This window comes from Convolutriloba macropyga, chromosome 2 (genome assembly GCF_964194025.1).
Source record: "Convolutriloba macropyga chromosome 2, txConMacr16.3, whole genome shotgun sequence".
Lineage (NCBI taxonomy): Eukaryota > Metazoa > Xenacoelomorpha > Acoela > Convolutidae > Convolutriloba > Convolutriloba macropyga.
Window position 1 is genome coordinate 51,135,369 of NC_134469.1, and position 72,089 is coordinate 51,207,457.

Below are 72,089 nucleotides of genomic sequence, written 5' to 3' on the forward strand. Positions count from 1 at the left end.
AAACGAAAAAGGAATGAACGGAATCGGTAGAATTGTCTTTGAGAAATAACACAACAAGTTTCACCTCAGATTTGAATATACTGAGTTAATTTAATCATCAGCTTTTGTTTCTCAATTGGCCTCAATAACACCAATGTTGAACTAGAGTAGGCTTCGTTAAAGCCAGTAAGAGAAACTGACTTTATTTTTTGCACAAAGTTTCTCTTACTTAGGAACTTCGTTCCTCAGAAAGAAAGTTTTGAGAATATCAAAGTTAATTCTCTTTTCACAAGTCAAAGTAAAGTTAAAACTGTACAATCACTAATATGATCTACAGAAACAAGACACGATAACAAGTAATTTACCGCTCAAGAAAGTGTGCTTCAATACGCACTGTATGTCAGTTTAATACGACCAAAATTGCAAGTTTTAACTGATTTTTGGTAGTTTTTCAAGCTCTATTTATACTGCCGTACATGTCAAAATTGCATCTCTGATTGGTGGTAGATTACTGTGACGTAAGATTCTCTGAATGCACTGAAGTTGGGGTTCGGGATACCTTATACGGTGCCCCGCACTCTCTGAATTAGTATAAAAATCGCAAAATTCATCGAATCTGGCTTACCAAGTTGGGTATCTCTTGCTCCGTTTGAGCTAAATTTGTGCGATTGTGAACACTTGAATACGTGGCAATAATTGCGTAATTAAAGTTTGAGTTTCTGTTTCACTTCATATATGACGATTACGTACTAATAATAGTTGCTAAATATAAATGTTGAACAAAATGAACAAATCCGTTTGGCTTCGATAGAATGTAGCATTAAATTTCGCTTGTCACACTATTCTGGCTTTAAGGCTTGAAATGGCCTTGAAGCGCTATTCAATTTGATTTCTGAGTTGTTAAGCTTAGCCGCAATAAAGATATTATCTAACCCAGAATTAAGTTTGAATGTAAAAAATGTCATGCAAAATTTAAAAATAAAGTAGCCCTAACTACTCACTCTTATAGTCATAATCGCAAGTATCTAGAAAACACAGAATACTTTGATATAATAAATATAATCTTAACAAAACCAGCTTAACTCTAAATTTTATATTAAATCTTATGGCATATTCCTTGAATTATTCTTTGGTATATTTATATCTATATCTATGCAGATAAATACATAATCTGCATCTCCCATTTCTAAACCTAAAGAAAAAAATATGCATATAAATTTTACACATGTTACGCTCTAGATATTGATCTGGATTAACATAATGTTCTCCTAAATGTTTAATATAATCTTTTACTTTAACTATGTCATTTCATATATAATAACAATAATCTAATTCTTTACAATCACTACAACACTCCTTCCATGGCTTATTTTTAAACTTACCATACTTCATTTTTCACTTTCGAAATAATATTTTTTTCCAATATTTTCTCTAATAAAATACAATATGTCTCACTCAACAAACAGTAATGCAATCTTCTGTGATATCTGCAATTTATCTTTCAATTCGATGAAGGATTTAATCAAGCATAATTTATCGGGCAGCCACCAGAAAAGCATCAAGAATATGATTATGGATCTTGATGAAGCGGAGACGGCTTCACCTCGACAACCACAACTCAAGCCTAAAAGTATCACACCAAGTACAAGTTGGTGAAGCAAGGCCTGCCTTTCACAAACCTATAGGGGCTTCGCACTTGGTTCCCCAATCTATACCTATACCTGAAAACATGGAGAGAGTGTATGACCCTGAAGAAGATGACTACATTCTCGTTCCTCATGTTAAATTTTGTTGACAATGGAGTTTTCACTTTTTTATCTGCTGTTGTGTTTGTTTCGGAACATTCACATCAAAAAGCACTCCTGAATCTAGCCACAAATCATACAATCAGTTACACTTCAAAACATCACTACATCGAACTTAATTAGTTGGCATGCTCAGAGAACCAGCACATCCGCAGATTATAATGCTACAAATAACTAATCTCCATTGGCGGCGTAACTGCAGCTTTTTTGTTTGTGATAAATTTATTAAGTAGATACGGCATGACCGTGGTTTGCCTGTGTGTGGTGAGTTGCGAGTGTCTTGGTCCTGTTCCCAGAGGATTGTGATGTTTCTGTGTATGTGTGTCTGTCTGTCTCCCTGACCTTTTGCACTATTTTTCTCTGCAGATTTTTTCTCCGCAGACTTTTTCTTCTCTCACTTTATGCAGACTGTTTCTTCTCTAACTATTTCTAACGCTCAATTTCATTTATAATCTAAATCATGTGTGTGTGTGTGTGTGTGTGTGTGTGTGTGTGTGTGTGTGTGTGTGTGTGTGTGTGTGTGTATTTTCTCCACATGACCTAGAGAATAAAGTTTAATTCTTTTGCAGTTGACGAAAACATGCTTTACAGCACAACTGCTGCCCTGGTATGCTGAATCCTCATTATTTGTATCCATCGTTGAGGAAAAGTGTATAGATGAAAACGCTGTTCAGATCTTCATTCACTCTTACTGCAGAGCAAACTTGTTTAACTTCATCAACGCTCATTGCAGTCAGTGGCTTTATTGGCAAGGTTCAATGACCTCAAATATCCCTGTCCGTATTTTATCGAATGCTACCGTGTTCTCATTAAAATAGTAAATTAAGTCTGGCCTTGAAATTTCATAGCGTCCAAAGTCATTGCTACTTCAACTCAAAACAGACTCATAACGCAAAAAATCGATGCCATGAATTCTGCCCCTCATCATATACTTCAGATGTGTTGTCCTATTTTTGATTGATCAAATCTTCTTTTTATAGAGTTAGTATCATATTTCATTCTCCAGCAATCTGTTCACGTTATATCTAGCAGCGTCATATCTTTTTCTAAGGAAATGTATCAAATTGTGTACTCCTTTTTCTGTTAGTTCTCCTACAGAAACCAGCCTGCCGTTATTATTGTCATATGGTCAAAATTATTCCTCTAGGTGTTCTTATAATCACGGAGGTGTTCTCTTAGTTTGGTGCTACGGCTCCGGAGTGTACATGCAAGCCTACACAACAAAAAAGTCGTGATTTCTTGAGCTATAACTGCAATTCACAAATAATGAATGAAACAAGATAGGGAATAAACGATTTCTGAAAAAAGATTTTGAGTTTTCGTATAGAGAAACGTTGCGGATTCTATATAGTGAATTCTTTCACCGGCAGCTTCTCGTTTCTACTTTGCACTGACCACCAGGCAAAAGCAAAATTGAACTCAAAATTGCGGAACAACCTAAAAATAATCCGCGCTAAGACGCTGAAGATAATCCACAAAGCCAAAACCTAAAGACATGCGCAAAGATACTGCCTCATCAAACTGTCGCTAGATTGAAAAGCAGTTACGTTGGATCCTTTTCGGAAAAAGAGTGGACCTATGGATCAGTAGCAATTTCGATAGGATGCCAATTAAACGAAGCAAAAGAATTTCATGAGCATTTACGACAAAACAATAGAAAACAAGAAAATTCCTAATACAAGGCCTCTGATAAACAAATGGAAACTGGCGAGATATCAAATACTTTAAGAGTCTTGTGTGATTATGGAAGACTTGGCGTCTCATCCACATCAAATAAACTTGGTGGAGATCCGGTCTTAAGACAGCCCAATGGTTCAGATTGTTAACATCATTTAAGACGTCGTCAAGCAGCAACCTTCGTAAAACATTGTCGAAGCCGCCTATAAAAATGCGACTGAATAATCAGCTTTTTGGCCTCATATAATATTTGCCCTTTAATCGCAACTGATAATTGCCCGTAAGTCAGAACTATTGGTACACGCGAGGTGTTGACAAGAGTGTCAGGCAAAAAATTAAGAAAAGTGTAAAACAAGATCTTAAGAGAATTGGACGAAATGCACAGCTATATCTAGGACTAAAGAGTGACATTGAACAAACAATCCATATGTTTTGTCGACGAAACCACGATAAAAGTACAGAAGCGATTTCAGTCATTGATGCCCACGACCCTTTCATTACCCTGAACAAAGCTAAACTCGCAAAACTTTGTTCCTCATTTTTTGCAGCACTTAAAATCCCTTATAAGACACCATCAGACCACTCCAAGGGTAAAAAAATAACCATTCTCGAAAAGGTAAAAAGTCAAGGGACACGACAGTAATGGAAACTTATTTTGTCAATACTCATCCGTTCATAGGTTTACGCGATGCGGAAAAACCACACTTAAGCGGTACTATTACGCCAGAGACTGTAATTTCGCTTGTACCGTTTAGTCTTCAAATGTTGTACTTGAATGGATCAATGAAAATGCTAATGCTTTTGTATACAATGTAACTAAGTGTTGGCAAATTTTGAAACCGAAATGCGCAGAGACAGCTAACAATTTTTTTTTGATTTTAGATGTTGACATGATTGAAAGTCATTGTCATTTCGCATCCACAATACGCTCAAAAGAATTTTGCGGCTGATTCTCGAAACCGAAGTTGGGAATTTTTTTGTCTTTCTCCAAAGACCTTCTCGACACAGTCAAGGCTTCCCTCAGAATGTGTTTACGTCTTACACGAATAGAATCTAACGTAAAATCAGCTTCTTTAGAAGAAAGAGGTCAGATTCCGCCTAGCTATTTGAAGATGCAGGAAATATGTTAAAAAACTGATCGCGTCTATGATGAACAATCCCTCCTTCATTGATAAGTATAGAAAAATCTTGTTTTTCTTATAATGAGAAAAAGTGGCCTTAACTTAACATTATCTGAAGAAAGAGCAAACTAGTAGGAAAGGTCTCTTCAACTCTGTTAATCCTTGCTGGAAACCCAATTGTCATGCTGGAAACCCAAGACTTGAGGAAATCCGAAAACAGAATTAGCTTCAAGCTTTTGATAAACTTTTGCACGAGAGAGACGTCATTGAAGAGACGTCTAAGCCTTATTCTCTAGGTTTTGCAAATGAAAGAAAACTATCATGCCAGTTGAATGCAACCCTATCAAAGGATAGAGGTTTGATCTATTCAAGACAGATTTTTTAGGTGGCGTTGACTACCGCCAGATATGGCTGGTAACCTCAAAAAAAGACCATCAATTTGTGTATGTGGAGGACAGTGTAGCGTTTTTTTGCAAAGAGAAACCTTCGAAAAAAGAAGTGCTACAACCGATGACAACAAAGGCTGAATTAGATAACAAAGCAAATAGGCTGTTTGTTTCGCGCCTCAGAATAACGTTTTTATGTTAAAGTGTTCAATGCGTATGCTAAAATTTTCCCTTAAATGTTATGGGACTCACATAAATATCACAAGACGGCAAAAAATTGATTTCTGGATAGTGAGTATTAGATGTCAAAAAGGTCATCTTCTGCCCGTTGAGCATCTCCTGCAATGGGGTAGCTATCCCGAGATTGTCGAAAGCCATACAGAAGTTTACAATAAAAATCAGAAAAAGAAATTAGGATTACTATTCTGACATGATTATTTCCACAAGGAGAAAACTAGGCTTCCATCTCTTGCTTTGCTCCTTACTCATCCTCATATGCACGCAATCAGTTCGACGGCGTCCCGTTATCAATGCTTCAATTTGACCAATAGTAGGAGAAGTCCAGTTGTTATCCTAAATCACTCTATAAATTCATCAAACCCCTACTTAAAATCATGTTTTATGCAATCTTTTTTCAACAGAAGCCATCATTAGTTTTTTTTCGACGTTTTGAGATTTGAACACTGTCAGGATTCATGCATTTCCAAAAAAAAACAGGCATTACCCGTCAATGGCACTACATTTGATTACTAATGAGAAAACACATTTAGTATCATTAAAGCTTCAACTAAGAAATTGTACAAAAAATGCACCCTGTTGAATATTAAATTTAATTTTCAGATACACAACTCACAAATTCCCCTAAAAATTTATATCAGCATCTGAAACAAAAACTGCACAGGATTTCAAAACCTACAATTATAAAAATTCCCTCTGAATAAAAATTAGTTATCTCCAACAATCGCGTTGCAAGCAACTTCATCATACGCACATTTTAAGAGCATGGAAGCCCACAAAACTCAAATTCTCCGAATGTTACCTGAGGCAAACGTCACGTTTTTTGAATAAAAAAACAGAGCCCTGAACTGGCTTACTGCCTTGCCACTGGAACGGTAGAGTTTTACGCTGAGAAAGCCCGAATTCCGATTTCTGCAATGTTTTTGCAGTTGGTACTATTTTGAAGCAAAAATTACACCTATTGGTGGCCCTTGTGCTAAAAAATTGAAATCAACCAATGATATCCACTGTGCAAATGGGGTTATATTCACATACGGGATAGCGAAATTAGAGGCTAAATAGCAAAATTAAGGCATGAATTTTGCTATGAATTCGTAATTGAGCCAGCACTTCTGTTGCTAGAAGACAAATGCTTTTACAAAAAATTCACAGGAACTGTTGAAAAAGCTCGCCCTGACATCGAAACAAAATGCTTCTGAGTGTTCAGATTCAACAGAACGCTCTTCGACAAACTTTTTCTATCCAATTGTCATGTCAAACCCCAGAGAAGCTAAAGAAGCATACAAACATCACAAGGCAATTAAAAGTCAAAAATTTCGACAAGGAATTTTGAAAATGTTAAAAGGAGTTTTGTTCCACTCCCGATTCCATTCATGAGAACCGCACGGCTCTCTTCAACACGTACTTTAATGCAACTAGCAATAAAAACTTCTGATAGATAGTACACATTTCTTATACAATATAATAGATTTGGACAAACAGAGGTTGCGCAACCAATGCAGCGCAATTATCTACCTCAGAGGCTACCGTGGTATTAAGCGTGTAACTGAGTTTGATAATACTTATAACGTTGATGACCGAGAGAGGAGTCTAGACATCTAGGTACGTTATTGATAGTTGCACCTCTTGACGCAGCACCTAGCAGCTCCTAGAGCCTAGCATTTTTTGTAAATTTAAAATACAATACAGTAGATTTCAAAAACAGTGCTTTGACGTGTCATATTGGGAGTTCACTGTTCCGTCCATTGAGAAGATCATACCCCATTTTTCTTAACTAATATAATGCCTCAACCTATCAAAAAACCTGCAGATTTTAAATTATTTCAGATAGAGTTGATTCCTGGGACAACCCTGGTTGTGCCCAGTTTAATTAAATTTTTGCTACCAGCACTTTTGTTAATGTTTTTCAAGAGTCTGATGAGATAGGATAGAAATCCAAATACAAAATGAGTTCATATTTCACCTGATTTCGTTCGGCCCTTAAATACAAAGCCATACAATCTCTAATGGTGATCGAAAACAGGTGATTGGGCATCGATATTATTTTTTGGCATCAATTTGAAAAAAGAATAGCTCAACGCCGCATAAAAAGCGACCGGGTAAATTCTTTAACTACAGAAAGACTTATGTTGGTTGTGCAAAAATTAACGTCAATATATTTTTTGATTGTTTGCAGCAAACGTTACACCAACAGCTGTCTTACTGATGACATTGCTCCAAAGTAGCGGGAAACTTTTTTTTCTGTTATTGAAGTTATTAAACACCTGACCTTAAATCGACAGAGAAATTCCCCAGCACAATCTTTGAATCACAAAAGTACATCCAGATATCGTGTTGCAACTGAATCTGGTCATTGAAATTATCTATTGGTTATAGTTTCTTGCAGTGTATTGCCTGATTTGTCAGTCACCTGACCTCAAGAGTTTTTTCATTTAGGAGGAGGTTTTTCAGCTGGTTTTCGTTGCTTGATATTTGCTTAACCTCAGAAGTTCAATCTCTCAGAAAGTATTAACTGTTGTTTAATTCAGAGTTGCGCACATTTTTGAATTTGTTTGCCTAAAATGGCTGAGTTTGTCCTCGTCTAGCCTAAGACCTTTGGTATTAATCAACTGTCAATGAACTGAATGCTTCTGATATTTTTAACTTCTTTGATTAGTAAGGCCAACAAGGCGGCTCGGTAATGTGCAATGGCACATAAGGTTCCGACCCCGCCCATCCACAATTTTGTGGATGGGCGACCAAATGAGGAACAGATAGAAAAACCCAAAAATTATTTTTTGCGAATCCCAAAAAAGCCCAAGTCTTTTTCAAAAAATTCCGTATGAACGATAAGATAACCTCCAAAACAAATAACTCAGTGGAGTAAAAATTGATGCATTAGATTGCTGTAATATGTCAATATTAAGAGAGCGAGTCAAAACGAACAGCAAAATCAAACAACAACAACAACAAACATTAATTATATCAAAAAATTTATGTCCCTCTTAAAAACTAATGATAAACTAAAACTAACGTCAGATAAACCTGAAACTAAACAAAAATAACTTAAAAATCACCACAAAACATATGCGACCAGTCCATAGAAAGGTTGGGTAATAATTATACAAAAAAGAACAAAAACAGAAAAGTAAAAAAAATTAACTTTTTTTTGAAACAATTAACTTCAAAGTAATAAATACCATTAGGAATAAATTAATATTACCACAAATTTGCGATTACCACTGCTTCTATAGAAGGGCATTAGGACCTGACCTTATTCATTTTTTAGAGCGGCTAAAAAGAACAACAAAGAACAAACAAAATTTAAATTGAAACTTGCCAGAAAACGCTGTCAAAACCGTCAAGCCAAATTTTGGCACTCAAAATATATTTGATTGCGCCTTCTTCAAACAGTTATAATGTAGTACGTGGCCATTCATTAGTAAGACTAGGTAACAAGTAGACAAAAAAGCGGAGTGCTAAAGTATGTAATACTTTTAATTTTTTTTTCGAAACAAAATTACATTCAATGTCATGAAAGGCATTAATTACAAAAAGAACTATTTAAATATCGTCGTTTTTTCATGAAAAAGAAACCCTCGAGACCTGTAATTATCCAGAATATTTCTTGCATCTACAAAAAGAACGTCAAATATGACAAAAATCAAATTAATTTAATTTTTTTTTGTGAAAAAGCGGTGTCGAAGCCAGTAAGGTCATAACAAAATCTTTAAAAAAAAGATTTTTGGACACTAATCCCTTTTATTCCCTTGACACCCATAATGTCATATTTGACCTGTAATCAACTAACGAGATTAGGTAACAAAGAAACATAAAAAGAACAAAATTGCGAAGTTAAAAAATTATTTTTTAATTTTGGAAAACGATGGGTTTGAAAGTCATAAAAGCCATCAGCTATCTGCTAATATCAGAATATCGGTTTTTCTATTCTTCCATGAAAAGCCAATGAAAGCTATCACTAAACAGGAAATTTCATACGACCGAAACGACAAAGTATAAATGACAGTTAAGACAAAATTAAAAAATTCAATTGATTTCTTCAAGAAAGAGGCGTCGAGGCCATTAAAACGATGATTTATATCTTTCAAGATTTTAATATGTTCAATTGTGTTTTAATTTGAATGCTAATAAGGTGACATGAGAACTGTCAATAATGTGATAATGTGACAAAATTAGAAAACATGAAAAACTGGCAAATATCAAAACAAACAAAAATCTAAAATCTTGTAGTATCAAAGCCAGAAAACAATAATTTCAGGCTTAAAACTGCAACCGAGAATAAATGTTAACTCAGTAGAAAGAAGAAGCAGTCTTTTTTTGCTGACACTAAGCTGGAAGTTGAACAAATTAAGAAAAAAATAGAGGAAAAGTTAATTAAGCCATTATTTATTGAAAAGTCAATTATTTTTAAAAAAAACCACCATAAACTTTCAATTAAAAAACTAAATGAATTAGCCTGGAGCTGTTTCGCAAGCGAATTGGTTGGACCTATCACTCCTGAGCTTTGATTTGATATGTTCTGTTCTTTATTATTAAAAAAAAGTCTTTTTTTTAAAAAAAAAGACCGACTGATTACAACCCGATTTTTTTTTGGATTGTAACAGTCCAAGAATGGCCCAAAACTACCCCTGTTAATACTTATTGTCCGTTAAGAACAATTGATTTTTCAAATGTTGTAGATATAGATAATTTCTGAGTTGAAACTCAAAATAAATTTTGCATTTTTGATAATCAACGAGTAAAGTTAGCAAAAAACGGCAAAGTTTTAACTACAAGGCACTCTCTGCGGACTCTGAAGTAGAAATAGCCCCCCTCTGAGTCTACAAAGATTTTATGAGTTTTGTTTGGGGGTGTACTGTAGGCAAATTTAATCAAAGTGGACTAAAGTAGCTTATTTCGTGCTGTTGTTGATGAAAAAGGCTAAATTTTGAAATGTTTATCCAGTTTTTTTGACCAAAAAATTAAATCAAAACAATCAAAAATGCTTGTTCGTCTTCAAAAATGAAATCAACGACACTATTCTTAAAAATTATAACAAATTTTAGCAAAATTGACGAAAATTTAGGCAAAAATTCCGGAAAATGTGAATAAAAACAACGTGAATTCACTCTTCTTTTCTCAGAAGTTTAAGCCTCGATAACTCCCTGTAGAAAACGAAAATTAAAAAAATCTTTTTAATTCCATATTCTACGCTGAACGAGCTTTCTAATGATACCAGTCTCAACTCTCTACGATGAATATATCGAGCGGCGAAAATTCACTGAACAAAAAAAAAAAAAACCCAGTTGAGTATATAGTTCCTCCCCCCTCAAGAGGGTCGGAACAAAAAAACAACTTTAGAATGTCGTTTACGCAAAGCAATATTGAAATTTGACGCGAAACAAAAGTTCGTCGATCTTGCAGCACCTCTATCTTGCTATCCATGAGACACTAGACATATAAGTGAAAACCAGTCCCATCCAACTTCAGCAAGGAAACAAAGACAAATAGTTTGTACCTGCTTCGGCAAGTGAAGACATACAACCATCTGTTTTGAAATCTGTTGTAAGAACCTTGGATTAGTGTGATTATGGTCTCACTGCCCAACAAAAAAATCTATATAACATCAATCCGAAAATTACCGTTGAACGAATTGCAACTTCTTTTGAACAACATGTATTGTGATATTTTTGAAGTTACAAACCCATAATTGAAAAAATCAAACAAATTGAAAACAAAAGCACTCACATTTTTGAATTTGTTTGCCTAAAATGGCTGAGTTTGTCCTCGTCTAGCCTAAGACCTTTGGTATTAATCAACTGTCAATGAACTGAATGCTTCTGATATTTTTAACTTCTTTGATTAGTAAGGCCAACAAGGCGGCTCGGTAATGTGCAATGGCACATAAGGTTCCGACCCCGCCCATCCACAATTTTGTGGATGGGCGACCAAATGAGGAACAGATAGAAAAACCCAAAAATTATTTTTTGCGAATCCCAAAAAAGCCCAAGTCTTTTTCAAAAAATTCCGTATGAACGATAAGATAACCTCCAAAACAAATAACTCAGTGGAGTAAAAATTGATGCATTAGATTGCTGTAATATGTCAATATTAAGAGAGCGAGTCAAAACGAACAGCAAAATCAAACAACAACAACAACAAACATTAATTATATCAAAAAATTTATGTCCCTCTTAAAAACTAATGATAAACTAAAACTAACGTCAGATAAACCTGAAACTAAACAAAAATAACTTAAAAATCACCACAAAACATATGCGACCAGTCCATAGAAAGGTTGGGTAATAATTATACAAAAAAGAACAAAAACAGAAAAGTAAAAAAAATTAACTTTTTTTTTGAAACAATTAACTTCAAAGTAATAAATACCATTAGGAATAAATTAATATTACCACAAATTTGCGATTACCACTGCTTCTATAGAAGGGCATTAGGACCTGACCTTATTCATTTTTTAGAGCGGCTAAAAAGAACAACAAAGAACAAACAAAATTTAAATTGAAACTTGCCAGAAAACGCTGTCAAAACCGTCAAGCCAAATTTTGGCACTCAAAATATATTTGATTGCGCCTTCTTCAAACAGTTATAATGTAGTACGTGGCCATTCATTAGTAAGACTAGGTAACAAGTAGACAAAAAAGCGGAGTGCTAAAGTATGTAATACTTTTAATTTTTTTTTCGAAACAAAATTACATTCAATGTCATGAAAGGCATTAATTACAAAAAGAACTATTTAAATATCGTCGTTTTTTCATGAAAAAGAAACCCTCGAGACCTGTAATTATCCAGAATATTTCTTGCATCTACAAAAAGAACGTCAAATATGACAAAAATCAAATTAATTTAATTTTTTTTTGTGAAAAAGCGGTGTCGAAGCCAGTAAGGTCATAACAAAATCTTTTAAAAAAAGATTTTTGGACACTAATCCCTTTTATTCCCTTGACACCCATAATGTCATATTTGACCTGTAATCAACTAACGAGATTAGGTAACAAAAAGAAACATAAAAAGAACAAAATTGCGAAGTTAAAAAATTATTTTTTAATTTTGGAAAACGATGGGTTTGAAAGTCATAAAAGCCATCAGCTATCTGCTAATATCAGAATATCGGTTTTTCTATTCTTCCATGAAAAGCCAATGAAAGCTATCACTAAACAGGAAATTTCATACGACCGAAACGACAAAGTATAAATGACAGTTAAGACAAAATTAAAAAATTCAATTGATTTCTTCAAGAAAGAGGCGTCGAGGCCATTAATACGATGATTTATATCTTTCAAGATTTTAATATGTTCAATTGTGTTTTAATTTGAATGCTAATAAGGTGACATGAGAACTGTCAATAATGTGATAATGTGACAAAATTAGAAAACATGAAAAACTGGCAAATATCAAAACAAACAAAAATCTAAAATCTTGTAGTATCAAAGCCAGAAAACAATAATTTCAGGCTTAAAACTGCAACCGAGAATAAATGTTAACTCAGTAGAAAGAAGAAGCAGTCTTTTTTTGCTGACACTAAGCTGGAAGTTGAACAAATTAAGAAAAAAATAGAGGAAAAGTTAATTAAGCCATTATTTATTGAAAAGTCAATTATTTTTAAAAAAAACCACCATAAACTTTCAATTAAAAAACTAAATGAATTAGCCTGGAGCTGTTTCGCAAGCGAATTGGTTGGACCTATCACTCCTGAGCTTTGATTTGATATGTTCTGTTCTTTATTATTAAAAAAAAGTCTTTTTTTAAAAAAAAAAGACCGACTGATTACAACCCGATTTTTTTTTGGATTGTAACAGTCCAAGAATGGCCCAAAACTACCCCTGTTAATACTTATTGTCCGTTAAGAACAATTGATTTTTCAAATGTTGTAGATATAGATAATTTCTGAGTTGAAACTCAAAATAAATTTTGCATTTTTGATAATCAACGAGTAAAGTTAGCAAAAAACGGCAAAGTTTTAACTACAAGGCACTCTCTGCGGACTCTGAAGTAGAAATAGCCCCCCTCTGAGTCTACAAAGATTTTATGAGTTTTGTTTGGGGGTGTACTGTAGGCAAATTTAATCAAAGTGGACTAAAGTAGCTTATTTCGTGCTGTTGTTGATGAAAAAGGCTAAATTTTGAAATGTTTATCCAGATTTTTTGACCAAAAAATTAAATCAAAACAATCAAAAATGCTTGTTCGTCTTCAAAAATGAAATCAACGACACTATTCTTAAAAATTATAACAAATTTTAGCAAAATTGACGAAAATTTAGGCAAAAATTCCGGAAAATGTGAATAAAAACAACGTGAATTCACTCTTCTTTTCTCAGAAGTTTAAGCCTCGATAACTCCCTGTAGAAAACGAAAATTAAAAAAATCTTTTTAATTCCATATTCTACGCTGAACGAGCTTTCTAATGATACCAGTCTCAACTCTCTACGATGAATATATCGAGCGGCGAAAATTCACTGAACAAAAAAAAAAAAAACCCAGTTGAGTATATAGTTCCTCCCCCCTCAAGAGGGTCGGAACAAAAAAACAACTTTAGAATGTCGTTTACGCAAAGCAATATTGAAATTTGACGCGAAACAAAAGTTCGTCGATCTTGCAGCACCTCTATCTTGCTATCCATGAGACACTAGACATATAAGTGAAAACCAGTCCCATCCAACTTCAGCAAGGAAACAAAGACAAATAGTTTGTACCTGCTTCGGCAAGTGAAGACATACAACCATCTGTTTTGAAATCTGTTGTAAGAACCTTGGATTAGTGTGATTATGGTCTCACTGCCCAACAAAAAAATCTATATAACATCAATCCGAAAATTACCGTTGAACGAATTGCAACTTCTTTTGAACAACATGTATTGTGATATTTTTGAAGTTACAAACCCATAATTGAAAAAATCAAACAAATTGAAAACAAAAGCACTCACAATGTTATTCGGCCTCGACCAGTTAAGACAATGTTTATTTCTGTGCAAGCAACGTGCCATATCATAAGCAAGAACTTGGAAAAGAATTCGTTTTTTATAAGCCAAAGCACTTTTGAGAAAAAAATAAAAGAGAAAGTATTTTTCAAAATTGCTGCAAACTAATTGAAAAAGGACCATATTGCTCCCTGTTCCACATAGGTGACCTCAAAGTCTTCGATAATGATGAACTCTTTTACGAAAACGAATTCCAAGGCATTTACCAGCTGTCAGCAAAATCGCCAACACATTCATCTTCCTCAGCTCATGTTGTGAAATGACTATCCGTCGCAGAGTGTCTTTGAAAATTTTGTGGATTATTTTCAATCTCCAAGCTATTTAAGCTATCTTGTAAGTGTTTCTGACATCAATTTCTAACAGCTTTTTGTTGCAATAACGCCCCATAAAGGATCTGTTTTTTTCGTTGATTGGACAATATACATTGGAGTCACAAACCGAGCAATCTCACGAATTTCATGTAGGCCTAGCTATATCGAGAAGAATGATTTTTGCCCGAATGTTTATGTTTGATTTTGACGATTGTTCGACGAATCCTCAGCCCGTCCTTCTCTATTTTGCGCCTTGATCTAGCAAGCTTCATGTTGGTAAAGAAAATGATAAAGAAAATGTCTGAACAGCTGCTTTTGTCTCTTTACCTTTTTTTCAAACACCAGGCATGCCCAACGACTATGTTATAGGGGACTTCGACTTGTTTATCTCCCACTGTGCTACAATGAACAGTGCTAATTCTGATGAAGCAAGCATCCTTGACATTATCAACACGTTTTACGTTTTCCACTCATCTCACAGACTACGCATAGAGCAGGACAGGTCTGGGAGAACGTTTTGACAAAAATAAAGAATGAAATTGTTACAGACATCAATATCTGTCAAACAGTTTCATTTTGTTTTTCCACAATTTTGTTTTTAGGGGAACTATCTATAGTTCAACGTTGTGAAAAGTAACGCCTATAGTTTTCTTAATTGGTGTTTTTAAATGAATCACCATTGCCCAAATTTCTCTAAGCTGACAAAAAACGCATCTTACGGCACAAATAATGCTTTCCCAGTGAGACTATTACTACTATGCCTTGATCTTTTTAGCAAATCGCGCTATTCCGTATTCTGCTCAATGATTTTGATCAAAATATCTCCATTTTTTCGGAAAACAAACTCTTTTCAATGTACGTCCTCCTCTCAAAGGAAATCTTTAAATGATATCTTTAATTGCAGACCAATTAGTTTTGTGTGAATTACATTCAACTTTCATCTCAAACTTCATCCAAAACAGTTTGGGTTTCAGTCAACTTCAATAATTCAGTTGGATAATTTTATGAAATTTTTTTCGGAAATTAGGCAAAAGCAAAGACTCTCTACACCCTCTGCTTTGCTTACTCAAAAAAAAACTTTGATAAGTGTCCTCTAAGTACTTCTGACATCAAAATAGATTATATTCGGTGAGGACAAGGGAATTATTAGTTTTCTAAAATCTTTTCCAGAAAACCATCATTATTTATTACCTGAAATAGTTAGTTTTACCAGTTAAAAGCGGCTTAGCCCAGGGGTCTGTCTTGGTTTGCTTTCTGTTGATCTTTTTTTAGGGTCTTAGCCTTAAATTTGCTCGAAACAAATCCACTGTTTTTTGCACACGATCTGAAACTAGTATTCAACTCCGAAAACATTGAAAATGAACTGATTCGATTAGCTCTGAGGAACTTGAGAATTGGCATGAAATCGAACGATGCTAAAACGAAACGTCGCTTGTTTAATCTAAATTTTTGCGAAAAATGACAAAATAAAACCATCCAAACTGTCACTTAACACAAAGATCTTGGAGTTTTTGTTACCTCAAATCTAAAATACAGCATTAATTTGCAAGATATTTTTGCAGAGGCTCTTAGAAAAATCTGCCACCACAAAAACAGTTTTTCGTGGAACAAGGGTTACTCAACAAAACTGCAAACTTAACCTGTTTAAGAGTTATGTGTTAAGAGTTTTAACCTACGGTTTATCAGCTGCTTCTCCGTAACAATTTTTTTTTAAATTCGAGAATCTTCAAACTAAGTGTTGCCGCTGGATTTTTGGGCCACGGAAATCCTGTATTGAATAACCTGGTAATTCTTCCATAATGCTATCAATTTGAACTTTTAACCGTAACGCTCTTTGTTAACATGTAACTCGGAAAATATGATAATAATGCTATCGAAGTTCTTGTGATGTGACCTTTAGTTTCAATCAGTGGTCCAGACGCAGAATTGTCCAAAATCTTTTTGTTGCAAATTTTTACTCGAGCCCCTACCATTTTTTTGCGGGGCAATATTGCTGACCAACTTTCAATCGAATACGTACGTATAATCCAGAAGTATTTGCGAAAGAAAATTTATAGCTCTTGTTTTTTTTTGTATGCAGATGTCAGTTTTGTAAATTTTTAATTAGCACAATGTAATTATTTGCCATTTTATGTATATGTGATAATATTTTTTCTGGTTATCAAATATAATCGGAAATATGAGTCTCTCTCGCTCTCTCTACCGAGTGAATTAACATTTGATAGTGCTGCTGAACCATATACACAAACGCAATCCAACGCAGAACACATCATAAAACAAACAATCCCGAAACCCAACGGGATCATCGAGAGTTTAAATAGTCAGCAGGGTTGTAAAAAAAGGTTTATCAGATAACGTTACCAATATGGAAGTGGTCTTCATGGCCGTGCGTAAGTGATTCCTAAACAATAATGAAGCTCGGCTCAACAATTTTTTTGCTTTTTCACGTTGGTTCGTCCTGATTTTCGAGAGGAATTATGTTCTTTGACGAAGAAATTACTGACGATCTTGTCTCTATCGGGCGATTATTTAAGAAAAACGCGTATTGACGCTAGGCTGAAGAAAAGAATTTAGGTTTAGACCTCCCTAGAAGAAACATGCAGCGAAACAATGAAAGAATGATTAAAAAGAGTCTGTACAAATCACTTTTGCTTCCTGTCCTTCGGTATGGGTTTCCTGGCATAGCATTGTTTAACCGTGAAATTTGCACGTTCAAAAATACCAGAAGAAATTGGTGACATGGTTTTGAGTAAACAGAGACACAAGAGGTACACACGCACTTGAGGTACGCACGTGCCATTTTTTTTACAATGATTTACTTTGTAATGGCGCGTGCTCTGTACTTAGGCTTGCATAACATAGCGGGGTCAGGAACGGAGAAAATCTAAATAATCTGAACATCCTCATGTTTCTTCAACTAAACAGCATTTTGATGCTCATATATTTAGCCAAAAGCAAAGAATGCCTGCTAGTACTGCCTATGTACGGGAAGACCAAAGACGCAATGTCTTAAAACGCAATATCCAAAAAATCATGAGCTGGAAAACTAAATGGAACGCCTGTACTGGCTACGTTGTACATGTCGTAGGCTACGCATCCCAAGTGTGGTACGCCTATAAGGGAGATATGAAAGCGCTAGAAAAGCTAGAAAGAAAAGCTACCTTGGTGATTATGAACTACCCATCAGACATGTCACACAAAGAGTGACTTGAACGCCTCAAGCTACCACCGTAGTCGTTCCTCTTCGAGTAACATGACCTTCTCTTCCTCGATGTACTTGCGAACAAATACGACTACGACGTTTCCGAGCAAATACGAGGGACTGTAAAAAACGAGACAAGGAACAAAAAAGAGTTCGTTGTGAAAAAAAGAAGGCAGATCGCAACTTCCTTCACCGCACAGCAGAGACGTCCAGCAGTATTTAATAGTCGGTCGTTCAACCCATCTCGAAAATTGCAATCAAGTTTGGTAGCTGCACATTAGAAAACATGTCAATTTGATAGAAAATGTCGAAAAATTAGTTAAGGAATTTTGTCAATCAATTGAGAGAATTGGACTATTAGTCGAGACTAAGGGTACTGAATATTCCAACCCTTGTTTACATAGAAATGTAAAATCTAACAAACCAGATAGCTGTGCAAGTGACAGATTGCTTGAGTCTAACTTAGAATCTCCAGAGGAAACCAGAAGAAGGTGTTGTCGAAAAAAGCAAGAATCGAACTGCTTCACTGTGCGAGCTGCTAAAGACTGGAACAATCTGCCAGAAGAGGTTTCTTCCAGGCCAGGTCTAAACATCCTCAAAAGAAGACTAGAAAGGCACTCGGTTGACCTCCACACAATCATCTGATATGTGGATTGGCACGATGGAGCTGGTCCCAGAGGCAACGTCTGTTGACCAGAGAACCTGACCTCATCTTGTTGAACATCTTGCGGTGTACTCTTCTATCAAATGCAGACAATATCAACAAAAAAACCCGCACTGGTATATCATGACAAACGTGTCTTTAGTACAATGAAAATGGTTCCTCCTGCTCATGGTGCATTTAATGACTGTCTGGAAACTGCAGCCCAAAATCTAAACCCAGACTCTAATAATCAAAACTCGTGCTAAATTTAAACTTTGTAGGTTGAGTAACACGTGTACCCAGAAGCCAGAACTACTACATCAACTACTACCACCACTAGTACCTCCGTGTCTACCACAGGCCTTCAATATGCCAAAAAGACGAACAGAGAAAGCGAGAATCAATTTCGTAATTTGGAAATTTGTCACAGAAAAATTTTCTGGATTTTTTCGTTTGTGCCTCTACCAGCTTACTGGGAGCATCGCATAGTATTTGCACTACCAGACCCTCGAAAAGATCCGTTTTTCTGAATATAATAGCTGCACAGGGCAAACCTTTCCTTCATCGAATGCAACAGATGCAGAAACAACGACATTGTTTTAAACGTGACGGCAGGGAGAGTGTCCCCACAGCTAGGGCTGTTAACTCTCTTCAACAACGACGCTCACCAATAATGACCCAGGGAAGCCTACATGGAGATCATATTTTGTGCTCACCCCGAATGCTGGCAATTATTCTGATGAAGAATGATGAAGAAATTTATTCATACCGCGTAATTATAGTCTGTTCTTTAGAGTGTAAACCTTGCCGCGTATTTCGTAAGAATATTGGCCCCAAACTTATTGAGCCTAAATTGCTTTTGACACCCATGCGCAAGTGCTATTTTTCTACATTGTAACGTGCTATATAACAACATATAATTTGTAACTGGGGGTCATAAAGTCAATTGGGGGCCGAAACAGAATAGATCCGAAAATTTAATCTGTCATGTCTTTCCCATTAGATCCCTCTCCCAGCTTAGTGGTCAGATAAATTATTGCACCCCAATCAAGATAAGTGTACCATAACGGGGGTAATAATGGGGAACGCCTAATCAGTCAATCCAGAACTGCAATTTAAGAAACTAAAAATGAGCATCACTTAAAGAGAGGAAACTCAAAAAAATTTTGGTAGCACAAAATAATGAAATTATAGATGATGTATAATCTCTTGCATGAATTGATTGGTTCTCCAAATGTACAACAGCTGAATTTTTGCAAGGAGTAAACAGTGCTTATGTACAATATATGTTGAAATTATTAAAACTCACGCAGTTCCAAAATCAATTATAGACCAAGTACGTTTAAAATTATCGAAAAAGTAAAAATCTTTTTTAAAAAGTTACATTGTTTTAATCAGCAATTGACCACCTTGCAATTGTTTCAGTAGAAAGATTGAATGGAATTCTAAAATTAGGTCTTAAGTGCAGTAGAAGACTGGACAATTGAATTGCCTTTCAATAAAAACCCATAATCAACTAAAAGATCCAATTATTTGAACACAGAACGGTCAACATTTTCCCTCATTGAATGCAACTGACTGAGCCTATTTGTTATGATAAATTTACTAAAAAGCGTTTGCTATTCAATAAGTTAGTTCTTCAGATCTTGTTTTCGCCATTCAGTGAGGGGAACCGTGATAGAACACACCCTGAGACACTCGTCAGGCAACAACATCACCCGGTTATCTCTTTTCATATCAAATTTTTCAAATGTATCATAAATATATTCAAAAAATCGATTTGATCATTTGCTTTCCACGTACTGCCATAGTCTTTTTTAGGGGAATGTTGACTCCACCCTTCAAGGCGAAGAGAATTCCAGGCTTTTCAAGGAGATTGCTCATCGGAACATCGCGGATGAAGTACCTGGAACCTAAGCAGACAAAGGCGACAATACACTCCTTCAGAGTTGCTACCCTTGAGAATTTGACCAAAAATCTTCAACAGTATTGACTAAAGAAACTACACAATGAAACTGTAATTCCTGTTTGTAATGATCAAGACACAAGCGCGAATGATTTTTCAAATAACTGGAGAAAATTAATAATCACGGTTATTGACAATTTTCATCCACTTTTCATCTTTGTCCCAAAAATTATTGGCTGCGCAAATATCGTTTTATAAATAATCAAATTGATAATCTAAATTATGCTCTTTAAAAATAAAAAGTAGTTTTTTCATCCAACCATTCAAATTGTGTCCCCATACTTCAATATCCCTTTTAATCACTTCTGTAAAGGTGGTAGACATTTCTCTTTCTGTGATAACCATATTTTTTGTTAGTTTTTTAACTCGCATATTTGAATTCTTCAATCGTTAGTTAATCATATGACGTCAGACAACTAACAGCCTGCCTTTTTTATATCCCATCCCCATGTCCGAATAGTCACGCTGCTCAAAAAGTTCAAATTATCTCAAGGGTGGAGGGATTTGGTGTCATTCATGCGCCATTTACCATGCGCCATATGTAGTGGACTAAGCACTAGGCAAGAACACCATAAGAAGTTCCGCTGTGTAAGCTGCGAGACGAAAGAAACTCCAATTTTCTCAGAGGCAACAACTCTAAGCCATGCAGCGGCCAAAAGCAAGACATTGCAAGCTTCCATGGAAACCTGTCCTGAACCCTGCAGTTACTGGCTCAACCTCAAGGAGAGCAAAAAAAGTCTTATGAAGAACATCTACACATAATTTTTTCATTGGAGAGCAATATTTTTTACGCTGCCAAGAAACAAGCCCTTAAGTTACCGATATCTTGAATGAAATCATGTGTGCCACTTTAAATGACTCTAACGCGGAAACAGCAATGTAGTCGCCTCAAGAACTAGAACGGAGGTTGACGCCTCAAATAACAAAACCATTGCAAGACGGTTAGATCAATGGATGAAGTGAGACATATATTCCCTGTTTCTTGAGGCAAAATTTATCTAGGAACTTATGAGCAGAACTAAAGCAAAATGATCTTCTGATGAATACAAAGCATTTGATAAACACATGTCAGCAGAAAAAATTTCCAATGCACATCGAAGTCTTCTAGAAGAATTGAAAGGTTGTATCTTTTCTTTAACTGACAATGTTGACAAAAAAACAGTCCATGATGATTTACGCGAAAAATACCCGGAACCAAGCAAAGCAAATTGAATTTATCCAGTGCGCAATGAACATCCAAATTGTGTTCAGTACCATCAATCAATGTTTGAAAAACTCAATGCGTCAATAGTAAGAAAGTCTGCCATGAAGGCGCATGGGAGTCATGGCCCTTCGTCTCTTGATTTCAACGAATGGCGAAAGCTTCTAACTTTTTTTAAGTTGTCCGCAATTGATCTATGCGAAACAACTGCTTAACTAGCAATATGCATAGCTACGCCTCAATTGACCTTTCTCCTACCAAATAGATCAAGTCGGTTGATAGCTCTTGATAAATGCCCTGATGTACGCCCGATAGTAATTGGGGAAGTCTTCAGGCAAATTTTTGGAAGAACTATTTTCAAATGTGTTAAAACCAACCTTAAGATATTAGTTGGTGATCAGCAGCTATGTATGGGTCAAAAAGGAGGAATTGAACATGCAATCCATTTTTTGATAGCTGCTTTTAAGGACACAGAATCGAAGGCGATCTTGCTAGTTCACGCAAAAAGCGCTTTCAATAGTCTCAACCGTGATCATGCCTAACTTACAAAACATCGAGAAACCATGTCCTTCTCTCCATCATTCTATATGTAATTCATATCATGAACCATCAAATTTGTTCATCAACAGACAAACAAAATTCTCTCGGGAGGTACAACTCAAGACATCACCCTTGCATTGTCGATGTCTGGAATTGTTGATACCCACCTAATTGATTTTCTTGACGATTGCTTTACAATTCAAAAGTGCTATGCGGACGATGTAGGCTCTATTAATAAATTAAAAAAACTTTTTGACCCATTGAAAAAACATGGTACTGTTTTCGGTTATCATTTTACCAAACGCCACACCATTACTAAAAAAATCTTTTTAGTAAGGCGCAGAAGATTTTTTGTTTATGACGAAGTGGAAATAGTTGACGTCCGTAGAACAATTGGTAGATCACTCAAACAGCAGAATTTGCTGTTAAATAAGAGGCCACTCATGTCAATGTTTCACCTCAAAATGTTTATAAATCGTTGATTTCATCGGTTGAGCAAAAATCGATTTTCTTAGCACGTACAACACCCATTATTGAAAACCTTTTAATAAAAATTGAGATATCAATCAACAATGAGCTATCACCTAATCTAAAAAAGAATCCCGCCCACAATAAAAAATTCAAAACTATCTTATTCCCAATAATGGAGGGCTGCCTATACATCTTTAAGTCCAAACACCGCTTTAGGGAATGTGAACGATCAGTTCAACTGTCAAGTCTCTTAGTGCAATCTTTGCCAAAAGTCGAATTAAAGCGAGAACAGATCGTACAAGAAATATAAAAGGAGAAAGAGCTTGCTATCAAATCAAAACAAACAAAAATTAGGAGTGAACTGAACAAAAACGAGATTCGCTCACCTGACTTAGCTAGTGAAAAGGGAGCATCAAGCTGGTTAAACGCTATGCCATTGAAACAATATCACTATGACATACCAAAAAGCGAGTTTTGTGATGGCATTGCCCCTCACTATGGCTGGGACCCAAAGAAGATGCCATAACAATGCGCATGCAAAAAAAACTTCACTTTTGCACGAAAAACTCGTGCACGCACATGAGACATTATGAACTCCACAATTTGGTTGCAATTTTGTTACATGATTTTGAGATCAAACTTTATCTTCAGCCGTTGCAAGGGGAAACCTTTGCTCTTAAATCATCAACAATTGATGATGATGCAAGATTATATATGAGGGCTAACGGACTTTGAGAGTCGAAATTCAACAAAACAACAAAACTTAGTTTGATGTTAACATTTTCGACCCGCTGGCAAAAAGTTGTCTTGAAAGCAGTAGCGAAGCCTACAAGTATCAAGAACCTATCAAAAAGAACAAGTATATGCATAGAATAACTGAGGTTGAGAAATAAACATTTTGTTCGCTTGTCTCCGAATTCACTGGTTAAGCCGGCCCATCAGCTTCAAAAGCGCTGAAACAACTGAAATCAAGGTTCTCTGCGCAAAAAGAAGACAGCTACGCTGATATCATATCATTCCTAAGAATTAAATTTAGCTTTGCACTCCTGAGGAGTTCAATCCTCTGCATTCGCGGATCAGGGACGCTTAGGTTAGTCGAAACTGTTGATGCTTTAATGTGAGCTGTGGTTGAAGAAGGGATGCTGTTAGTTTGAATCATCTAATTTCGTCATTAGTTGTTTCTTTTCTAATTCTGTCTGTCTTCTGTTTTACTTCCTCAGCTGATGTTTATATATATATATATATATATATATATATATATATAAATATATATATATATATATATATATATAAATATATATTTATATTTATATATATATATATATATATATATATATATATTAGTTTCCTTGATAGATTTAAACAATACGAAATGCTTTATGAAGACTTAGTGCTGGGAGGGCCCCCAGACCAGCAAATATACCCATTGTTGGACAGAGGCATTTCTTAATTTGAATTCTTTTATTGAATCCCACTTTTGCAGTAAACCGCATTCTGTGCTAAGCAAAAGATGAAATGTACCAGGTGATACGCAATTTGTCTTATCGAAAAGTTATAAATTTTTATTGAAGGAAGACACGGTTCGAGCCTAGAAATAATCTCCTGGGACGGCATAGGAAGAAGAGGAGAAAAATCTTTTTGAGAATTAATCCAATAAACCTAACAAGGAGGCCCGGTAATGTAAGACCGCACATAAGGCTCCAACACCGCTCATCCAAAGTTTTGAACTAATTATCTACCAAATGAGGAACAGATAGTAAACCCCAAAAATTCGTGTATTTCTTTACAAAAAAACTGGTGCATGAACGAAAAGATAGACTCTAAAGCAAATAACCCGATAAAGTAAAAAATGATTCATTTGATCGATGAGATATGCCAATATGAACAAAGCGAGTCAAGACCAACAGCAAAATCAAGCAACAACAACAAACATTAATTACATCAAAAAAAAATTCCGTTCTCAAGAACGAGACTTGATAACAAAGTCAAAAAAGCGTCAGATAAAACTGAAACTCAACAAATAACTTTTAATTCACCAGAAAAGATATGGGACAAGTCCATAACAAGACTAGATAACAATTAGGCAATAAAGAACAAACAAGGTAATTTTGAAAAACTTCGCTTAATTGTTTTAAATTTTTCAATTATTTCCAAATTAATGAAAACCATTAGAAATCAACTAAAATATCCCATAGGTTTACGGTTACCATGAATTCTAAAGATGAGAATTATGAACTCTCGGTATTCATTTTTAATTCGGTTACAAAAAGAAACAACAAACAGACAACAAACAAGAAATCTGTTAAATTTTGCCAGCAAACAATATCGAATCCGTACAACCATACTTTGGCCCTGCAAATATGTTCGATTGCATCTTTTTGAACAACGATAATGTAGATAACGTATAATCTGACCCCTGTTTTATGAAACCAGGTAATAACCAGACAGAGGCAAAACTAAGTAATACTTGTCGTTTCAAACGTTCCATTGACAACAATATTGTATTATGTGACCTGTAGTGGCCAGCTATCTACTAATATCTGAAAATCAACCCATCTTTTTTTTCATGAAAAATTAAAGAAACCTGGTCATTGTACAGGAAACTTCATACGACTAAAGAGACAAACTAAGAACAATAGTTAAAGACCAAATTTAAAAACTCAAAGAAATTCTTCGATAAAATATTGTCGAGGGCGTTTAAATCATAGTCTATATCCTTAAGGGTTTTAATATTATTAATTGTGTTTAATTTTTAACGCCCAAAATGTGATATTTTCACTGTCAATAACGTGGTAATGTGACAAAACTAGAAAATGTGGGCAAATACCTGAAAAAAAAGAAAATGTGAAATCTAGTAGTATCAAAGCCAAGAAACAATAACCTAAGGTTTAAAATCGCAATAAAAGTTGAATTTGAACTCAGTAGATAGAAAAAGTATTCTTTCATTGCCGACACTAACTGAAAATTGAACACTTAAGAGAAAAATGGAGACAAAGTTCAATAAGCCATTATTCATTTAAAAATCAAATATTTTTAGAAGTCCAAACGAAGATAAGCTTTCAAGTAATAAACTACATACAATAATTTGGAGCTAATTAGAAAACGAACTGAACCTATTACTACTGAGCTTTGATTTGAAATGTTCTGTTGTTTAATTGATATAGAAAATAGATCGAATTTTTTTTGTAAAGAAGACCGACTGATTACAATCTGAGTTGTTTTTGGTTTTCTAACAGTTCAAGAGTGGTCCAAAACTATCTCTATCGCCCATTAAGAACACTTAATTTTTCAAAAATTATATAAAGATATTTTGTTAGTTTAAAAATCAAAACTAAAAATACTGCGTTTTTGATAACGAAGAAAGTTAGCAAAAATCGGCAATGTTTTAATTACGGAGCACTCGCAACGAAAGTTGAAGTAGAAATAACTTCCTTTTGAGTGTAAAAGATTGTGCTAGTGGTGTTTGGATGATGTGTACTTCCTGCAAATTCAATCAAAGTGCACTAAAACGTCTTTTGTTCTGTTTTTGATTTAAAAAAATGTTGAAATTTTTAGCCAGAAGTTTTGACAAAACAAATCAATAATTTTTTTTCCAAACATGTGAATTAATAAAATAACCGAAAGGTTAAAGTTTACATGCCTTCAGAATAATCACGAATATTTATTTAAATAATCAAAATTTTACATCAAATTTCTGGTAATTAATTGATGTTACCCATTAAGCTGTTCGTTCTACTATTAAAAAAAAGAAGACACGAATGATCCTAACTGTCTATCTATTGGAAAATTTGCTGACGTTGCAAAAACTCTGTTAAATTTCTTTTGAAAAGAATTTTGTTCTCCGTCGCTCTTACGTTAGAGGGTAACTTACTCCATTTTTGTATACTCTTCAAAATCAAAGATCTTTTACTCTGCTTATTATACTTTTGCGTTCTTATTATCAGCTGTTTTGTCCGTTTGTTCTGTTTTAGTTGTAGGCGGTTTGCACATTGTTTAAATGTTTCTGATACTATCCTTTGATTCAAGTCTGTGTGGAGTTTCAATATACTAAACTTTGAAGTTATTAATTCAGCTGGTAGGACTTGCGATTTGAGAATTATATCACGACAATGATCGAAATTACGACGCATATAACACACTTTTATGCCCCAATTAATCTGTCGATTTTACGCTGTATATTTTTTGCTGACAATGTTTGTAAATAAACTCCACTGAATGACAAATGAGAGAGTACTAAGGATTTGAAAACTTGCAACCTGATTTCCAAAAGTATATGGTTTCTTACTAGATATAGTGAGCGAATGGTGGCCGCCATTTTTTAAGACTACATCTAGATGTGCTTCAAAGGTCAATTTTGAGTCAAGGTGTATTCCTAGATAACGACAACTCTCAGTAGATTTTCTAAAATTTCCGTTAAAATAATTTTTGGTTCTAATTCGTCCCTGGTAGAAAATTAAAGTAGTTCTGTTTTATCAGCATTCAAAGTGAGTTGTTTTTCCTACCTTTTTAAAATATACACTGTCCGTCTTCAGTAAAATTTTTTCAATTTTTGTTGCAATTGTTTCTCCTGGTTCTTATCGACATAAAATACTAGTATCGTCTGCAAATTGAACAAGCTCAAAATCACCTTTGATTTTTTTCCGAAAAATCGTTAACGTATAAAAGAAAAATTAGGGGTCCTAATCCTGTGCCTTGCGGTACTCCAAGGTTAACGAAATTGTGTTCTGAGACCTCGGTGCCTATTTTGAAGCATTGTGATCTTTCTTCGAGAAATTATCTCAATAAATTTACTGCAGGCTCAGATCAGAGAAGTTGAAGCACTCTGCTTTTTTAATAAATTTTTTGTGCGAAATTGAATTGAAAGTTTTTGCAAGGTCTAAGAAAATTGCTGCTGTGTTTTGCCCATTTTCACGGTTTTCTATTACTGTCTCAGTGAATAATAATACTGCATCTGTTGAAGATTTTTTTATGAATCCAAATTGCTTTTTATTCAAAAAATTGTTTTTATCAATGTGGTCCATCATTTGGAAAAGGAGAAGCTTCTCAAAAAGTTTAGAAAAAGTTGGTGTGGCCGAAATTGTTCGATAGTTGCACACTTGTGTTGTTGATCCTTTTTTGTGAATTGGTGTGATATATGCATGTTTTATAACAGTTGGAAAGACACTGTTTTGAATATATTCATTAAAAATAAATTGCAGATGATTACCAATTGCCGCCTTTAAACCGCCTTTAAAGCCCATGCATGGAATAATCCTGGATCCCGTGATTTACTGTTTTCTAAACTATCATTAATTTCAAAGATTTCTTTTAAAGTCAATACTCTAAAATTGAATTTTTCAGAACAGTGGTCCAATTTATGGATATTGAGAGGAACGAAATCACCAGAATATTTGCCCATTTCCGCAAAAAGTTTATTAAATGCATCGCAGATTGCTTTTTTGTCAATGGTCATGGCTCCGTCTATTTCAATTTCTGACACATTAATACCTTGTTTGTGGTTTCCTAATCTTTTATTGATGAAATTCCATTTCTGCTTCGATGTTTCACATTGCTTTAAAAAATTAATAGAATATTTGTGATGTGCATCTCGTATATTTCGGCTCACTTGGTTACGGCATTTTTTGAACTTGTCAAAAACATCGTAGTTTTGAGAGAATTTGTAATGATTGTACAAATGATGTTTTCTGCTATTAATTTTTTGAGTTTCTTGGATATCCATGGTTTATCACTTTTTTTGTTTTGTTTTATTGAAGAATCACAGATCTGTATAGGTGCATGTTGATCGAATATACTTTGAAAAATTTCATTAAATTTTGTAAACATTTCATCACAATATTCCTCTTGATACATAGGTCGCCAGTCCGCAAAAGCCAAGTCCCTGCTGAATTTCTCCCCCGAGAAAAATTCCATGTTCCTTCTTAAAAAATATGTATCTTCGTTCCTCCCTATCATTTCTAAATTACTTCGATAAAATTTGATATCGTGGTCAACCTCAATGGGCGGCAAACAAATCTTCCATTCTAAAATTTTATTTTTTGTCAAGAAGCGGTGATCGATAAGGGATTGATTAGTTTTGCTGATGCGAGTGGGAATCCTAACATTTGTTGGGTTAAGTGCCAGACCAGATGTAAAGTTATCAAGCATTTCTTTCTCTTTTTATTGAATTGGTCAATGTTGTAGACACCAAATAGAAGAAGATTGTCTGTTAAGAATGTGCATTAGATACTTCGGCACTCAACTCTTTCAGGAAAAAAATCGGAAACTTTTATCATCGGGTTTTACGAAATGTTCAACAAACATTTATGTTTCAGAGGTTCATTAATTTCGAGCCACATTGATTCGAAAGAATTTGCATAAGCTATCTCAAATTCTTTCTTACATTTAGCATTGAAGCGTCTTGGGATCCAAACTCCGACACCCCCACCTCGCTGGACTCCCATTTTTTTTGATCGAGCTTTTTGTAAGAAAAGATGTTCATTACTAATATTGAAATTAGTGTCCTGTTGCTCGGAAATCCATGTTTCGGTTACTTAAAGTGTAGTTTGCGAATTTAGTTGTTCAAGCAATTTTGAAAGGTCTTCATACATATTTTGTATGCTACGCGCATTTATGAGAAAAAATTTCAAACACTTTTGGGATGGATCTAGCACTTTATCAAAATTCGACAAGTTCGATGTATTAAAGGGTCCAGGATTTTCTTCAACAACTCCCCAAAAGAGTAATGTTTTTCTCAAAAACAAATTGCAAAGAAAACGAACAGCTTTGAGGCGCAAAACGAACAGCTTTGATTTTTGTGCGAGTTTGTCAGAAAAAAAGTACTACTAATATTAAGAATTAAATTCTCATATCTTTCACATTATTCAACTCAAGCAATATTGCGTTAATTTGGAATTTTTTGAGGTTGGATCACATTCTGTGCTGCAGGTAGAATGTTCAAGACATTATAGTGATGAATAATATTCACAAGGTTTTTGATTCCATTTATGTTTGGGTGAACCCCGTCATAAAAAATATGAATATTTGTCAGAGCATTGTCAAGACATTCAACTTTTGACCACGGATACAGACCATCCAGTTCCAGACATATCATTTCAAGTTGCTCATTAAACTTTGTAATTGCCTCATTATTACTATTTCGATCATAACAGCCGTCCTTGACAGGTGAAATTTTGCAGACAGCTACACGGTGTGGTTTCAATTTTTTCATGCACTTATCAACTGTAACTTTCATTTGCATTGCAGCATCTTGCCCAGATAAACCTTTATCAGTTGAGTTATGTCCAGCGTGTAGTACTAAATTTTCCGTCTTAGACCCAGGAGAATATGTTTCAACAACATTTCGAATATCTTTAATTGTTGCTGACGAATATGAATGTATTGCCGTTTGCTGCGAGATGTCTTCTTGATTGATTTTGCGGTGTGTGCTATCTGATATTAAAAGTTGCTTAGCAAAGCGCGGTATCGCTTTCGGAAAATATTTTTTTATCTGGCGTTTCAATATTTTTTAGTACACGCGAATTATCCTGCTTTTCCAGCAAGTTATCAATGACTTTGGATGTCTGTTCTTTGAAGTATTCAACATCTTCCTCCAGACGATTTATTTCTCTTTCTGGAAAGTAACTGTCTATTTCTGCAATTCGTACTTTGCCAAATTTGTTTTCTAGAGATTTTATGATTCTATCCTTCCCATTTATTTTTTCGCTGGTTTCTAGAAGTTTCGCAATTAGTTCCTCTTTGCTACATTTTTCAAGGACTTTTTTTGAAAACATGATGATCTTGTATTGCTTTTAGTTGAATATTAAACAAAATTACAGCATCATTTTTTTTAAAAAGTTGGCGGAAAAATTGTACCTGAAATAGAATTAATGATTATATGATGTAAATGGTTTGGTCTCACCGGATGACGAGATGGAATACAGCCCAATTTATGTGTATAGAATACCCAAATTCAGAAATTGACGTTCAAAAAAATTGCGATTAAGTTATCAAAAAAAATATTCTTTAAAAAAATTAACAAATTTTAGCAAAATTAGCGAAATTTTAGTCAAAAATTCAGGAAAATGTGAAAAAAATCAACGGAATTCACTCTTTTCTCAAAAGTTTAAACCTCGATAACTCCCTGTAAGCAACGAGAATCAAGAAAATATTTTTAATTCCATATTGGGTCTTCCCCATTATAGCCCCCTCCCCAGCTTTGTAGTCAGATAACCTATAGCCTCACCCCCCAAACATGGTAATTATAGCATAATGGGGGCTATAGTTTCAGGGGGGCTGTAATGGGAAAGACCCTCCATATTCTACGCTGGATAAGCTTTCTAATGATTCCAGTCTCAACTCTGTACGATGATTATATCGATCGGCCAAAGTTGTCTGAAGAAAAAAAAACCACTTGAGTATATAGTTCCTCTCCCCCCCCCCCCCACCCCTCAAGAGGGATCGGAACAACAAGTACTAGTATATGAAGGACATGATTCACAAATGTTTCAGATAATGTTCTGATAACTTAGTTTCAGCACCATGGAGTTGAGAGTTGGTAACAAATACCGAATAGGTCGTAAAATTGGGAGCGGCTCTTTCGGAGAAATTTATTACGGAACAAATGTTCAAACGAATGAAGAAGTTGCTATTAAATTAGAATGTGTGAAAACAAAGCATCCACAGCTTCATTTGGAGAGTAAATTTTACAAACTACTGCAAGGCGGAATAGGAATACCTTCAATAAAGTGGTGTGGAGCTGAAGGAGATTTCAATGTCATGGTCATGGAGCTTCTGGGCCCGAGTCTAGAAGATCTTTTTAATTTCTGTAACAGAAAGTTTTCACTCAAAACTGTGCTTTTAATCGCCGACCAATTATTAACTAGAGTAGAATACGTCCATATGAAGCATTTTTTGCACAGAGATATCAAACCAGACAATTTTCTTATGGGAGTGGGGAAGAAAGGCAACATCATATTCATCATCGATTTCGGTTTAGCAAAGAAATATCGGGATCCGCGAACTCATCAGCATATTCCTTACCGTGAGAACAAGAACCTTACTGGAACAGCGCGGTACGCGAGTATCAACACACATATGGGAATAGGTAAGTGAATGCGTGCTAACAAATATTCTGCGTTCTTTGGATCCATCCAAACTAGCATGCAGTGCTAAGCTTTTTTAACGGTTGTTGTTCTTTTTATTATTTAGGCTGTCTAAGGATTAAGTTATTGGACGGAATTACGCAATAGTTAGATGATAATTTTGGCTTGCTGTTTAGCTTTGCATATCATTCAAATCTAATTTTTGCTAGGAACTTGCTATTGTGCTTCGGTTTGTTTTTTTCTGATATTTCCAGTATTGAACTAATGAATTTTATTTTTGGCCCGCAGATTTTTTGCTTCAATTTTTTCGATTGTTTCCAGGCTTTGAGACACACTTTTTGGAAGCGTCGGGAGAATTAAGATTTTCTAAAATGTTTACTGAAAGGTCTTCTATACAACCTTTCAATTGCTTAGAATTTGCTTTTTCCAATCGTTACCTTAACAAAACCTAACTAAAACGTTTACTTTGACTAAAACCTTTCCCTTATCGGAACAAACTTGCCAATTTATACCTAACCTAGGACGTAGACTTATCTCCAATTGAACTTGAAGGCACAGAAACTGCTGGAGTGAAATTTTTGTAAACAGTTGGAGTTCGCAATTTTTAAAGTTGGCTGTTTGAAATAAACAAGTTGTTTTCTCTATTATATTTATGCGAGTATGAGAAAGAAAATTGTGCTTATTTTTCTGAGGCGGCTGTTTCAGTGATGAAGAGTTAATCAGCTAGGGCTTTATTTCAATTTCAAATCGGGAGCCGCTAGGACATCGTTCACGAGGACAGGTGTCTTGTCCGACAATTAAGGTTTAAATTTCAACGACACCGGAGAATAGTCGTGTGGTAGTCACTGATGGTCCTCTTACCAACAATGTTCATATCATTATGCAGATTCAAAGCTGTGGATTGTAGGACGCTTTGATAACTTTCGTTGTCGAGATGTGTATGTTTCGAGCATTTTTCTCCATCAGGTAGTTGAACTGGTAGAAATTATAATTGACGTGTGCCATAGAGTTGAAATAATTCATGATTCAACTATCGACGATGGTCGAAGCATTGTGTGCTGTCATTAGGCATTGTGTGGTGAACTGGTCCCTTGACCCTCGTTTGACCTCTTCGACGAAGCATTGAACGATTTTTACTCATTTAATTGCTTCAAAAATCTGTTGTTTGATGGATTTCTTGAAGGTCTAGCTGATGCAAAAGCAGGATGATTTCTGCAAGCTTTTGCATAATTTACAATGCACTCGGAAGGTCTTTCTCAGAGAAACATACCTCTTTCCAAAACGTGCTCATTCCATTCCAGGCTGACCGGTGTTGGAAGCTTGCTTAAGTCTTGATTGACATTTGTGGAATGTATAAGGGTTAAATCCAAGTTGTTAGAATGTGTCTATGAGGGTTTGGAGGAAGGGAGAAAACTGCGTGTAACTGTCGGGGAGACACTGTCGATGCTTGCTGAAATTGGAATGAAACCACTAGAAGCAATTCCTGAGGACAAGGCATTGATAATAGTGCTGGCACTTGACATTTTAGCGGTTATGATGTTGAGCCAATATTGCTGGCAGCAAAAATGACTTGGAATCTTCCATTTATCAACTAGGTGCAGCATTGTTGAGGAATGATTCGCTGTAAGATCCGTTCTTAGCAGGTGCTCAAAAGTCGTCGATGATTGGTATTGATTGGTGAGAATCAGTTTGTTGTCTGCTGTTAAAGGTTACCCTTGAGTTTCCATTGTTTTGAATTTTTTGTGTGAACACATGTTTCTCGTTGTATATCTGATATACGTAAGTGGTCTTACGTATCTTGAATTTGAGTGTGCCGAAATGCAAGTATACTATTTTTGCGTCACGTTAAGTTCTTTTGTCCAAAAACTTGTGGAGCTCCTTGATTTCCTTGAGTTTCCTCAACGTTTCGTAGTCCTTGAGGCAGTCAATGCCAGATGTAAGAACTTCATTGCTTTTTTCATTTCAATATTATACATCAGGTGTAAGTTGGTCAGACTTTTTATTTGGGGACCCACAGAGAAATGTTCGTAATTTTTGGTTTTCGAGTCTTGCGTCGGCAAATTTGCGGAGTTTCGTTAATACTTCCTGTCATGTGGTTTTTTTAGGAAAATCTTTTTTCTATTAATTATGACACTTTCTAACCAAGTACGTCATAACCTGCCAAGCCTATTTTACCGAAAGGAAGCCAAAAATTACCTGATTACCTAACACCTTTATACCTAACAGATGACTACCCATAACTCACCAGATAACTACCTGAAACCTGCCTGATACCTATCCAAAAGCTACATTATTTCTACCCGGAAGCCACTCAAAACCTACCTGAATATTTACCTACTTATTCTAAATTTATCTACGTATACCAGAAAGCTTACACGTAAAATTAAGGTATTAACTTTTTGGGACAGAAAATTATTGAAGTGCTTTTCAAAAAGTTTACGTACCTTCATTTTTCAAAGCAAGGAATAATTGCGAAGGAGTGATTGTTAACTCATCAACGTTCTGTTGGTAATTTTTGTTTTTATCTGGAAAAGAAATCTCGGGTTTCGAGAAAAAAAAAGTGGCTGCTAATACTGGCGATTAAACCAAAAAGAATGGAAATTGTTGAAATGTGCAATAAAAGTCCTATATTGTATAAAAAGCTCGTGATGGATTCGGTGTTATCCCGGGTTTAGAGTGGAAAAGGTCTTTTCTAAAACTTAATCTCCACCCTTTTTAGGAAGGAAAAGTTTAGATTTTTTGTCTATCGTTGGGCGCCAGAATGTTTCATTGGCCGCCTTATGATTACTCTTAAAACCTTCTTCTAAAAAACCGAGTTAATAGGGATACAATTGTTTGAGAGAAAGACGCTCTCAGTTCGTTTTTCATAATCGACTGGTTTGATTGTAAAATTTTTATCTAAATTTTTCCCATCTTTTCCAGTCATTGTTCACTTTCTCAACCAATTGTTGACAAGTTGTTTTTCAAATATCTATGAACCCAAGATTCAGGAGACCATATTTTTTCCTCAGAGTGGAAGGAAATGTTTTCGGGAGCAACAAATTAGGAGATCAAAATTTTGGCAAAATTCGTTTTGCCAAAATATATTTGAATGAGCCAGATGGCAGAACTAGCACCAGGCAATTTTCAATTCGTCCTTGTTTTTAGAAATACACGAACCAAGATGAAGTTTTTCGGTTGAGGCACAGATAAGTAGAATAGAAACGAAATGGTGGTATTTTTCAGGAAGATACAATTTTTTCTGTCATTTTCAAAACGTGTCATATAAGCCAATTCTTCAAATATTGTTGTTTTCTTGCAGGGGGGGGGGGGCTGCTAACCAAGAAATTAGGAAATCGCCATACCTGTTCAGAAAAATAAAATAAAAAAAATAAAGGAAAGCCCCCAAAAGTATGTTCGTTGGATCCAATTTCCTGACTGGTGAGCCAATTGGTCGGAGTAGCTACTAATCATAATTAATCGTTGCCCTGAACTTTGGTCAAAATTTTTGTTTTTTATTATCCAACTACTTGTCAGCAAGCGTGGAAAAAGTGACCTAGTTTTGTCAATATTTTCCACGCTCAGTGATGTGCACTCCATCACTCTTGTCCATGTTTAAACGATCTTTTTTTTCAAAGGTACTTAACAACTTGCCAATTAGACAGAACTGAGAGAAAGACTAATTGATAATTTATTGCATAATGGTCCCTCGAAATACCAATTGCGGATAAGACGACAACTAGAAAGAAAAATAATTTTCGCTCATACGAGGACAAATAACGATGTCCTGGGACCTTCTGTTTCAAAATGCCCATATACTTAAACCCTGTTCAAATTAGAAAGCAAAAATATACTTCATTAACTCATTGTTACAGACTAAATACGTATTTCAATTTGTGACAGAAATGTGATATGATTTTTGTTGAACTATTTTTTTCGAAAGGTGTAATGATTCCAACTCTTTCAATTTGTTAAACAGAATTGAAGACTTACAAAGAATTTAAGGTATTTTCTGTTTGCCAGAGCTAAGACTGAGAAACCTTTTTCTTTGGCATTTAGTTGCTACTTTTGATTCTTCATACTTCACCATGTCATCACTAATTTTCACTATGTAAATTATTCATTGAATTTAGAGAGGAACTAACAGTTCTACACACAGCCAGATGATGGCTCTTAATTAAATCTTTGATTTAAGTTTCAGGTAGTCAACCAAATTATTTCGAGCAATTAGAGCAACAAAGTTGTTTTACTCCGGTATTCTTGAAAAATTTTGGCTAAAAAACTATACTCGAATTGTATAAATTGGCTACATCGGTGAAAATGAGTGACGAAATTTATGCTTTGTTCGTTCCTGTCGCCGTAACGTTTGTCTAACGTTAAGAGTAATGCGTTTTAGAAGGCATTTGGACTACAGTTTTCTTCTATTTGCCGGTTTCTTTCTAACAAGATATCTTTTCTCATAAGACCCGAAATATTTATGTAAAGTTTTGCTAAGTTTACGTTGCCGCGTGCCATTAATTATTCCATGTAATGGTATTTTCCTTGCTCAAATTTGCTGCAAAAATTTTGCTCGAATTGGTTTGATGTTGCTATTTGTTCATACGTGTTTTCAGAGCAGAGCCGGAGAGATGACTTGGAGTCGCTGGGCTACGTGCTAGTATACTGTATGCAGGGATCACTGCCATGGCAGGGTCTTAAGGCGGCTAACAAGAAGCAAAAGTACGACAAGATATCAGAGAAGAAGATGAAGACTCCAGTTGAAGTACTCTGTAAATCACAGCCAAGTGAGTCTTTTGAAGTCCATTTATCAATGTAGTGACAAAGCTAATATATTAGTTTGTCTTGGTTATATGACCTAAAGTAAACCATTGGTTTTTGCTGCTCGAAAAGGAGTGATGAGTACTATGTTCTGATGCTCAAGAATACTAACGATATTTTAACTAGTTTTTGCGAAAAAATAAGTCGTATTTCTCTTCAATCGGATTTTCGAATCGGAGTTGACCATTAATTGACTAATGGCCGCGAGATTAAATTAATAGCCGCGAAGCGACAGCGGCTATCATTGGGGATATCGTGGTTTTTTACAATTCAAAGAATTTGAATAGTATTGGTGCGATATCTTTTTTAATAGCCGCACAGCGATAGCTGGGGCTATTATTGGCCTTCTCTTGGTTTTTTTTACGACTCGAAGAGGAGTATTGGTTTGCTTAAGGTTTTTTTTTACCGGAAATACTATTCGTTCAGACGCTGTTTTCACCTAAAAGCGAAAGTGAGTAAAATGCCGTGTGAACTAATTTTTTCTGAGCGAGAGAAGTTTTTTTGATCATGCGCCGCGTTTAGTGAATGACTTTTTGACTTTAAAAAGTAGTTTTTGACTGAATGGCGCATATAGATAACCGTTTTAGCCGTTTTTTTCGTCTAAGTGGCCCAGTTTTTTTTGCCTGTAATTTGGTTTTTTGTAGAAGTAAATTTTATTCGATGCTATATTGAAATGTCAACCTCAGAAATTGATGCCACAGTGTTTTGCAGAGCCCGAAAATGCGTTTCAAGTTCAAAATTGGAACATATTTCTCGATTTTTTTGTTAGTTTTTGGCTTTTTTTCTTAATTTCTTCATTTTTGGATCTTTTAACCGTCTTTTTGTCAAAAATCAGTTTATATGGCAACTTACTTTTGACAATTCATATACTCATCGGCTCTTTCTACCTCGATGTAATTTTGTTTTATAAAATTGTACATATGCTAATCCGATTTTGGTAGTTTTTTCCCCGATTTTTGTTTGTGTTTTGGTTTAATCACTAGAAATAGTCTTTTTGTGCAACACGAGGGACTTTAATTTCGTTTCAATACAATTTCAATCATTTTTTGGCGTTAAGTTTTTGAAAAACACTTAAAACTTTTTCTTAAATGCGGTATTAAAAGTTTTTTGACCTTTTTTGCAAAATGTTTCAATGTTTTGTATGTTTGAATTCTGCTTTTTCCAATTTTTGGTTCTCTTCAGAAGAATAGATCTTTGTATCGGATGACTCATTTTCTTTTCTATGTCTCGAATAATGAACAATGAAATGTATTCGTTTTTCTAGATTTTTTAAATTTTATTTTCTACTTTCAAAAATCAGGAATGTCTTTTAATTACAGTGTTCCTTACATTGTGTCCATATTCTTCACATTCTAGTTAGCATAATTCTAGGTTTGTCCTGGCACCTACTTTTTTTTCGGTATTTTGATTTTTTCGGTTGTTAAAAAATTGAATCATTTCAGCTTTTCTTAGATTTTCGTAGTTTCTTTGTTTTGCACTTGTTTTCATTCAACATAAGGCAGTACTGAGAGTTTGCTAGCTATGCTTTTCCACAATTTCCACTTCTTACTATTTACTGCAACTTTCGTCCGGCCTTGGCAATAATTCTAACGATTTTTTGCCTTTGAATATTCTGCTGCTTATGTCTTCTATGATCAATTTAATTTTGCAATTAGTATGAAATCATCTTGTCTAGCATATGTACAACAAGCAAGAAGTATGTGTTGTTTTTTGTCTTAATTGCAGTGATTAGAAATCTAATTGCAGTGGTTTTCTGGTGCTTAAATTTGAGCATTCTTTTTGAAAAATTTACGTAGTTTCTTGATTATTATCTGCCGTTTGCTTTCGAGATCTTTTTGAGATTAGTATCATGAGCTTTTGAGGGCAATTGATAGCCTTGTTAGTTTTTTAGTTTAGCAGTTATTTGACCATTTTGAATATTTCGGACTTTTTTCGACGTTACCAAACGTTTTCAATAAAATAAAATTTTGCTGCATCTTGTTTGTCTTGGTGAAAGTGTTTTAAGTTTCACCAATTTGAAGATCAGACATGGGGAGGTAATGACTTAAAGGTTCAATACAAAAAGTAATGGCTTCGGCTGCATTTAAGGTTTTTGTATGTGAAGTTTTGAAGCTTCGAGTCGCTTCCGGAATTTGCCGGCTATCTTTTCTATTTCGTCGTCATGATTTTTGTTACGACCATATGACGTCACAGCCACTTTTTGTTCATTCGTTCATGCAATTTCAACTGAATTGCATGCGTGACGTCATTTTTCGCTCTTAGTGGAGCGAGTTTTTTTGTTCATTCGCGTGATTAAATTTTTGGTCACACTTGACTTACCTCAGTCTCAAAAATGACTTCCTCACTTTGAAATTGACTTTTATTTACTTTAATTCAAAGAGATAAGGTCAAGTGGGTGTGTGTCACTCTAAATGAAGGTTATTTGAGATCAGCTTATAGAGGCAGCAATAACTTTTTTAAATTTTTAATCAAAATATAACAGATCAGCCTTCAATGAAAAGACCAATTTTTTTAGTCTGTCTTTTTCACTGTTTTTTTTTGAGACTGCCGATCTACGAATCTATTGCGGCTATTTTCTGGCAATCTGCCAGCTATGTTTTTAAGATCTGTTCATGCTGCTTTTTTCGGACTTTTCACGTCAGTCAAATTAGAGTTGTTATTTTGGTCACTTTGAAATAGCAAAGAGCGAAATCTTTAAAGTGGAGTGAGAAACTGGTGTTAGAACAATTTGGCGGTTTTCGAGATGGATTTTTTTAGGTGCGTCAATTTGACTTCTGTTTTCAGAGTTTCATCTCCTTCAGTGCTGTTAAGACGGTACATATGTGTTCTAATTGTGCCTATTTGCCTTTGCTTGAATTAATTAAGGGGCAGCTGAAAATTTTTATGACTTTGCCTCTATTTGGTGTCATAAGATATTAGTGATTTTTAGATTTTGCCCCTTTTATAAAAAAAAATTATCTGCCGTCTTATCACTTAGTATCATCAATGACAGGTCCGATAGGTTGCTATTAAGGCATCAATGAATGTATTAAGGCGTAGCTAGTGGTTTTCATGACTGAAATTACTTTCTCTCAAAAATTTTGAGTGAAATTTCTGCAAGTATTTATTGTATTTTTTGATTTGATATCATTTAATATCATTGGGGACAGGTCTCTGATGCTGCTAATAGGGAGTAAATTTATCGACTTAATCGTTTTCGTTCAAAGTTAGTGCTTTCTATGACTTTGACAATAATTGATATCAATATTAATAATCGAAATTTTTAAGATTTGCGATTTTTTTCATTATTGTCGTGTTAACTCGTCTTGTTTTTTGTTTTGCTTAACTCGTCTTGTTTTTTGTTTTGCTAGTATTTGTTAAACTTTTTGCTTTTTTATCACTTAATCTCATTGATGACAGGTCTCGACGGTGATCATTGAGGACTTAAATAATTGATGTAATTGTAGCCCTCAGTAGTTGTTGCGTTCTGTGACTTTTATACTAAGTGTTTTCAAGTTTTCACTTAAGTGTTTTCAAAAATTTTCAGCGAGTTTCATTGCGATTTTTGGTTATTTTTGTCTTATCATTTAATATTTTCAGTGAAAGGACTCATCGACATTTAATGACAGGTTGCTAATGAGAAATAGAGGAACATTGTTAGCAGCTTGAGTTCATAGCAGTTGTTTTTTGATGTTGATCCTGTTCAAAAAACAAAAGTTTAATTTTTAGTCTTGCTTTGTTCTTGTGTTGTTTTATTGCTTAGGCTCATTACTAACAGCTCTCATTTGCCTTTCAAAGCGGAGTAAATATCAGGTCATAAATTAATGCAATTCTTGAATTGTTTTTCAGGTTTTGCTAGGTTTTTTTTTAATTTGTCGTCTCCATTGATGATTCTTACGACCTGACTTCTTGGAATTGACTTTTTCGATGACTTTAGTGACTTCTACTGCTTTGCGGTTAAAATTTGTGTGCGTGACGTCTTTTCTGCTTTTAAGTCAATTGCGTGACTCACCTCACTAAAAAATGACTTCTGAACTTACTTATGGAACTTTAAATTTTATGAGCCTTTACTAGTTAAAGAACAACAGTGTGCTTCTAAGTCGTGCCAAACTTGTATGCCCTAATTCTTGAGTATTAATATTGAGTTTTTGATTTCAAATATTAATTTTGAAAAAAGCTTTTTTAGGGCTTTTTCCTGTTAGACCGTATGTGTCATAAAATTGACAGTCCGAATCAAACCCAAAAAGTCTAGTGGTCTCTTAAAGGGCTGGTGGTCGATCTTATTTCTTCTGTTGTTTCAATTCATGGAAGGCGACAAGCGTCTATCGCGGCTATTTTCCGGCAATCTGCCGGCTATGTTTTAATTTGTTTTTCATGCGTTGTGGCTTGATTTTTGAGTGGTGGTTTATACGCTGAACTAGAAGTGGGACAAATTTTGCTTCTCCAAAGTGATTGTTTTCATCATTTTTGAAATTTTTATCAGCTAGCTATCAGTTAGTTCAGGGATTTTTTGTCGAGATCGAATGTTTGTCATTTCAAGAATTAAAAAATTACTACTAACTGCGCGATCAACTCAGGCGGCTAATATGGCAATTATTACGCTCTTATTTTTACTTTTTGTAAAATTTTTACTTTTTGTAAAAATTTGTTTACCTTTTTGTGAAATATTTTGAATTTTCTTGGCTAGTTTCATGCACTCAATGTTCTGACTCATTTTTTAATGAACGATATCAATCGCGAAAAATAGAAACGGTAAATCCATGGAGCCCAGTTTCAGATGCCCGTGACTTAAACTTTGCTTTTATTCTTCTTAGTTGCAAGATTTTGTTGCTTGTTGCAATTCCACCTGGATTAATGGTAAGCAATCGCGACTAATTTGCTATCATATTCTGGGTATGTTTAATAAATTAACCTTGATCTTTTTAATAAGCGTCATCAGCCTGTCAAAAACTATGTGTAATTTAGGCGCTCTTCTTTTTTAATTCCGTCATGTTGAATTCAAAATAGCCTGAACATTGTAATTTTAACAGATATTTATGATCCGTGTCAGTATGAATTTTTTTAGATCAGCCTCGATGTAGTGCTAGCAGATATGGATTATATTACACCTGAGTATGAACAAGTTTCCCCTCTTGCCTTTTATAAGCATATTACTAGTGCAGTTTTTGCACTTGACACATTGTTCTCCCGTGTCTTGACATCTACTGGGAGGATCGATGAGTTGGTTTATGATCAGTGCTAATGGTGGGCAGAGAGAATTGAACACAAAATTTGTTTATTTACGCTGATTAGCTTGTGACATGAGCAAATTTTAAGCAGTGATTCGGTTCCAATTAGACGCCATCACTCGATATTACTTCGTCGACTTAACGAAGGAAAATATGCTTTAGAGAGAAGTTCTAACTTTGAGAAAATCTAAAGTTCTCGATATCACAGTTTCATTATCTTTGTCACTGTCAAAGTACTCGAAGAGGATATTTGGCGAAGTGTCTTTCTTGTTATTGGTAATTTTTTGGAGTCTATTTAAAAGAGCATATAAAAATCAATAACGCATGAGAAAACTAAGTGCTTAGGTCAAATATTTGAACGAATTGAAGAGCAGAGAGATTGATTTTCTGACCATACAGCATTTTTTTACAGAGACCGAGAGAAGCAGATGCGAGGGAATTTTTTTTGCGCGCCTGTGGTTTTTCTAAGCAGGTTTTATTGCTTTAACTTTTGTTTGAAAAGTGAAAAAAAGGTTTGATATTCCAGATTGTTGAAATGTCATTAAACAAATTCTGCAGTTTTTTTATTATTTCAATCTGCTCCTGTTTGAAGTGTTTTGAGTGCTCATGGGTTGTCCGGTAGGTGCTCAATTATAGAAACTGTTTTCTTAGTTGCTTGAAAAACAGTTTTTGAGACTTGGCTACTTTTAGAGATTGTTATAGATAACAACTTTTTTATTTTTTAAAATTCTTTCTACTTTGTAACTTTTTCTATATTGTTGTATCGCTTGTTTTTCTTTTGTCTTGTTGTCATTTGATTAGCCCTGGTTAACATTATCAGCATTATCAGAGAATCGGATATAAACAATATGGAAATTGCAACTTGAAAAAATTTCATTGTATATTTTGCGTTTCCCTTGGTGTTCTAATTCGTTTGCTGTTTGAATTTGACTAATTTTTAGATAGTGATTGGCTAGGGCATAAGATAAGTTATACTTACAGTCGATTCAGGAGTCTTTTGGCTATGTTTTAGTTCATTTTTTTCGGAGTTTGCACGCCACTGAGAATTCATATTAGATTGGATATTTTTTGTCACTCTGGAATAATAATGGAGCAAAAAGCATTTTTTCCAGCTTACCCTTAAATTGGAGTGAGAATTTGTTATTTGAACATTTTTTTCTGTTTTTTTTAATCAAGTTTTTTTCGCTGTTTGACTTGTTTTCACTTTTTCTTCTAATGTGTGCTAATAAGTTGACACATGTTTTTTAATCGCCCGTGTGCAATTTTTTGAATTTGACATGATTTAACATTATTTAAAATATTTGTGAATATTTGATTTGGAAACTGAGATTTTTTTTTATTTATCGCTTGTTTTTTTTAAAATTACCTTTAAAGTGAAGTGAGGGTTTATGTGAACAAATTTTCTGTTTTGGAATTTTTTTCTCTGGCGGTAATTTGACATTTGTTTTTAATTCTTCTATTAAGTATTAATATTAACTTGACAAGTTTGTTAATTAACCTAATTGATGTTTCGAGATCCTGGCTAATCTTTTTCTGGACTTGACTCGGAGATTGTCAACAAATTTTTGATAATGCTAGGGTTGTAACTTTTTAATTGCTCTAAAACGAAGTTTGTAGCAATTATATTAGTCCTGTCCGTCTTTTTACGACTCGAAGAGGAGTATTGAGATTCTACAGGTTTTTTTAGCAGAGTTTTTAAGCAAGTTTGCTCTTGACTTGAATTTTTACTTCTTTCTGTTCGAGCATTTACCTCCGTTTTTGATTGTTGACTTCTGTTTTCGAACATTGGACTTTAACAGTAGCTTCGTTTGTAATGTATAGTAATTAGGAACTGCTGGTAATGTTCAAGGTGAAAAGGTCATTTTGAGATTTTTTGTTTCTATATAAGACAACCCTAATTATCTAAACTACACCGCAACCCCCCCCCCCCCTCACCTATCTAACCCCCCAACACCTACATACCCCCCACCGCCCCTGCAACCCCCCAACTTACCCCCACCTACTCCCTCCCTTCAGCTAGCTACCCCCACCTACCCCCCACCCCCCCAACTACCCCAGCACTACCCACCTCCCCAACGTATCTACCCACCCACCACATCTAGCTCCCCCCGCACCTAAAAAATTGTCGGCATTTTTAAAATACTTTAATGTGGTTTGTTGAGCTACTTTTGTTTTTTCTCTTGTCTATTTTGGTGTTCTGATTTCGGAGAGGTTAGGTTAGAGGTTATAATACACGACGATTCGAGTCGTTTCAGGTATATTTTGGTGTTCTGATTTCTCTTGTCTATTTTGGTGTTCTGATTTCGGAAAGGTTAGGTTAGAGATTATAATGCACGACGATTCGAGTCGTTTCCGGTATTCTAACGGCTATGTTTTTCAATGCGATTTTTCGCTTGACCGATTTTTTGTCTGACGTTTTTGACTTTTCATCCTCAAAAACGGGATATAAACAGGTAGCGCTCAGCGGGCATTAAGTGCTCTTAGAGCCTTTCAGCTCTGTTTCAGCTCACACTGTTTTGGAGACTTATACTTATGGTGTGAAGGGCGGTTCTTAGGGGTTGAAGACACCCCCACTGTTGACCCCCCTATTGCCCCCCAACCCCCCCCCCCCCCACGGAATTATTGCCCGCCAACCCAGTGTTGCCCCCTTCCAATCAGCCCCCGGTGCACCCCCCGTTTTTATCAGCCCTAGGTGTCACAGAAACTCCTGTATGGTTTGATAATAGGTGTTTGCATTGTTTTTAGTGGAAATGGAATGGTTTCAACATTTTATCATCACGAATTTTAGCATTTTTTTGACAAAACGTGCAATTTTTTCAAATTTTTTGACATTTGCTTATTCAGGGCTCTCCAGACCCTGGGGCCAGAAAACATCCTAAGGGGTTTAATAATAGGTTACTGGCACATTTTTAATGGCCATTAAACTTTTTAATGTCACAAATTTTATCAATTTTTTTAGAAGTTTTTTGAAAATTTTTGTAGTTTTTTTTTTAGTTTTTTTCAGCCTCAAGAGCCAAGGAACCTCCTTTAGGGTTTCAAAATAGGTTACTGAATAATTTCTATTTTAAATGGAATGTCTTTAAAGATTTTAACATAACGAATTTTAGCATAATTTTGATATTTTTGCCATTTTCCAATTTTGTTGGTCATGAATTAATTTTGACTTTTTCAATATCACAAGTTCTAGCAATTTTTTCAAATAAAACTTGATAATTTTTTTTGAAGGTTTTTGAAATTTTTTGTCATTTTTTTTTTTAGATTTCTCTAGCCTCAAGGGCCACGGAACCTCCTCTAGGGTTTGATAATATATTACTCCGTAATTAGTAGATGTTTTGGAATGTTCTTCAAGATTTTAATATCACGAATTTAAGCAATTTTTTAAATTATTTGCAACTTTTCATGATTTTGAATTTTTTCCGGCAACAGAGGCCCTGGGACCTCCTCAAAGGTTTGGATAGTAAGCTGCTGCATAGTTTCGAGAGTTAATGGATTGATGTTCAACTTTTTTTATCTCTCCAGTTTTAGTAATTTTTGGATAAAATTTAAACTTTTCAAATTTTTGGAAAGATTTTGTTCCAAGTGTATGGATCTTTATGAGCCTGTGAAAATATTTCAGGCTTGAAACAGGGATACCGGATAGTCTCCTGAGACAAGAAATTGGTTCTTAAGATATTAATGTCTTGAAGTTTAGCAAGATTTTGTTAAAATTTGCAATTTTTTTCCAAATTTAAATATTTTTTGTCTTTTTCTGAGTTTACTGACCATTACTGGCCACCAAAACTTTTCAAATAACGGAGATGGTTTACTTGACAGAACTTTCGAGACAAAAAATGGTTTGGAAGTTTTTTTATTGCGAAGTTGAAATTTTTTAAATTTATTTTGCCTTTTTCAGTTTTTTACTATGATTTCTTTATTAACAAAGTTAGAAAAGTAGAAGTTGCAGTGTCGAATCAAATCATGGAAGATACTCCTGTCTTTTTCGCTCTCTTTTTGTTAGGGTTCCTTTCCTTCTCTTTCTCGTTCACGTTTTATCGCTCTCTCTCTCTTTCTCTCTTTTTGTTGATGCCGCAATTCAGCTGCTGTTATAAGGCGTAATGTCATCATCTCTGATCCTCATTATCAATGAGTTATGGTTAAATTGTTTTTATTATAAATGATCTAACAGGCACTTTTTAGGAAACCATTGTTAATTGCTCTCAAAAGCAATATGTTGCAAATATTTTAATCCTGTTTTTCTTTTATGCAATTGTTCTCTTAACCAATTTTTCGTCTGACCTATTTGACTTTCGTCTTCAGAAACGCATAAAGAGGTAGTGCCCTAAGGTCACTAAACCGTGGCTAGCTCCTGACGAAGCCGACCGCTCGCCTGTCGTTTGAGAGCAATTCGGCCGACGTTAATCGGTTATGTTTGTCTTATTTAATATAGGCCAGGTCTCATAGGTTGCTAATTTGTGTTATGTTCGGTTCATTTGTTTCAGGTCTAGGCTAATGCTTTCCATGATTTTGACACTAATTTTGTTGCAGGGTTATTATCAAATTTTTGTTTTGCTAATTCTATTGTTGACTTTGTTGCCTTCTTTAGTCTCATTTTTGACAAGTCTCAACCGTTGCTTACGAGGCTTATGCAAAAAATTGTTTCTTAATTTTGATCATTTAGTCTCAATAATGACAATTTTTCGTTTTTGCTAACTTTTTACGTAAGGTGAAAAAATTCAAAGGTTTGATTGGTCAGATTGTTTCTGTCTAACTGAAAACATTATGCAGTTTTTGATAGCTTTCACTTTCTGCTCGCTTTTGAAGTGCTTTTTAGTTCTCAGGGGTCTCGTGTCAGTGCTCAATGATAAACTGTTTCCTAATGTGCTCGTAAAACATTTTTGAGACTTTTAGAAAAACTTTTAGGGATTTTATAGAGAAATATTTAGAGAATGTTATATGGAAACTTTCAGAAAATGTTATAATTTTTTCTATTCTTTCTATTGCTAAGTTTTCTCCATTTAAATAGCAACCGTCAGCCTCTCAAGTGGCTATTTTTTAGGTACTCTCCTTTTTTACAATTTAAAGAATTTGAATTGTATTGGGGCGCTGTGTTTTTTAATGACTTGATCTTTCAAAACGTGATAAACAGGTAAAGCCCAGCGGGTATTATGTTTCATTAGAGACCCAAAGTGGGCTTTAGTAGTCTTTCAATTGCTCAGAATGGTGCATCTGCTAAGATGGCCTTAATTCAAGTTTAAAAGGTCATTTTTGGGAGTTTTTGGGCTTAAAATGGTGCAATTTCATGTTTTTTTGTGATTTTTTGAGTTTGAGTTTTTTTTTGTTTGATCAGTCTTGGGTTGAAGTTTTCAATAGTTGACGAATGTCTTTTGCGAGACAAAATTACTTGTTATGACCATTTTATGAGCTCTATGTTTTGATACTACAAACACAAACACGCAATTTTGTTCAAGTTTTTTTTTAAAATTTTTGTCGTTTTTTGAGGTTTTTCATTCTCAGGGGCAAGGGAGTCTCCTTTAAGGTTTGATAATACGGCATTGCATGGTTTCTAGTAACAATGTAATGGTTTTCAACATTGTTATGTCGAATTTTAGAATTTTTTTTAATGAAGTCTGCATTTTTAAGTTTTCCTGAAATTTTTGTCATTATTTGAAATTTGTCCATTCTCAAGTGCCAGAAAACGTATTCCACTGCCTGATATGAAGTTACTGCATGGTTGTTATTTTCAGTGGAATTGTTTTCCAAGTTCTTCGAATTTTTATTCAATTTCGAGTTTTTATTCAATTTCGAGTTTTCTTCGAGTTTTTATTCAATTTTTTTTGCCTCAGTAGCCAGGTAACCTCCTCCAGGGTTTGATAGTATGTCAATTAAATGTTTCTCTAGTCTTCTTTTTAATTGCTCACAAACTAAGTTTGTAACAATTATATTAGTCCTGTCGGTCTTTTTTATGCAATTTTTCGCTTGACCGATTTTTTATCTGACGCTTTTGACTTTTCATCCTCAAAAACGGGATATAAACAGGTAGCGCTCAGCGGGCATTAAGTGCTCTTAGAGCCTTTCAGCTCTGTTTCAGCTCACACTGTTTTGGAGACTTATACTTATGGTGTGAAGGGCGGTTCTTAGGGGTTGAAGACACCCCCACTGTTGACCCCCCTATTGCCCCCCAACCCCCCCCCCCCCCCCCCCCCACGGAATTATTGCCCGCCAACCCAGTGTTGCCCCCTTCCAATCAGCCCCCGGTGCACCCCCCGTTTTTATCAGCCCTAGGTGTCACAGAAACTCCTGTATGGTTTGATAATAGGTGTTTGCATTGTTTTTAGTGGAAATGGAATGGTTTCAACATTTTATCATCACGAATTTTAGCATTTTTTTGACAAAACGTGCAATTTTTTCAAATTTTTTGACATTTGCTTATTCAGGGCTCTCCAGACCCTGGGGCCAGAAAACATCCTAAGGGGTTTAATAATAGGTTACTGGCACATTTTTAATGGCCATTAAACTTTTTAATGTCACAAATTTTATCAATTTTTTTAGAAGTTTTTTGAAAATTTTTGTAGTTTTTTTTTTTAGTTTTTTTCAGCCTCAAGAGCCAAGGAACCTCCTTTAGGGTTTCAAAATAGGTTACTGAATAATTTCTATTTTAAATGGAATGTCTTTAAAGATTTTAACATAACGAATTTTGCATAATTTTGATATTTTTGCCATTTTCCAATTTTGTTGGTCATGAATTAATTTCGACTTTTTCAATATCACAAGTTCTAGCAATTTTTTCAAATAAAACTTGATAATTTTTTTTGAAGGTTTTTGAAATTTTTTGTCATTTTTTTTTAGATTTCTCTAGCCTCAAGGGCCACGGAACCTCCTCTAGGGTTTGATAATATATTACTCCGTAATTAGTAGATGTTTTGGAATGTTCTTTAAGATTTTAATATCACGAATTTAAGCAATTTTTTAAATTATTTGCAACTTTTCATGATTTTGAATTTTTTCCGGCAACAGAGGCCCTGGGACCTCCTCAAAGGTTTGGATAGTAAGCTGCTGCATAGTTTCGAGAGTTAATGGATTGATGATCAACTTTTTTTATCTCTCCAGTTTTAGTAATTTTTGGATAAAATTTAAACTTTTCAAATTTTTGGAAAGATTTTGTTCCAAGTGTATGGATCTTTATGAGCCTGTGAAAATATTTCAGGCTTGAAACAGGGATACCGGATAGTCTCCTGAGACAAGAAATTGGTTCTTAAGATATTAATGTCTTGAAGTTTAGCAAGATTTTGTTAAAATTTGCAATTTTTTTCCAAATTTAAATATTTTTTGTCTTTTTCTGAGTTTACTGACCATTACTGGCCACCAAAACTTTTCAAATAACGGAGATGGTTTACTTGACAGAACTTTCGAGACAAAAAATGGTTTGGAAGTTTTTTTTATTGCGAAGTTGAAATTTTTTAAATTTATTTTGCCTTTTTCAGTTTTTTACTATGATTTCTTTATTAACAAAGTTAGAAAAGTAGAAGTTGCAGTGTCGAATCAAATCATGGAAGATACTCCTGTCTTTTTCGCTCTCTTTTTGTTAGGGTTCCTTTCCTTCTCTTTCTCGTTCACGTTTTATCGCTCTCTCTCTCTTTCTCTCTTTTTGTTGATGCCGCAATTCAGCTGCTGTTATAAGGCGTAATGTCATCATATCTGATCCTCATTATCAATGAGTTATGGTTAAATTGTTTTTTATTATAAATGATCTAACAGGCACTTTTTAGGAAACCATTGTTAATTGCTCTCAAAAGCAATTTGTTGCAAATATTTTAATCCTGTTTTTCTTTTATGCAATTGTTCTCTTAACCAATTTTTCGTCTGACCTATTTGACTTTCGTCTTCAGAAACGCATAAAGAGGTAGTGCCCTAAGGTCACTAAACCGTGGCTAGCTCCTGACGAAGCCGACCGCTCGCCTGTCGTTTGAGAGCAATTCGCCCGACGTTAATCGGTTATGTTTGTCTTATTTAATATAGGCCAGGTCTCATAGGTTGCTAATTTGTGTTATGTTCGGTTCATTTGTTTCAGGTCTAGGCTAATGCTTTCCATGATTTTGACACTAATTTTGTTGCAGGGTTATTATCAAATTTTTGTTTTGCTAATTCTATTGTTGACTTTGTTGCCTTCTTTAGTCTCATTTTTGACAAGTCTCAACCGTTGTAAACGCAAGTCTCACCCTAATGTGCTCGTAAAACATTTTTGAGACTTTTAGAAAAACTTTTAGGGATTTTATAGAGAAATATTTAGAGAATGTTATATGGAAACTTTCAGAAAATGTTATAATTTTTTCTATTCTTTCTATTGCTAAGTTTTCTCCATTTAAATAGCAACCGTCAGCCTCTCAAGTGGCTATTTTTTAGGTACTCTCCTTTTTTACAATTTAAAGAATTTGAATTGTATTGGGGCGCTGTGTTTTTTAATGACTTGATCTTTCAAAACGTGATAAACAGGTAAAGCCCAGCGGGTATTATGTTTCATTAGAGACCCAAAGTGGGCTTTAGTAGTCTTTCAATTGCTCAGAATGGTGCATCTGCTAAGATGGCCTTAATTCAAGTTTAAAAGGTCATTTTTGGGAGTTTTTGGGCTTAAAATGGTGCAATTTCATGTTTTTTGTGATTTTTTGAGTTTGAGTTTTTTTTTGTTTGATCAGTCTTGGGTTGAAGTTTTCAATAGTTGACGAATGTCTTTTGCGAGACAAAATTACTTGTTATGACCATTTTATGAGCTCTATGTTTTGATACTACAAACACAAACACGCAATTTTGTTCAAGTTTTTTTTTAAAATTTTTGTCGTTTTTTGAGGTTTTTCATTCTCAGGGGCAAGGGAGTCTCCTTTAAGGTTTGATAATACGGCATTGCATGGTTTCTAGTAACAATGTAATGGTTTTCAACATTGTTATGTCGAATTTTAGAATTTTTTTTAATGAAGTCTGCATTTTTAAGTTTTCCTGAAATTTTTGTCATTATTTGAAATTTGTCCATTCTCAAGTGCCAGAAAACGTATTCCACTGCCTGATATGAAGTTACTGCATGGTTGTTATTTTCAGTGGAATTGTTTTCCAAGTTCTTCGAATTTTTATTCAATTTCGAGTTTTTATTCAATTTCGAGTTTTCTTCGAGTTTTTATTCAATTTTTTTTGCCTCAGTAGCCAGGTAACCTCCTCCAGGGTTTGATAGTATGTCAATTAAATGTTTCTCTAGTCTTCTTTTTAATTGCTCACAAACTAAGTTTGTAACAATTATATTAGTCCTGTCGGTCTTTTTTATGCAATTTTTCGCTTGACCGATTTTTTATCTGACGCTTTTGACTTTTCATCCTCAAAAACGGGATATAAACAGGTAGCGCTCAGCGGGCATTAAGTGCTCTTAGAGCCTTTCAGCTCTGTTTCAGCTCACACTGTTTTGGAGACTTATACTTATGGTGTGAAGGGCGGTTCTTAGGGGTTGAAGACACCCCCACTGTTGACCCCCCTATTGCCCCCCAACCCCCCCCCCCCCCCACGGAATTATTGCCCGCCAACCCAGTGTTGCCCCCTTCCAATCAGCCCCCGGTGCACCCCCCGTTTTTATCAGCCCTAGGTGTCACAGAAACTCCTGTATGGTTTGATAATAGGTGTTTGCATTGTTTTTAGTGGAAATGGAATGGTTTCAACATTTTATCATCACGAATTTTAGCATTTTTTTGACAAAACGTGCAATTTTTTCAAATTTTTTGACATTTGCTTATTCAGGGCTCTCCAGACCCTGGGGCCAGAAAACATCCTAAGGGGTTTAATAATAGGTTACTGGCACATTTTTAATGGCCATTAAACTTTTTAATGTCACAAATTTTATCAATTTTTTTAGAAGTTTTTTGAAAATTTTTGTAGTTTTTTTTTTTAGTTTTTTTCAGCCTCAAGAGCCAAGGAACCTCCTTTAGGGTTTCAAAATAGGTTACTGAATAATTTCTATTTTAAATGGAATGTCTTTAAAGATTTTAACATAACGAATTTTGCATAATTTTGATATTTTTGCCATTTTCCAATTTTGTTGGTCATGAATTAATTTCGACTTTTTCAATATCACAAGTTCTAGCAATTTTTTCAAATAAAACTTGATAATTTTTTTTGAAGGTTTTTGAAATTTTTTGTCATTTTTTTTTAGATTTCTCTAGCCTCAAGGGCCACGGAACCTCCTCTAGGGTTTGATAATATATTACTCCGTAATTAGTAGATGTTTTGGAATGTTCTTTAAGATTTTAATATCACGAATTTAAGCAATTTTTTAAATTATTTGCAACTTTTCATGATTTTGAATTTTTTCCGGCAACAGAGGCCCTGGGACCTCCTCAAAGGTTTGGATAGTAAGCTGCTGCATAGTTTCGAGAGTTAATGGATTGATGTTCAACTTTTTTTATCTCTCCAGTTTTAGTAATTTTTGGATAAAATTTAAACTTTTCAAATTTTTGGAAAGATTTTGTTCCAAGTGTATGGATCTTTATGAGCCTGTGAAAATATTTCAGGCTTGAAACAGGGATACCGGATAGTCTCCTGAGACAAGAAATTGGTTCTTAAGATATTAATGTCTTGAAGTTTAGCAAGATTTTGTTAAAATTTGCAATTTTTTTCCAAATTTAAATATTTTTTGTCTTTTTCTGAGTTTACTGACCATTACTGGCCACCAAAACTTTTCAAATAACGGAGATGGTTTACTTGACAGAACTTTCGAGACAAAAAATGGTTTGGAAGTTTTTTTATTGCGAAGTTGAAATTTTTTAAATTTATTTTGCCTTTTTCAGTTTTTTACTATGATTTCTTTATTAACAAAGTTAGAAAAGTAGAAGTTGCAGTGTCGAATCAAATCATGGAAGATACTCCTGTCTTTTTCGCTCTCTTTTTGTTAGGGTTCCTTTCCTTCTCTTTCTCGTTCACGTTTTATCGCTCTCTCTCTCTTTCTCTCTTTTTGTTGATGCCGCAATTCAGCTGCTGTTATAAGGCGTAATGTCATCATATCTGATCCTCATTATCAATGAGTTATGGTTAAATTGTTTTTTATTATAAATGATCTAACAGGCACTTTTTAGGAAACCATTGTTAATTGCTCTCAAAAGCAATTTGTTGCAAATATTTTAATCCTGTTTTTCTTTTATGCAATTGTTCTCTTAACCAATTTTTCGTCTGACCTATTTGACTTTCGTCTTCAGAAACGCATAAAGAGGTAGTGCCCTAAGGTCACTAAACCGTGGCTAGCTCCTGACGAAGCCGACCGCTCGCCTGTCGTTTGAGAGCAATTCGCCCGACGTTAATCGGTTATGTTTGTCTTATTTAATATAGGCCAGGTCTCATAGGTTGCTAATTTGTGTTATGTTCGGTTCATTTGTTTCAGGTCTAGGCTAATGCTTTCCATGATTTTGACACTAATTTTGTTGCAGGGTTATTATCAAATTTTTGTTTTGCTAATTCTATTGTTGACTTTGTTGCCTTCTTTAGTCTCATTTTTGACAAGTCTCAACCGTTGCTTACGAGGCTTATGCAAAAAATTGTTTCTTAATTTTGATCATTTAGTCTCAATAATGACAATTTTTCGTTTTTGCTAACTTTTTACGTAAGGTGAAAAAATTCAAAGGTTTGATTGGTCAGATTGTTTCTGTCTAACTGAAAACATTATGCAGTTTTTGATAGCTTTCACTTTCTGCTCGCTTTTGAAGTGCTTTTTAGTTCTCAGGGGTCTCGTGTCAGTGCTCAATGATAAACTGTTTCCTAATGTGCTCGTAAAACATTTTTGAGACTTTTAGAAAAACTTTTAGGGATTTTATAGAGAAATATTTAGAGAATGTTATATGGAAACTTTCAGAAAATGTTATAATTTTTTCTATTCTTTCTATTGCTAAGTTTTCTCCATTTAAATAGCAACCGTCAGCCTCTCAAGTGGCTATTTTTTAGGTACTCTCCTTTTTTACAATTTAAAGAATTTGAATTGTATTGGGGCGCTGTGTTTTTTAATGACTTGATCTTTCAAAACGTGATAAACAGGTAAAGCCCAGCGGGTATTATGTTTCATTAGAGACCCAAAGTGGGCTTTAGTAGTCTTTCAATTGCTCAGAATGGTGCATCTGCTAAGATGGCCTTAATTCAAGTTTAAAAGGTCATTTTTGGGAGTTTTTGGGCTTAAAATGGTGCAATTTCATGTTTTTTTTTGTGATTTTTTGAGTTTGAGTTTTTTTTTGTTTGATCAGTCTTGGGTTGAAGTTTTCAATAGTTGACGAATGTCTTTTGCGAGACAAAATTACTTGTTATGACCATTTTATGAGCTCTATGTTTTGATACTACAAACACAAACACGCAATTTTGTTCAAGTTTTTTTTTTAAAATTTTTGTCGTTTTTTGAGGTTTTTCATTCTCAGGGGCAAGGGAGTCTCCTTTAAGGTTTGATAATACGGCATTGCATGGTTTGTAGTAACAATGTAATGGTTTTCAACATTGTTATGTCGAATTTTAGAATTTTTTTTAATGAAGTCTGCATTTTTAAGTTTTCCTGAAATTTTTGTCATTATTTGAAATTTGTCCATTCTCAAGTGCCAGAAAACGTATTCCACTGCCTGATATGAAGTTACTGCATGGTTGTTATTTTCAGTGGAATTGTTTTCCAAGTTCTTCGAATTTTTATTCAATTTCGAGTTTTTATTCAATTTCGAGTTTTCTTCGAGTTTTTATTCAATTTTTTTTGCCTCAGTAGCCAGGTAACCTCCTCCAGGGTTTGATAGTATGTTATTACATAGTTGCTAGGTTATTACATAGACAATGGAATGGTTTTCAACATTTTAATCGAACGAATTTTCGAAATTTAATTTTTTTGAAAATTTTTGCCTATCGATCTTCAAGAGCCTAATGATTTTTTTAAGGATTGGTATTGGGTTACTGGATAGCCTGTAGAGACACAAAAATGATCCTGAAGATATTAATATCTTAATTTTCAGCAAAATTTCCTTAAAATTTGCAATTGATTTCATTTTATAGAAAAAAATTCTGTCATTTTCTGAGTTAATCGATCTTCAGGGGCCAATAATTTTTTTTCAGATATCATGGACTGATTTCAGTGACAAAAGTTGATTTTGAGCATATTTTTCAAATAGGTATGTTTAAACAGATCAAATTTTGACTTCGGGGTAAAAGCTTCAAGAGTTTTAGCAATGAGTATATTTTTGTTTGTTTGTTTTAGTTTCGCAACTTTTTGAGATGATTTTGTTTTGGCTGATTTTGTTCAATTGATCTGCTGGTACTTCTATGTTTTTCATTCAATTCTTTGGATTATATTGCAGGAATTGTCCTGCTATTTTTTTGCAATTCAAAGAATTGAATTGTATTGGTGCGCTGTCTTTTTTTTCAGATCTGACCACGCTTTTTTCGGCTTTTTCACGTCAGTGAGAAGTTAAATTAGAGGGGTGATTTTGGTCACACTGAAACAGTAAAGGGATAGGTTTTGAGGCGTTACTTTTTTTTCAAGATACTTTAAAGTTGAGTGAGAAACATTGGAGTGAGAAAATGGTGTTTGAATAATTTGGCTGTTTTTGAGATGGACTTTTTTACCACAATTTGTTGTTATAAAATAGTAGTGAATTTTAGAATTTGCCCCCTTTTTAAAACTATCTGTTGTCTTATCTTTTAGTATCATCAATGACAGGTCTGATTGATTTCTAATGAAGCATGAAAGAACATATTTAAGGGATCGAGTTAATAGCTAGTGGTTTTTATGACTTGGACACTACTTTTTCTCAAGAATTTTGAGTGAAACTTCTACATGTATTTATTGTACTTTTTGATGTGTTATCATTTAACCTCATTGGGGACAGGTCTCTGATGCTGTTAATAGGGATAAGATTATTGATTTAATCGTTTTTATTCAAAGCTAGTGCCTACTATGACTTTGACACATTTTTTAAAATTGTTTTCAATAATAATTATAGAGTTTTTTGAATTTTGGGAGTTTTTCTTTTCAACTTTGTCGTCTTAACTCTTTGTCTCTTTATTTGTGATTTTTTTTTAGTTTTGCTAGTATTTGTTGTACTTATTGCTGTCTTATCACTTAATCTCATTGATAACAGGTCTCAACGGTGGTCAACGACTCAACTTTTTCATGTAATTGTATTTTTTAGTAGCTCTCGTTTTCTGTGACTTTTATACTGTTTTTTCTGCTATGTTTTTTAATTCGCTTTACCTTTTGATCACATTTTTCGTTTTACTTAAGTCACGATTTTCACGTTTGACTTCTGACTTACTTCACTCACTGTTTCGACTGAATGGATTTTAAATTCTTTCATGTTTTGAATTACGCAATATAGTGAACACAGTCAAAGTCAAAAGAGCAAAATCAAAAGAGACGTGATAAACCGATAAAAACCGGTCATTAAGTCATTGAGAATTAGGTTATCAAAGTTTATTAGAGTGTTTGCTAGCTGATATCGGTATAAAGTTTTTTAGCTTTCAGTGTAGAAGGTGAATTCCGTATAGTTTCAGAATCTAATTGAAATTGCACGCCAAATTAGAACACTTGCAAACTGAAAAGAAAAACAAAAAATCAGTCAATTTGTCTCCTTTTTCTTTTTCTGTTTGGCCCGATGTGCACCAAGTGCGTCAATGGTGGCTGTTTTCGGTTAATCTGCCAGCTATGTTTCGGGGTAACGCTTTTTTCTGTCTCGTTTCCATATAGTCCGCTAAGGTTAACATTGTTTTTTTCTCGGTATTCTAATTTGTTTAAATCGTTTGCTGTTTGAAATTGATTGGTCTTATATAGTGATTGGCTAGGGCATAAGATAAGTTTTGACTTCCAGTCGATTTCGGAACACTTCCGGCTATAATTTAGTTCACTTTTTTGGCATTTTTACGCCAATGCGAATTCATATTAGATTGGTGATTTTTATCACGCTGGAATAGTAACGGAGCGAAAAAAGCACTGTTTGCAAATAACCATTAAAGTGGAGTGAGAATTAAGTATTTAAACAAATTTTATGTTTTTGAAAACATTTTTTTCTCGCTGCAATCTAAGTTGTCTTCAGTTTTTCTTCTAATGAATTTTATCAACTTGACACATATTTTTTGATTGCCCGTGTGCAATTCGTTGGATTCATAAACGGGCAGATAATGCTTTTTTGGCTTTGACGTGGTGATTTTTTGTGAAGTATTTGTGAATATTTGAAGTTGAAATTGAGTTTTGTTCAATTCTTTCGCTTTGCTAAGTTCGCCGTTGTTGAAGTATCGCTGTGTTTTCCAAATGACCTTCGAAGTGAAGTGAGATTTTATGTGAACAAACTTTTGCAATTCTAATTTGTTTACTTCATCTGCTGTTTGAAATGGTATGGTATAGGTAACTACATTTTTGCTGTTTTGATATTTTTTTGCTAGGGCTTCAGCTTAGTTTTAACTCAAGTCGATTCCCGATTCTGTTGTCTTTTTGGGCTTTTTCACGCCATTGAAAAGTCAAATTAGGGTGGTGATTTTAATCACTCTGGAGTAGTAAAAGGGGCGAAAAGCGAGCGGCTTTGAAACCTGTTTTTTTTAATTACCTTAACAGTGGAGTTTGAAACGGGTATTTGAACAAATTATTTCTTTTTTTAGCGACCGGAATTTTGACTCCTGTTTTCAGGTTTTCTTCAATGCTTTTTATGACTGACACTATTTGTTGTCGTAAAATATTAATGAATAATTGATTTTTGCCCGTTGTAATTGCTCTCTCGTAGATACGCGAAGAGAACCTTTGTTGTTGCTGTTGTTGTTAATTGCTCTCGAACGAAGTTTCAAATAATTGTTGTAAACGTGTAGGTCTTTCTTTTGCAAAAATTTTGCCTAATCTATTTTGGGTTTTTCTTCTAGGCCGTTCTTTGACTTCTCAAATGACTTTTTCACGCTTTCCTTCTCCATTTTTCACTGATGTCAATTGTTTTTATTATTTGTAGCTAATGTAAAAGCAGTCTTTAACCTCCACATTCCGTTTTTGTAGCACGTAACACCTTTTAGTTGTTCGCTTATTTTTCTATTATGTTTGTTGGCCATTAATTTGTTTTTGCTCCGTCTTCGCTTTTGTCACGTACCAAACCTGAAGAACCGTTTTGTTTACATCTTCATGCTGCTTTTACGCGCGACGTCGTTTGTTATCCTCTTAACAGTGAGTTTACATTGATCAAAATATGACTTAGATTTTTAGCTCAAAATTAGGGTCTTTTATGCTTACTCTAATTCCTGGCCGAGGCTTTATTGGTTGAATCGGCAACTTTATCAATTCAGATACGAATCTGTTTCCATCTATATTCTGCTCGCGGGTGTTTTTTTTTCAGAATTTGCCTCTGCCCACCCTAGTGGTCATATACTTCTGCGCCTACCACGCATACGTGCTATTTTTCCAATATTTGATTTGAAAACTCGCCAGTTGTTTGAGAGCACATCGTCCGATAATTCGGTTGTGTTGCAGATTTTCCGTCAATGCTCCCCACTATGTTATGCGCCCAGTAAAAAGCGTATGTTAGTCATTGCATAGCAAGTCATTGTTAATATAGCTCTCGCGCTTGGGTGTTGCGAACAGTATACACCCAATGAGGTGAGGGCACAAACAGAAAAGATCCATAATTTTAACCTCCAACATCACGTGCTACATTAAAACATAATATAATGTGCGTTGTATCTATATAAACGGCCTTACTTTTACATACAGTAATTTGGTGTATAACAATTCAGATTTTGCAACCAATCCAGTTCGATCTATCCAATAACTCTGACTCCTTTTGAGAGCGTTTTTCTCGTTTGACATCGTGAACAAATCAATGCGCGTCGAATGCAGTGTTGTTGCTCTGGTTAAATGCAATTACGTTGTCAATATCCAGTAGCATTATTTGAATCTTGAAAAGCGTGAGCTAGCACTATTGGGGGTGTCATATTCGAGGGAGTTAGATGAGATCATGATGATAATCAGATTAAAATAATACCTGTGGCATGGCCAATGCAGTTAAGTTGCTTTTTTGATACCCTGTCAAAAATATCGGCGTTTAATACTTTTCAGCTGCACAGAGGATAGAAAAAAAACAGACAACTTGTATGTAAAGAGCGTTCTGATGCGCGATTGATTATTTTAGCTGAGTTTGCTTCATTCTTCAACTACGCTCGTAACCTGAGGTTCGATGAGAAACCAGACTATGGCTATCTGAGACAGCTGTTCAGGAATCTCTATCATCGGCAAGGCTTCACCTACGATTATATCTTCGATTGGAACATCATGAAGACTCCGGGAACCGAAAACAAGCAGAAGTCCAGTGGTAACAACTTGCAAGCACTGCAACAATCCAATGCCGTGGAGGCCAACGGCGCTGCCTTACAATCTAACAGGAACATGGAAATCTTGAATCCAGGCTTAGGGAACCCTCAGGGTGGAGTCACAGGTTTGTATAGTGAACAACACTTGGCAACTCCCAACAATGGTCTGGGCCATCAGAACAAGGTTTCTGATAAGCCATTCTCGGCTGCCCGACAGACTAGAACGACATCCGGTGCGCCCAACATCCCTATGAATGAGCATATCGTGGCCAGTCAAGCGTCCCAAATGAACAAGGCCAGTCCCCAACAGCTCTCCCAGAATTTCTCCAAACTTAAGCTGGCACCCGGAAACAATTAAATGCACAGTTCACTGATACTATGAATAGATAGGTTGGAAACTTATCTCGCATAGTTGTCAATATATTAAGTGCTTTCCAGCAATCTTTACCCTGAAACAGTATGAATGTGAAAAATGCGCGATTGTTTCCACCGCAAATATATGACTGTTGTAAGTAGAGATCATTAACCTTCTTTAGTGATGACTCCGATAGCTGTTATTTTCTCTTGGTTATATAGGAATGACCAATCTGTCTGGTCTGAGTCGCATTTAACATACCTCTATAGCTTACTAATATGTATGCCTTAGTTAGATCTATTGTTTTATCTCAACTGATAACTCCCTCTTCTGACGTGCGTTTTCCCCCAACAATTAATCAACCAAGTTTTTAATTCAGAGGTTATACAACTTTACTTGGCCCGGAAGTGCGGGAGAGTTCTTAGCAAATACTTGTCTCCCAGTAATGGCAATTCTTTTGAGATTTAGCGGGGCTAATTTATTCGATAGCCAAACCCAGTTCCGGTCGGTGGTGTTATTCCCAAAATTGTGCTGTCATGTCTCATTGTTGAGCAACGGTGCTATAAAATGATGAACTTACAGATGTGTGATACATCTGTTCGAAGGATGTTTTTTGTCCTTGATCACTTTTCAGAAACTTCAGTCCACCTGTTCCCCCTGTTGATACCAAAAATGCATCGACTTATCTGATTATCAATTCCAATTGTGTCAAAATAATTATCATTTTAAGACAGTCATGCATTATATTATGAATCAAGTTGTGTTAAAAAAATGTTTGCATGAATCTCAAGTTGGTCGGGAAAATTGGTGTAGCTGCAAGTTGAAGACTTTGGTTTGATTTCATAGTGGTGGTCGATTGACTGAATTAGTTCAAAAGAAATTAAATTGTGGGGATGGGTGGAAAGAGTAAATGGACATGATTTCATCACCCCTCGCCTCTTACTACCACCACCTATCACATAGTTGCTTATATGTTCACATGCTTAATGATTTATTGTGTGACTGTACCGAAAGAAGAGCCTTTTCTTTTTACCTCTGTTAGCTTCACCGCAACTGTAACAGATAACAATGGGCAGTTTAAACAAATTGCCTTACTATGTAGTTATGCAGCAGTACAATTACTGTTGACCTTAATAGTGTGCTATTCGGAGAGACTTCGGATAAACAGTGCTGTCTAAAAAGCTACAAAACTTCCTTTTCAAACTTAACTGAGTAAATAAGTTGAGTATTGAAATTGGCGGTGAATTATTTGCAGATTTCAGATTGGTATTGTGCGCTTTTTAAACGGCAAATCTGAGGCCTAATGATTTAGGTAGCTCTGAATAGCTTTTTGTAAAGTCTATATTTCTATCAGTTTCTATTCTCTCTATCGTTCTATTCTTAGTTTAATTTTGTACCAATTCCGTTTTCCCTCTACCCGCTGAGTCAAATCAAACAGGCCAAGACCACTTTCGCCTGTGGTTTCTTGTGCCTTTGAGGTGCGTTTGTTTTGAAAGACGCCAAATGGAGTTTACTCAAATAATCACAATTCAATTGTCATGCTACGTAACACAGCACAGCCAGCGCACACTTCGCTGTTTAAAACGACGCCAGGAAGAGCAAATATAATATCCCTGTTGCTTGATAAAACGGGAACTGATATATCCGCTTATCATGATAGCTAAAAAGTCAAACAATATGCATGTACACAACACAACGCACACTTGTTTAAGCTATTGTGTTGAATTGAGTGGAATTGTTAAGCTATGCTGCAATGGGCTTAAGAACAAGTAAGAACTATTGGCTTAATTGAGATGCGTTGAAATGAATATGACAAAGTAATTTACGATTGTGACCTCTTAAGCACATGACATGCCCTTTGAGAATTTCAGCAATTTAAAATGAAATTTTTATTAAATGATTATTTCAAGAGGTTATGGGGTCTATTTTTGATAATTCATGTGTCAAGTTGGTATATCTGGTGTCTTCTGCTGTCCCAGAAAAACCCACTTTACAAATGTTCTCAAGTTCGAAATGAATTAATCTGCGGTTATAAATTAATTTTATAAATTGATTATAACAAGGAGGCTCGCTAATGTGCGGTATATAAAATGTGCGACTGTGTTGTGTATTCAGTCAATCTCAGCAATGTCCAATTTTTGCTAAAGATTATATTTAGTCTTTATGCTATCCTGACTGTGTATTCAGTCAATTTTGTCCGAGTGATGGCTTTTACTAATCTTTTCGCGCTGCGTGTCAGCTCATGTTCTTAAATGAACCTTAAAGTTGATTTTTGAAAATAAGTTATTAATTGCTCTCAAACGAAGTTTTTAGCAATTATATTAGTCCTGTCGGTCTTTTTTAATGCGAGTTTTCGCTTGACCAATTTTTCGTCTGACGCTTTCGACTTTTCGTCCTCAGAAAAGGGATAAACAGGTAGCGCCCAGCGGGCATTTAGTGCTCTTAGAGGCTTTCAGGTCTGTTTCAGCTCAAACTGTTTTGGAGACTTATACTTAAACTTATGGTGTGAAGGGCGGTTCTTAGGGGTTGAAGACACCCCCACTGTTGACCCCCCTATTGCCCCCAACCCAGTGTTGCCCCCTTCCAATCAGCCCCCGGTGACCCCCCGTTTTTTGATTTTTGACATTTTTTGATTTTTGACATTTTTTAATTTTTATCAGCCCTAGGTGTCACAGAACCTCCTCTATGGTTTGATAATAGATGTTTGCATTGTTTTTAGTGGTAATGGAATGGTTTCAACATTTTATCATCACGAATTTTAGCATTTTACTTTGTTGACCCCCCACCCCCACTATTGCCTCCAGCCCCCCCCCCACCGCGCTGTTGCCCCCCCCCCCAACCCGGTGCTGCCCCCGGTGCACCCCCCTCCCCCGTGGCTAGCTACTGACCAAGCCAACCGCTCGCCGGTCGTTTGAGAGCAATTCGCCCGACGTTAGTTGGTTATGTTTTATTTATTGAAAATGTTGTCTTGAGTGTTCTAAGTGGAATTTAGTTCAGAATAAAAGAGAATCGTTCGAACCCAGAAAGTTTCAGAAAGGGAGGTTGAAAGAACTTCTGAGATAAAATGCAAATATGTTAGGTAAAACTTTTCGTTTTTCACTGAAACTCAAAACCAATTTTTTTACTCATACTTCAATTGCGCATTTTTTTTCATCGCAAATTGCGCACTACAATTGTTTATAATACGACAAAGAAACAAAAACTCAGAAATGCAAATTCCCGAAAATCACAATATTCTTATGAAAATGCGTAGTACCAAAGCCAAGAAACCATTTGTTCAAAAGAAAATCATTGAAAGAGTTGCATGACGAGAAAGATGATGCGAAATTGATTCTTTAGAGAAAAGATGTGCCCCTCAATACAAACACCAAAGTACAAAAATGACAGAAATAAGATAGTGACAAATCTTAAAAATTCACTGATTAACTTGCAGCTTCTCAGGAAGCCCGATGGGGTTGTCAAATTGTGACCGAAAAATAAGACGACAAAAAAACAACCCAAAATTTTACAAATGGTTTCTGAAAACACATTGTTGGAGCCATTAATACTATAACTCACACAAACTCATCAAAAAGTTAATTTATCAAAAAGGGTCTGACTTTCTGCTTTGGTTTTCTTTGATTTTAAACGGGTCTTCTTTTTAAAGGGTCAAAGGAAGTCAACAAGAACCACAAATTTTGAAAAGTATCGAAAACTTACATTTTTTTATGAAATCACGGTTGTAGCTCTAAAGACATCAGCCATAAAACATTATCGACACCAGAAATTTTGTTAGAGCAACAGTAAGATAATGAACCCTGTCAATAATTGGGCTAAGATACTTGCTGAGCACAATCAGAACTCAAATCGGGACGTTTAAGAAATTTATTAATTTAAAGTCATTAAAACCGTTAGCTATTGACTTAAATCATAAAATAACTTTAATTAAATATTCATAAAAGCAGTGGACTTATTTGATTGTCAAGTATTTTCCGTATGACAACAAAAACCGACAAAGAGGTAAACAAAAAAGTCCAATTAATTTTACGAGAAGACGGTTTCGCAGCCGGTAAAACTATAAGCTATTCACGGAAACCTTCGAAGAGATTCGTTTGCAGTTTTTTATATGCTAATTGGAGCTCTCATAATTGAGATAATTTGAAAGGGGGTCATATAACAACCTCAAATTTGGTAAATATGCAAAAGTCAAACAAAAACTTATGCATCTTTGTAGTAACAAAGCCAAGCAACCATTGGTTAAACGTGAAACCACTAAAAAGAGTGTTCATTGCCTTTTTTTATTGAGACAAAGCTACATTAAGACAGAAACAAGACACAAAAAATTTGCGTATATCAAATTTTTACTGACATTTAAAAAAAATCAAATATTTTTGCATTCATAAGTCATTAATTACGAAACGAAAAAATTTTATTGGTTCAGTTATAGGTTAAAAAACCAATTGGACCTTTGATTAACAGCTCAAAGTCATGAGGCCGCAAGCAGAATGACAAATGAAGGCAAAACTAAAGAAAGCAATAAAGGTTTTCGAAACCACGTAGTCAAAGCCATATGAACTACGAGTTTTCACTAAAAACAATGTTTTTTTTTGGCCTGCATTTGCTGTAAAGAGGATCTGTCGTTAATCGGGTTTTGATTTGAAAACTTTTTTGCCAGTAATCAATACAATATTAAAAACACAAATGCGGAAATATTAAGAGAAAGTTTGAGCCCAAATAAAATCCGACTTATTATTGGTTGTAAGAATGCAAGATGATAGAAAATCAAGCCCTTATTTGCTGAGGGTTCAAAAAATCATTTTTTTCTTACATATTTGCAAATTGGATCAATTAACAAATGAATTTTTTCAATAGACCAAAAACAATTGATGTATTTTGTGTAGTTATTAAACTAATTTTTCAAAAAAAACCTACATTTTAGCTCCAGAAGCATCCTATAGGAAGTGAAAGTGCAACTAGCTTATACAAAGTCTGATAAAAAGTTTATTTGCCGCCATTTTTGATTAAAAAAGACGAAATTTGAGAAAATAGCAAACATTTCAACTATGATAAAACCAATCTGCAATCCTCCTCTATACCTATCGGTATAATCAATAATGCCGAATTACGTCTACTATTCACAAAAATTTAAGCCTCGATAACTTTCTGTATAAACCAAAAATAAAAAAAATATTAAATTACATTATACCCTGGACCACCTTCCAATGATAACAGTCTCAATTCTCTGCAATGAATATATCGATCGGCCAAAATTGTATGAACAAAAAAACCCATTTGAGTATATAGTTCCTCCCACCACAAGTGGGTCGGAACAATAACAACGTGCTAAGGACATAGATGGTGCTCATCAAACAACGCCACGGTATATAAAATTTCAGGGTTTTAATCGCTTAAGTGATCGCCAATCTCAGCAATGTCCAATTTTTGCTAAAGATTATATTTAGTCTTTATACTACCCTGACTGTGTGCTCAGTCAGTTTTGGCTGAGCGATAGCTTTTACTATTTTCACGCTGCGTGTCAGCTCATGTTCTTAAATAAACCTTAAAATTGATTTTTGAAAAACAAGTGATCTATTTATTGAAAATGTTGTCTTGAACGTTCTAAGTGGAAGTAAGTTCAGAACAAAACAGATTCGATCAAACCCAGAAAAATTCAGAAAGGCAGGTTTAAAGCAAAAATGTTAGTTAAAACTTTTATGGTTTTTTTCCCAGAAACTTGAAACCAATTATTTTACTCATACTTCAAAGGCAGTTCGAGCCGTCAAGTGCTTGGGCTAAGTTTTTTCCTTTCCTTCATAGTAATGAAATTGAAGCAATGTTTTGTCTCTTTGAAGTGGAAACCACTATTTTAGTACGAAAAGAACGAACAAATGTTTTGGTTGATTTAAGTCGAATCTTTCTTTATCTGGCTTAGAGCATCAAAGCAGAAAAAAGTCCAATAAAAATTTTTTAAAATGAGAATTTTATGCAGATCTTAGAGCCTACACTAATAGCGCTATTAAAATATTTGGAAAGTTTTAGTTAATATGTTAACTTTCGCATTCCTCTTATTTAAGTTTTCGGTTGGCCTAGAGTTCAATTTTAGTAACCCATGCTTTTTTAAAACATAATTGCTTAAAGGATTGTACAGCAAAACTTTTCTCATTTCTCCAAAGCTCGTTTTGAATTGAGAGACTATGAACTTTTTTCTGACCAAAATTATAGAATGAGCAGTAAACATCAGCATGGAAAACTTTGCTATCTGTGGAACAATTGCAAATTTTAAAATAAAAAGAATATCTGCCTCCTTTTTTGGAACTTGCGCATCCTTTTATACCGGAAACTTTCGAATTCAGAAGAATTGGTTTTGGGATCATAATCAAGCTCATGCACTATAGATCTGGAAACACATCCTTCAGGAACATCGCAGTTCTCTCAATAGAGTCTAAATTGAGGTCAAAACATTTTCTGCGCCGAATAAACTTTTCTAATGAAGAAAATTCGTTTGGAATATTTTGTCACGACGATAGAAAAAACTACTCTTTTACATTATGGTTGTGCTGGTGATTAAATAACTTATTACGTTAAAAACTCTTTATTAAAAACAATATTTTGATGTATTGATTTTAGTTGATAATTTTGCATGCAAAAATAAATGATGCAGAGGAAGGAACAGTTTTTCAATAAAGATTCTTTTTTTCGTAAATGATAAGTATATGGCTGCCTCCGCGACATGAAGTTGCGAGAGCCAGACATATACCTAATACTCTATACCCCCCATATACATATATTCACGACTAGAATACTCTAATTTCTCATCAAATAAATTTCAACACTGTCATTTCTTCTCTCAGTGCAATTCACTAGTACAGAGCTAAGCTGCTATTATTTCTCCATTATAAGACAGATAGTTCGGATTTTAACCCCACTGTCTCCAGTGGACGTATCCCAGATAAAAGGTAAATTGCGAGACCGTGTAAACTGCACAAAGAACCAAATTGCAAAAACAAATTGAAAAAAAAACCAGCTTAAATCTAGTGTGTTATTGATGCTTATTTCTTTTTTAACTAATGGAGATGAATTTTTTTTGAAAAAAATTAATATTTCAAAATAGCTCTATATTTATCAATTTAAAAAATAAAAACAATATAACAATCTAAATCACTTGCTATAGAACCTAAATGAGCCACCACTATCTCTAAAACCTTTATCATGAATGGGTCTATTGCTTTTTTGTCTTGGTTATTAGTTTCTAAATAGTGTTTCCTACTATCATTAGTATTATTAGTTGCATATTTATTTTATTGTTGTGTATAGCGTTTTTTACAATCTTCTATCGTAATTTGATTTTTAAAAGTAGTTTTAGCTTTTCCTTTTTTTCTCTTCGTATATATTTTTCTCTTCCTCACCTTTAACAGTAGCATAACAATATGCTTCAAATTTAAGGAAAGAGGCTTCTTTAATAGTACCGTTAGGTTTTTCATCTTTCATTTTGCCTATCTTTCGTTTGCTCTAACTCGTTGTTACTCAGTATACCTTTTATTTTATTCATCTCATCAACAGTAGCACCATCGGGAACATTTATGTTTATGAATATGCTACCAGTATCAATATAACTATAACTACAATCTAACTCTTTCTCAAAGTAATCATATATAGCTTTATACATTAATAGCTCAGCTTTCTCTTATATAACAAAACTTATGTAATTAAACCTATCTAAGTTAACATTACCTCTAAATTTATGTACAGCTACAAGGTCAAAATCAAATTCAACAGCATATTTGAAGTTTATTTTTTCTACAAATTTAATATACCTATCAACATCATTAACTATCTCCTTATCTTGTCTATTATACAAATTTTTAACAGTCTTTTCATAGGCTATTTGCTTTAGCTTCTTTTCTTTTCGGTATATTAAAGTGTATGTAGGGTCTTAACCACTCACTCTTTTCATATTGTATCCTATTTTTGATTGTAATATTCTCTAACGTTAACCCATGATCCAAATACCAATCTAACATCTCACCATCAATCACATAATCTTCTTTATCTGTAAACTTCAACATCAAGTTCTCATTTGGTTTATACCTTTTCTTTTTATTGTCATTTTGATAGTCTGTAAACTGTTCAATATTAGCGTTTGTCGTTTCAGGAAAGAATGGATACTTCTTTTTTCCTTGTTCTAGTGTTTTGTTATACTTAACATCAATAGTAAAGATATAACCTATTTTTTTGTTAGCATTAACGCTAGTGCTAGAGCTAGATCTAGTATATTTTATCATCACATACACTTTTCTCACCAGTAGGTAAAGCTTGTACCATAGCAGACGAGATAATGAAATTAAGTCTAAATAGTTTAAATAATTCTCTTTATCAGTGTACTCAGGATCTATTTGTTTATTTTTGCCTTTCTAATGACAATGACCTAAAACTCAAACTAACCCACCTCTTATTTTTCTTTCTATTGTATCATAAGTATTAACTGTTTCTTCTTTATATAATTTAGGTCTAACATGGGTATATTTCAAACCACGCATCGAAGTTTAACCAGGAGCAGAGTATGTGTAACAAGGATCTATCTCATAGTATTCTAAACACTTATTACTACATCTTCCAAATACATCTACTGATAATAGTACGTCTGTTTTAAGATATAGTAACATATAGTCTTTCATGGTTTTACATCCACCCTCTTCCCAACACTTCTTTGCTTTTTCATGTTCTTCGTCTGTAATGTCACTTTGTTTCATCTTAGAAAAAACTGTTTCTCTAGGTGGTAATTGAGTTTAATTAAGTTTATCTAGACTATCTAACCATTCTTATTGAAATATACCTTTACGTTTCTCTGACAAATATTTATTTAATGTGACACATTCTTCATCACCCAATGTCTTACTGATACCATCTAAGCTAGGGGCCTTGAAGGATCTAAACGTATCCAACGCTCTCAGCTATGGGGATGGAAGAACCTAAACATTTCCAACGGACTGATATAACTCGTTTCAATAATAATAAAAATCTCATCAATTTTAGCTAATACTTTAATTCTAATCTTCCCGGCCGGTTTATATATATATATATATATATATATATATATTTATATATATATATATATATATATATAATATATATATGATTATCGTAATTAGATGAATTATGTGCATTCAATGGTACAAATGTGTTCATAGCTTGGAGGTTACACTTGTTGTGAGCATAAACTCTAAATACACACAGTCATCACCTAAATTTTCCTTACAATATTAAAACACAATAGTAAGTGGATCAACAGTTCTTTAAGTGGTATGTTTTATTAATACTTCTTTGAATTGCTAGTCAACTCTTCACACAAACCAATCATTTAGGTCTTCATCACAATATTATCCATATTTACCTTCTATTATATCAGGATAGTCACTTTTAATTCATAATCCGCATGCAATTGGCATATGTTTACGCTCAAAGTCATATATCATTTCCAAAGTTACTCTTTTTTTAATGGAATTTGTAAAACTTTAGATATTTATCTTTAAGGAAAGTTCTTCTCCCCATATGAGTTCCATCATTAGAAAATAATTCCAAATGATTATTTAATGCATCCTCAGCTGGAAATGATACACAACATTTTTGATTTAGACATGGATAACACTTATGTTTTATAATTTTCTTAATAAGAATGTTATATGTTTACATAGGAAATAATGTCTATCCCTGTATAATCTATTACATCCTTTCGAATCTTTATGATTGATTAAGACAGGATTAATTATTTCGTTTATTAAAATTGCATATATTAAAAATATTTCATCTTTATTTAGTTCTTGTATTTTTTCTAAGTGTTTTAAATCATAAGGGTATCACATTAGGTAGGTTTATCTCATCAATATAGTCTGGTTTATTATAATTAGTGAGCATATTAGGATGATGGTTAGCAGGATGTAGATAAGCAATTAAATACCAAAGTAAACACTCTTCATTATTTTTCTGTATATCTGTTATTTGATTAGATTTAAACGGGAGTTCTGCATGACAACCACCAGTAGGTTAAAACCCATGTATGTACATATTCCTTTTTTATCAAACCTTTGCATAATTCAACCAGACTAATTAATCTCTTGCTCCTGTACTTTAGTTTTAATATCTCCATTCAACAAATCCAAATCATAAGGATTATTATATTGTCTAGACATTAGTCTAAATGTGAACTCTTTTTCTTCTAATTTGTCATCAGTAGATTTTGTATATCGTACTACATCAAAGGTGGATGCTTCTAATGTTTCTAAGAAAATAGGATCTTCATAATTTTTACTAGTTACTGTTATTTGGTTGTGTTTTATTTTATGATCTAGTCCTAATTCATTAAATTTGATCTCCACCTTTCATCTGCTTGTTCCTTATATTGAGCATTTTCTTCCTGTTGTGTGGACTTATAATGAATATTTTTATTATTTTATCTAATATTACATATCTTACAATAACCTGTAGTTATATCTTCATCTTCAGTTATATCTTTAGTTTTATTATTAACTTTAGTTTTGTTATTATCTTTGGTTTTGTTATCATCTTTAGTTATATTATCATCTTCAGTTATATCTTCATATATATCTTTAGTTATGATACCTTCTTTAGTTATACCATTAACCTTACATAGATGGATCTTTGTTTTAAAGTGAGTCTCTACACTATATTGACTCAGATTAACATTTGATAAAAAAATAGACTGATTAATCTCTTGTTCCTGCATTCGATTTTCTAATTCCCTATTCAATAAATTCACATCATAAAGACTTTTATACTGTCTAGACATTAGCATAAATGTGAACTCATGTTCTTCTAACTTGTCATCAGTATATTTTATATACCGTACCACATCAAAGGTGGATGCTTCTAATGTTCCTAAGAAAATAGGATCTTCATATTTTTTTTAATAGATACTGTTATTTGATTGTGTCTCACTTTTCATCTGCTTTTTTCTAATATTGTTTCTATTATTATGTAATGCATCTAATTTTTCCAAGGAAAAAGGATCTTCATAATTTTTACTAATTACTGTTATTTGATTGCCTCATTTTCATCTGCTTGTTTCTAATATTTAACATTTTCTTCATGTTGTGAAGACTTAAAATGAGCATTTTTATTAGTATATCTGTTTTTACTTATCTGACAGAAACCTTTAGTTATACCTTCATCTTCAGTTATATCTTTAGATACATAATTATATTTTGTTTTATCATTATCTTTAGTTATATTAGTATCGTTAGTTATAGTATCATCTTCTGTTATATCTTCAGATATATCTTAAGTTATAATACCTTCTTTAGTTATACCACTAACATTACATAGATGCATCTTTGTTTTAAAACGAGTCTACACTATATTGACTGAGAGTAACCTTAAATGTTATACTTTCATACCGATAATCAGTCTTTGCTTCTTCAATAATTACACTTCTATTATTTTTTTGTTTTAATGTTTCTAAATATCTATTGAAATCATTATAATCAACTAGATATTTTTCAGAACTATCACAATACTTTAATCTCTTAAGTTCAGGCAACTGCTGATCTATCTTTCGTTCAATATGATTACTACTATGATTTAAACCCCCCTTAATAGGTTTGATACTCTTGTTTCTAATAGTTAGTCTATAGTTCGTTTTAATGAATTATGATGCCTATTCGCATTCTTAGTTGAGAATGGATCAGAACAAAAATCAAAAGTAGTTTTGTTTGTATTTATTATAACGCTCTATTCCTGATCCTCCATTTCTTTATGCCAAATATTTAAATAATGTTATATAATGTTCAAATCTAAAAATGAATAATACCAACTACGACAAAAGGAAAGATAAAGCCTGGTGTCGGAGTTGTGACGAATGTCAAAGTAAACCTTTAACTTGCTTTGTGTAAGGAAACTATAACATTTAGAGATAAACATAATCATGTGAGTAATCATTAAAGTGATCCACATCATTATCTAACATGTGAAATGCGCAAATTAAATGAACATATTTCATACTATAGATTTAAAAGTTTCAGATGTAGATTATGTGTTCATCTCAATAGATATAGATTTGAGCATACTAAAGATCGATTCAAAGAATATGCTGAGAGGTATAATATAGTTTGTTAATTTAATTATCAAAATGAAGTGTAATAGCTGTAAAGATAAACTATAGAGTCAATCTTTTGATTAATGTTTAAATAGCAGTTATAACTGCTATTTGTGTGAAGAAAGAGGAGAATCTAGAGATTATGTTAATCATTTTTCAAAACGTTGCAATGATCCTAATCAATACTTACCACGTGCCATGTGTAAAAAAAATTAATCCATTAGTGGTTTCGGATTTAAGAAAGCTAAAAGTAGATTTTTGTTTATTTACACAGACATGGATACATAGACACCAAAGATCATTTCAATGAATATGCTGAGATATATAGTATAAGAGTTTATTGGATAATTGAAGAATCATATATTAAATAAAGATTAGACTATATCTAAAAAATAAAGATTGATCTACAAACATATATATATATATATATATATATATATATCTATATATATATATATATATGTATATATAAATATATATAAATATATATATATATATATATATATATATATATATATATATATATATATATATATATATATATATAATATATATATATATATATATATATATATATATATATATATATATATATATATATATATATATATATATATATATATAGATATATATATATATATATATATATATTATATATATATATATCTATATATATATATATATATATATATATATATATAATATATATATATATATATATATATATATATATATATATATATATATATATATAT

General features: G+C 34.1%; 1 protein-coding gene across 1 annotated transcript; it reads left to right on the plus strand.

The window, feature by feature from the left end:
- Positions 1-30,991: 30,991 nt before the first annotated feature.
- On the plus strand, positions 30,992-60,647 carry LOC142358746 (casein kinase I-like). The gene is made up of 3 exons (XM_075410305.1): positions 30,992-31,594; positions 36,185-36,355; positions 58,714-60,647. The coding sequence occupies exons 1-3, from the start codon at positions 31,030-31,032 to the stop codon at positions 59,247-59,249; spliced, it is 1,272 nt and encodes a 423-aa protein (XP_075266420.1). The 5' UTR covers positions 30,992-31,029; the 3' UTR covers positions 59,250-60,647.
- The last annotated feature ends 11,442 nt before the right edge of the window (positions 60,648-72,089 follow it).

Bases quoted from the DNA above. Each gene is read 5' to 3' on its own strand.
- LOC142358746 (XM_075410305.1), top strand. From the start codon at position 31,030: ATGGAGTTGAGAGTTGGTAACAAATACCGAATAGGTCGTAAAATTGGG. The intron at 31,595-36,184 runs GTAAGTGAATGC...ACGTGTTTTCAG, and splicing joins CAACACACATATGGGAATAG to AGCAGAGCCGGAGAGATGAC. The intron at 36,356-58,713 runs GTGAGTCTTTTG...TGATTATTTTAG, and splicing joins ACTCTGTAAATCACAGCCAA to CTGAGTTTGCTTCATTCTTC.